This window comes from Musa acuminata, chromosome BXJ1-7, assembly GCF_036884655.1.
Source record: "Musa acuminata AAA Group cultivar baxijiao chromosome BXJ1-7, Cavendish_Baxijiao_AAA, whole genome shotgun sequence".
NCBI classification, from domain to species: domain Eukaryota; kingdom Viridiplantae; phylum Streptophyta; class Magnoliopsida; order Zingiberales; family Musaceae; genus Musa; species Musa acuminata.
In genome coordinates this window covers 40,000,448-40,068,807 of record NC_088333.1, presented here as the reverse complement: position 1 = coordinate 40,068,807, position 68,360 = coordinate 40,000,448, and the positions used below count along the sequence as shown (strand labels likewise).

The following is a 68,360-nucleotide window of genomic DNA, read 5'->3' as shown; positions in this document are numbered from 1 at the left end:
ATCACATGCACATGAATGCAACTTGTCACACTCCAATTAGTCCCACATTGGAAGTCGGCAAAGACTAAGTTTGGCTTATAAGGATCTGATGAGTATACCGTCACATCTTAACTTAAGTATTTTAGTCAATGGTTTGGACTAAACAGAGTTATTAGCCAGTTAGCCCATTAGACTTGGGTCGTGACATTTGATGAGTTGACCTAGTATTTGAGTTATGACATCCCAATTAGTCCCACATCAGAAATGGGTAAAGACTAAGTTTGACTTATAAAGATTTGATGAGTGTATTATATTAATTCTAGCTTAAACATTTTAACCAAATGGAGTTATTGATCATTTAACCCATCAGATTACATAACTTATGCATGACTTTATGACAATTTAATTTATGTTTAATCTTTCTCTAGATTAACTATGTAGATGACCAAAGCAACTTGTCAAAACTTTAACTGTATAAAGAAAGAGAAAGCAAAGTATCCAACAAACTCATTGCTAAAGCAAGTGAAACATATATGCAAGTCATTTAAAATAATATTCAAGTAATTACATCCAGGAAACAGATGTGCAATATGAACATAGTGCAGAAACCTTTAGAAAATTCCAACGGGTCCAATAACTCTCAGATGTCCTTTTCTTTTTCCACCATTTAGTAGCCCTGATCCAGCCAATAAAAGCATCATCCCAGTTACCTTTGTATTCATCCAAGTAATCTAGGAAGTCTATGCACTCATCAAATGCTCCTGGATCAACATATCTGAAATCACCTTCTACATTCATGGTTTCATGATTTCCATTTACCTAGTTAGACAACAAAAAGTGGATCATCTCAAAGATCCAAGAGGTACCATACTAAGTCATAATTGTACACAGAAAATGAGTTAACACAGATAGCGTAAACTTGCTAAGAGCATTTTCTGTTATAGACTAACACATATCTTAAATGCGCGATAAAGATAACTTTTTTTTTATTTCTAAGATGTGTCCTCGGTATGCCAAAGGTCAAGGTAATGAATCGCACATATGCAGCATACAGGTACATGTGGCTGCATATTTGGTCCAATTATAATAAAGAAATAGAAAACACTCGGTCTAAATTGTTAATAGGTAAATATATTAAGATCAAATCAACACACTGTATGGACTCATTTGAGTTATAGAAAATGAGTAAAGGCCTAGGTGAAAAAGGGACATTTTCATGAACTAGAATTAATATAATAGTAATAGTAAAAACAATAGTAGGAATGCAATCCACATATGTGGCCACAATTCAGGGCCACACCTTATGTGAGGTGGTCAACAATTGCATATGTAGCTGCACAGACCACATTTTGGAACACTGATCCATGGAACCTCAACTGTAAATAACATTCCACAGAGTTCATTAAGTAATTGGCTTACGATAATTTAACAGCTGAAATAATTATCCTTGAGTACTACAAGAAATATTGCTAACAATTCCACAAACTCATCCTGTAGACATTGTCCTCGGACTCTCCTCCAGAGTCCTAGATGATTGGTACTGTATTTAGGGATCCTCAACTGACTTAACTTTGTTCCAGAATAATAATCATTAGTTTTCTTAGTACTAGGAGGTATCATAGTCTGAGCCAGCCATTCATCATAAATTTTAGAATAAGTGTTCCATAAAACCTGAAGAAAAAATGTGGATAATGCTGTTTACAATCCAAATTATAAAAAAAAAAAAGGAGAATTTGTCTCATCAAAGAATTTTTAGTTACCAGCTATTATTGTTTCATAGAAAATGGTATTTCGGCCTTCATCATTGACATAAAAGGCAGAATATTCTGGTTGAAGGTTTTAAATTTGATGAACTGAAGCATGACAACCTAGATCATGTCCAGAACAAGAAACAACAATCCAATAATCAAGTGAGCAAACCACAAAATCTAATATCCTTTCCACTAGGACACTTTTTCACCTTAATGATAACTGTTATTAAAGATTTCTCTTTTCTATTAATTGGTTGTAGTAAGGTTTTGTTTTTGTTATACTATATGATTGGGTCGAAAAGGGTTGATCCCCAGCCAAGGCTTTTACCTACCAGACTAAAATATGCAATTTTGACAATTCCACCCCTAACATAAACTAATGTGATGATGCACATATCTGATGCCTGCACATCATACTTGGATTAGATTTGTGATAACACAAAAGATCTATGTCAACAGACACATTCACTTTTCCCTCTCAATTTTATTGAAATACATATTTTACTGTTTGATATATGCTTCAAATGTTTGTGAAAGAACGTGATAAGGATTAATTATTTAGCATCTGAGATCATATAATAATAAAAACCAATCTTCAGAATTTTGAATATTCACAAAAGAGAAACATCAATTTCACAAATTATTTTTCACCTGTCATCACAAATCCTTTGCCTTCTTGCAACATGGGGTAGTTAGATAGGCATCTGAATCCATTTCTAAAATATATATCCATGCAACACTAAGTTATTGTTGTACCCAAAGTAGGCTTTGTGAACTTTCTTTTCTTCATATGGATTAAATAATAATTTCTTTATGATCTTTGAGATAATGTTTTTAATCATGGTATCAAATACCGATACCAGATCTATACTACTCTCCAGTTGTTCCAGTACAGGCCCGGTAACATTTCAGGGCAGGGTCCAAATAGAAAGAGAGAGAGAGAGAAGATGAGAGGAGGAGGAGACAAAAGTAGAGGAGAAGACATGCGAGAAAGAGGGGGAGAAGGAGAAGGCTGATGAGGATTACTAGAAACAAAGGAAGATGCGATGGTGACAAGGCAGCGGGCGGTGACAGTGAGATAGTAGGCAGTGTGGCGAGAGAGATCAAGAGAATAGCGAGAGAGAGAGAGAGAGAAGCATGGAAGATTAAAACCAAAGGATAGTTGTCACTATAAAAGAAATATAAAATGATATGGATATAGAACAGTAAACTGTTCACTTTTAAAACCGAGTGGTAGGGAGCATTCCATGTACCAACTTTATATATATATATATATATATATATATATATATATATATATATATAAGATCTACTAGATTATTGATTAGGGTAATTAAATATTTAGAAGATGCATGCATCTTGGTGTTTATCAAAATAAAAAAAAAACTTATTATATTTATTGATTGATTTCTCTCTCCCTCTACTTCAGGGACTCCCTATCATTGAGGAGGATGAGCCATTAGACTCTATATCATCAAGAGAAGAGAAGAAAGAGAGGTGATAATGTGTATGCTATTTCTTAGTAACCCTAACCGAAAAGGATGGAAAAGAATAGTGTGGGGTGATTATGGCATAAATGACAGTTGAAGAGATTGCAATATTGGGATAGTATCGGCATGTTTTTGGGCTTGCTTTTAGTACCAAAGTTTAAGATTTCTTACAAAACTCTTAATTTGAAGAATATATACAAGAAATTAGCAATGAACATGATGTGGATGGGAACTGTTGAGGGTGGTCTAGAGCATGAGGCTCCCACTAATACTGGGACAAGTAGAGAGGTGAAAGGTTGCTCTTATTTGCTTGAGAATAAATGAATGTTTGGCTAGAGGATGTTAGACTTGGAGAGTTGTATAAGGTAAAGATGTGGGGTTAGTGTTAATGTTTTTGATAGTTGCATTATGAAAGATGGTTTTATGGGCTTGTGGTTCTTCTCATGGGGGCAATGACATGTAGCCGAGAGCTTTTAAGGTGATTGATTGACTGGTAAATATGAATTACTTATTGTTGTATCGGTCCAGGTTTGGAGTTAGATTTACTTGAATGTCATGGTATCAAATATCAATTTGGTAAAAAAAAAAATGATTAGGTTGCATAGTAGTTGAAATGTATGGGTGAGCAACCCAAAATAACCGAGTAAGATATTTCTGTTGCACGAGCTATTCGCTACGTGCAGTTGGGCTCTCAACCGTCGTCGTCTCCTTCCTACCAAACCCAACCCTCTTTCTTTCGCCATCAAGCCAATCTCGTGATTCCCCAACCAGACTCTGCGCAACCCTCGAAACGAAACCATTATAAATATCCATCCTCCCACTTGTACACTCTCGAGCCCAACTTCGATTAGGCCAGAATGGAGTCGGTGAACCATGATGGATGAGTGCACGTCGCTACAGCCACGTGAGCCAATGCAGAGTCGAGAAGCTAAGTGCCCTTGAGCTCACCCCGACGACGTATGCAGCAGCCTCACCCACACAATGGAGCTGCTCACTGAACTGGTCAAAGTACTCTTGTGTAAACAGAGTCCTTTGACCAGTTGCACACAAGAGTACTTTGACCAGTTCAGTGAGCAGCTCCTCCGTCACCTCCTCGACACCGATGTGTGATACGGCGTCCGGTGCCGCAGCCTCCCTCGCTGTCGTAGGCTCCTCAGCCACCACTTCCGCCGCCACCGGATCCCTCCTATTGGCACCACCTCTATCAAAGGGTACGCACGTCTCTCTCCCTGCGTCTGCTGCCTTCATCTACTCCAAATCGCTTCGTCCTTCTCCGTGCAGGGAGGAAGAGAAGGATGGGTTCCACATGCCATGACCCAGGGAACTCCTTGCTTCCCTCAGCCACTGCCGGCGGCGGTAATCTGCTTCCTGCTTTGCTCATCTACTTCAAAGTGTTTGCTGTGCTCACATTTCTGATGGCAGAATCAATGATGCAGAGGTTTCCGGCTCCACCACCTGTTCCGGGCATCGTCCCCCAACCCATGTATAGACCGATTCCTCCTCCCGTGACCGACCACTCCAGCTCGCAGCTTCAACTTGATGCTCATCCTGTAAGCTCCTCTTATTCTTCTGTGGCATCTTTCTCTCATCTTAACAATGTAGTCGAAAACTATAAGTAGTAGAAACCATATAGTTTTCGACTCTCAAACATCTAAACATTTGAGATAGAAAACCAAACACAATCAGAATAATTCAAAATATAAAAAATTGAATTTGGTGCATGTTCGCTGTCTTTTATCTAAGTTTATATAAAATATAAATATAAAAGGACTGTTATTGCCCTGCATAATCAATGTCCGATCATCTACTACTTTGATCTTCCGAACATTCATTCTGCATGAATCATTGACATGCTTTCCCATGACAGGTTGATCGGGAAAGTCTTGTATCTTGTGTCCAGGAAGGTGCTAACAAAGTTTGGTGTTCTTTATCCAGAGCTTTCCTTTGAATTATCTTGGCTTATTATGATTCTCACTCTGATGAATCCCTTCCTTCCATTAGGGTTCACCTCCTGTCTTCCCCATGGATTGTTTGTTTCCAGGATGGTGTGGAACTCTAATGTTGCAGTGTAGCGGTTTCTTCGGTACAGAAGCAGACCTTTAACTGTTGTGGGACAGAAGCCATGATTAATAAGCTCAAACAATTCCCTAAAGCTCAATAGATCAAACATGTCTGCCGTTTGAAGAGGGTCTTCTTATGCCTACAGGACATGTCTGGAAGCAAGATTTGGTTCAGGAGACATATGCATATGCTTCTTCCATTTCTCTTCTTTACTTGATCCTGCACCTGCCATGAGATCTACTGAGATCTTGTAGCAGTATGTCATATGGTAAGCTATACTTATATAAACTTGATTGGAGTGGTTGGAAGTTCATCATAGACAATGGATAGTGTGTGTGTGTGTGTGTGTGTGTGTGTATTCATTGCTTATAGAATAGAGATGATGTTGATGGCTAACAAGAAGGTTAGATCTAGCGAAATCTAACAGTCCTTTTCCTTACTATTATCAACTTGTCCTATATATTAAAGAACATTATTCACAGGGTTTGGCTTATTGCCCTTTTCTAGACCTTCTAATTCCCTTGACGATAAGCAGATCATTCAACATCTGCTAACCGATGACGGCAGCATTGTGTATGAGCTACGGAAATCGGATCGAGACCACTCCCATATTGTTGAGAGATTCAACGGAGTCAATCTACTTTTCTCTCTCTCTCTCTCTCTCTCTCTCTCTCTCTATTTATATATATATATATATATATATATAGTTATAGTTAATGACTTGATGAACCTAAACTTTTGAATTCTATTCATGCATAAACACATGTTTAACATTTATTGAGATGTAATTTGCTTCAGTAGTTTCATATTGCTGAAAGATTCTGTAGAGATAGCTTGTAACCTTAGTTTTTTGGTTGTACTCAATCACTATATATATATATATATATATATATATATATATATATACATACAGACATACTGCATGCTGCATATCAAATGAAAAGAACTCAGTTGATTAAGAAGAACACAAACAACAGCTCTTTATGAAAGTAATTGATCTCACAATGGAAAAGAATGATAAATTGTAACTTGAAAGAATTTTAGAGGAAGCATAGTAATCTCAAGGAAAATAAAAGGTTGAAGGACCAAGTAAGAATCCATTTAGATCATCCACAGAAGTCAGACTACAAATATGAAGTTGCTGAATTTTGGGAACTGCAATCTCTCGGTCTCATGCTGTGGCAACTAATGCTGAAAGAAAGGATGAGATTATAGCACAATCTACAATATGTTGTTGATTGTCAGAAATTCAATTCATGTGTGATTTGGATCCTAATGAATGCTTGTTAGGCAAACAAAACTGTGTTACAAAGATGATGATGTGGTGTGTTCAAATGAGAAAAATATATTTTATAGTTCATTCATGCTGTTCTTAAATTTTAGATATATGATACTCTATTTTCTTACTGATTGAAGATTTCATTCTAGTCTGTGGCTTTATTCACATCATCTATTCTAATGAAGGAGATGGATTGCAAGTGTAGGAAAATAAAATAAAATTGATTTCCAGATCCTTTTATAGTGTCTGGATATATGTAATTGTGAAACTTGTTATCTTTATAGAATGATTTATCGAGAAGCTTTAGAAATCAAGTGTTTGACATATTTTATGGATTTATGAAATGAGCAATGAGTATTTGATTTACATTGCAAATTAGAGCATATATTTGGAGGAAAGGAGGATGCACAAACACATATAGCACAATGTTTAAGAGTGATTACTGACAATGTTCTTGATATATATATATTCAGATTTTGATTCACATCTCAGAAGGCATTGCAGGTATGACTCCATGAATGACTTGGGTAAAACATTCCTAGAACATTTGATTCTTGATAGCAAAATGCTACTTAGATAGATGGAATCACTTCGCAACACTTTTGAGGTGGTATGGCCTCTCATCATCGGCACTGAAATCTATGAGAGGTGAAAGACATCAACCTTGATAGGCATTTTGGTTGGTGTGATTGGATTCGGCTAAATGGTTCCCAATGAGCAGTCCAAGAATGACATGGATTTGGTGTTGGAGATTACTACCGAAAGAAGTAATGTTTTCTAATGACGAGTTAAATTGCATGCCTACAACTGTAAGATTGCAGATAGCAGCAGATGCAATTACTTAGATGCATACCTGTTTTGTTGGAGATGGGGTGCTCAAAGAAAGAAAATATATGAGACTGTGATTGAGGAAGAGAACCAAAATCTGTGTTTTAACTTGCAATCCAATCTCAAGTATGACATGAGGTCCGTCATATCATAAGTTCACTTACAGTGCATATGGATTTAGTAGCAGATACAATATACTGTAATAACTTACAAACAAGCAAACACCTGTAAATGGATTACACAAGTAAAAAGGACTTGCAATAGCTTGCAAACAGCCAAATGCCTCTTCATCCGAAAGGGACATAAATGCAGACAGCATCATTGCCAAAGATCGCACATGTCCATGCTTGATGTTTCTGAACGTAATAACCACAAGCAAATCACTCCATGTAAAAAGGCATACGCAGACAGATCATTAGGTAGCTTAATTTCTCGCTTTATTAGCTACGTTTGATCATACAAAGGCATAAAACCAAAACCTCATTCACTGTTCTCGTGCGTCCATTATCGTCTATCTGATGTCTCTGAACAAGAAGAATGCATCTTCGTTTCATGCGAGGACGAGAGCAGGCAGATCGTCGGCAAACCTTCCCATCTATCTCCATGCCTCTTTATCTTCCAAAAGCTATCACCGACATATGTATCAGTGGTTTAGTGCAAAGACTTCCATGGGTTATATATATATATATATATATACTGTAGGTTACGGAGGAGGGCGGGGCATCACCATCACCGAGAAGGCCGTACCGCCACAGCAGAGGCTGGAGGTGGGGGCGGGGCCGGGGAACGTGAGGCTCGGCGGGGAATCCGGGGATGCGGTCATATGCGGCTGGGCCCCGACGGCCACCCGGTTGGACTCGGTGTCCACTCGGTCTCCGACAGAGAAATCTACAACCCGGATTTGGGACCTGACTTTAGATTTATGTCTTTTATATATATAGGCACAAATCCAACCCCTGTCGGCCACCTTTTTTAATTTTTTTATTTAAAAATACATATAACTATTTGGTTCACCGCATTAGTCGATTCACATGAAAATGAGAAAAATGGAAAGATGAATGAGAATATTTGAAAGTGCGATATATATATATATATATATATATATATATATATATATATATATATATATATATATATATATATATATATATAAAAGCGAGGAGGAGAAAAGATTTTGACGGTGATAAGGATCCGTGTGACGAGGTAGACGGTAGCAATCGACATTGAGTTCCGGCGTCAAGATTCGGGTTGGAAATGATCGACTTGGGCCATAAATGGCACTTCCTGAGTTGGCTTGCGGCGTCAAGATTCGGGTTGGACGTGATCTGTGTGGGCGTTAAATTGAGCGTCTTGCATTGATTTGGGCCTTTTTACTTCCAGGCTGAGATTACAAGAAGCCCAAATGATGAGTGTCCTCGCCATTCTTGTTCGGTGTTTCTCATGTGTCGCGCGATCCCCTCTTCTCCGAGAAAGCTCTCGTCGATGGCAGGCTCCCACGGACCCGACAAGGCCGCTCCTCCTTCCCGCCACGGCGGATGCATCGAGGCCAGGGCCGTGGCTCCGGTGGAAGCTTTGGGAACCCTGGTTCTTTGTTTTTTCTTCTCTTTTCCTTTTCTTTTGATCGTTCTCGTGTTATATTTTTTCTCTTCTTCTTGATCTAGGGTTAGGGTTTATGTAGATCTATGGGGTCAGGATACGATGGCACCGATGGATCCGACGAGGTCTCTGCGCCTCCTCGCGGCGGCGAATAAAGTCGAGGCCCTGGCGGTAGTTACGGTGGAAACTAGGAATCGAGGCTCTTAGTTCTTCTGCTTCCCTTTTCTTCTGAACGCCCTGGTTCCTTTTTTTTTTTTTTTTTTTTTTTTTCATTTTCTTGATCTGGGGTTATGGTTTGTGTAGATCTAGGGGTCAGATTCGTACGATTTCGACGGACCTGACGAGGCCGCTCCGCCTCCCCGCGGTGGCGAATACAGCCGAGGACGGGCTGATGGTTACGGTTGAAACTAGGGATCGAGGCTCTTAGTTCTTCTGCTTCGTTTTTCTTTTGCGCGTTCTCGTTCTTCGTTTCTCCTTTCTTGATCTAGGGTTAGGCTTTGTATGGATCCAAAGGTCAGGTTCCTACGGCTCCGATGGACCTGATAAGGACGTTTCGCCTCCGCGCGGCGGCGAATACAGCCGACGACGGGCCGCTGGTTACCATGGAAACTCCATGAATCCTGGTTCTTGGTTCTTTTCTTTTCAACGTTCTTGTCGTTCTTTTTTTCCTTTTCTTGTCAAGCATTTATGTTTGTGTATATCTAGGGTTTGGTTCTTGGGGCGGTCTTGATATAGGTGGTGGCGATGGATATGGGGGCGGTGAGATCTCAGTGGGGAAACAGGGGAGGTGGTGACCGCAGTGGAGGAGATGGTTGGGAAGGCGATTAGCACTGCCCCACCCGAGGACGGGCTGGTGGTTACCATGGAAACTCCATGAATCCTGGTTCTTGGTTCTTTTCTTTTTTTTCTTTTCAATGTTCTTGTCGTTCTATTTTTCCTTTTCTTGTCAAGCATTTATGTTTGTGTATATCTAGGGTTTGGTTCTTGGCACAGTCTTGATATAGGTGGTGGCGATGGATACGGGGGCGGTGAGATCTCAGTGGGGAAACAGGGGAGGTGGTAGGGGATACCGAGGTGGTTACCGCGGTGGAGATGGTTGGGAAGGCAATTAGCACTGCCCCATCCGAGGACGGGCCGGTGGTTACCATGGAAACTCCATGAATCCTGGTTCTTGGTTCTTTTCTTTTTGTTTTTTCAACGTTATTGTCGTTCTATTTTTCCTTTTCTTGTCAAGCATTTATGTTTGTGTATATCTAGGGTTTGGTTCTTGGCGCAGTCTTGATATAGGTGGTGGCGATGGATATGGGGGCAGTGAGATCTCAGTGGGGAAACTGGGGAGGTGGTAGGGGATACCTAGGTGGTGACCGCAGCGGAGGAGATGGTTGGGAAAGTGATTAGCACTGCCCTACCCTAGGTCTAAGCATGGCCGTGGAAATCTAGATTTTTCGCAGATTGGAGTGCAACAAGTGTGGTGCATTTTGAACCCAGTGCTGGCACTGGGAATGGTGGCGGTGGAAGTGACAGCGAGAAAGGAGTTATGCCGGAACTGTGGTGGTAGGAACGATGATTACAGGGGAAGAGATGCTTGATATGCTGGACGAGGTGAATCTTAAAATAATAATCAGGAGGATAAGGGCTGTTATGGCCATGTTTTTTCCACCAGCTCCAGCTGCATATGGTAGTCTTGTAGGAAAATTCCCCTCCCGTTTCCTAGTCCATGTTGTGAATTGTTTTTTTCTGTCCGCCTTCCAGTCGCTATGGTCGCCCCAGTTCTTACCCTTCTCCGTATGGATCTCCTCCTCCAAACAGATATGGAAGTGAATGTCTAGTAGCCCATGGTGGACTATCGTACAGCTAGAGGGGGCATGGTGACCATATGAACCGTAGCCATGATAGTGTTGCTCCACCTCATGGTGGAGGTGGTGCCCCTGTTGCTCCTGCTGTAGTTAAGCTATATGATGACAATTGCAGAGAATTTTGTGATAAATAGTACTTACATCTCAAACAGATCTTTTGTAATGGTATGCACAGGTATTAGTTATTTTCTATTTTAGTTTGCTTTGGTCTTTTTGTTCGCTGAGATAGAGTGGTTAATTAGGTCATGTAACAGGACAATGGTGCCTCTTTTTTGGAAATAAAATGTTGTTATTTTGTAGTTATACTTTTATATTTAAAGCATCACTGATTTGTCATAAACAGAGTTGAAAATAAAAAAAAACCATTCTTTCCCTTTGGAGCATAACAACATTTAATAGAATTTGGATAGCAAATCGTCCTGTCATATCTGTTGATCAATCACATCTATGCATCTGTTTCCTCGATTAACTAACATGATGGTGATAACAACTGTTCACCCTCATTGTAAACTAGCCATTAATAATCATGATATATCTGGCATGCCTGACACTGGACAATTTTTGAAGTACTGGATGTTGGGTATAAGCAAGAGGCAGGGCTCATGATGATACTGATACTGATGTATTTGCATATGATATTTTCTCATACTGCGTGTCCTAGAAAATGCATCATATAAATGTGAAATGCTACGATGACAGGGCCTTGTTATCACAACTGTCAAGTGTTTCTTGTTGTGTAAACTAGCTAGGTGATTATAGTAATTTTACAGAAGTGAAAACTCTTGATTTTATCATTGGTTTATACCAAACATGGAAATTTTGCTATTGTGGTGTTCTCAGTGATTGCAAAAGGCGCTCGGGCGCTCGCCTAGGAGCTCGGGCGAGGCGAGGCGAGGCCCGAGCGCCTCGCTAATGTCCCAGGCGGTGCGCTTCAATCAGGCGCCGCCTGGGCGCTCGCCCGAGCCCAGGCGCTGGGCGCTTCGGGCGAGCGCCTGGGTAAACCGAACCAGAATTTTAGGTCTCTTTCGGTCCTGGTTCGGTTGTTAGTTGGTTCAATCGAACCAACTAAACCGATATAACCCCAACCCTAACCTGCTGCCGCTGCCGATCCCGATCGCGATCTCGTCGCTGCTCCCGCTGTCGCTGTTCGCGCCTCCCTCGAGGCCTCCCGCTGCTCGCGCCTTTCGCTCCCTTTCCCTTTCCCGCTGCCGCTGCTGCCGCCGCTCGCCGCTGCTGCTGCTGCCGCTGCCGCCGCCATTGCTGCTGCCGCTCGCCGCCGCCACTGCTGCTGCCGCTCGCCGCCACTGATGCCGCCGCTCGCCGCTGCTTCCTCGTTTCTCCGTCAGCAGATTTATACTGTTAATGTGATTATATTTATTAATTATATTATATATTTTTATATTTTTATTTAAAATTTTAAATAATTATATTTATTAATTATATTTTATATTTTTATATTTTAGCGCCTCGCTTCGCTCGGGCGAGCGCCTGGGCGAGCGCCTAGCACCTCGGGCGTTTTTGGACCTTGGCGCCTTTTGGCGCCTAGCGCTTTTTAAATCACTGGGTGTTCTATGTTTGAATTGTGTTGTTCACCTTGATATTTGACAAGAATGTGGGATTTGGAGAAGCCTTAGCTTTCTGCTGCTTCCTGTTCATTGTTAACTTGCCGAATCTCCATATTTGAACTTACTTATGTAAAGTCATGGTGATGCTTTTGACTTTTGAATTTATTTACTTTAGAAGTTACCACACCACCACCTTTACTGAGATATGCTTTCTTCTCACTGATAACTCTAACATATATGTGTTACTCTATTCAATGAGAATTAATTCCTAGATTTTGTGGTATTTCGTCCAGAAATTTATGTTTCTATGGTTGACATGGGGTTTCTCAAGTCTTTTGTTTTCTATATATGCATGCCTAATTTTTTTTCATCTTCGAAATCAAAAGTTTGCATAATAACAACCTGGGAAATTATGTGGATCGCTTAGGATCTTTGTTATTAAGATTCGATCTTGAGATGTTTGGAGTGGAATACAAAGTAACATAAATGCTTTGTATATGTTGGGATGAGAAACTTTACATTTCAGACATATTAGTGAGTACAACTTTTGACTCCTTTTCTGCCCCTAGTGTTTGAGGAAGCCTGAATTAATTTTCTTTTCTTAGGTCATCAGGATCAGGCAAAAACATGGTCACAAGGACCAGTGGCCATGGAACATGAAGATATATATATTGATGCATCGGCACGTAAGGGAGATACTGTTGTGTCATATGTATCCCTTGCTGCAGATTTTTCTGGGGGGCTTCTGTATAACTGATAGTTTGCGTAATCATTATCTTGATAATTCATCCCAACAAATTTCATTTCACAAATGGCAAGGTTTTTTAGAAGTTTTGACATGAGGAGATGCAAGATTTATCTCCACTTGCATACGGTCATGGGTACAAACCTCTTTCTTTGATCTATGAGTAATACTTCTATGAGTACAAACCTCTTGCATATGGTCATGGGTACAAACCTCTTGCATATGGTCATCAGTTATAGTGGCTACGTATATTAGTGTTTATTTTAATTTTGAATAATCTATGAGTACAAACCTTTTTTTTTATGGCCGTTGTGTCATGATTGCTGGAATTTTAGGCATCTTGATATTGTAAATATTACGTTTAATACAAGTTCATAATTTGTCATATTCATCTGAAATATTTGTGATGCAAGTAAATAAATGTGTTGCTTGAATTCAAAGTTAGACATTTATCCTATTGTTTTTATGATGTTTAATGCCAGATATGACTATGAGATGTGATCTCTTAAGTTTCTCTTAGCATTTGTTTTTATGAGTTGGTGATCTTTCACGGGGAACACACAATGGGTAGGTTAATTCTTTCGACCTTGTAAGTCCGCTAGAATTATCAACTTCTATGAAGGAATAGTTTATTAATTTCATGGAATTGTTCCAAAAAGAGCCCTGGAAAGAGAGGATATTTTTTTGATCAAGGTATAATCAATTCTCTTTACTTTGACAGAGTTTTGGACTTATAGTGCAATTTAATTAATGTCTTTTGTTATTATTCTTAAAGTGCAAACTGGTAATTGATTATTAGAGCAGAAGTACTAAATGATTTATTGTTTGGTATTATGTTTTCATGATAAGACATTTTCATGTAATATATCTCCAGCTGCAATATAAAAGTTAAAGTGCCACTTAAGTTGTACCTGAAATTTGGACCCTTTTGGTGAGTTTCAAGAGGCATCTGTTAGACTGTTTTAAATATTGAGTTGGTTGTCCTGAGAACAGAATTTGTATCAGTTGGTGTGATAACTTCCTAGTATGCTATAAACGTGTGTTCTGCAGTGGTCCAATTTCTTGTTTTATAATTTAAGAAACGCTTCCTATGTATCAATATCGCCAAAGGCACCAGTGGTCTAGTGGTAGAATAGTACCCTGCCACGGTACAGACCCGGGTTCGATTCCCGGCTGGTGCACGAGAATTTTTTTTAAATTCTTCGTACCTTCTGAAGTTTAACAATTTGCTGTTTTTCGTTCGTGCATATGTATACAATTTGACCATAAACAACTATATATATATAATTGGCAGGGTATACAAAATATACAACGTTTTTAATAGGTTGAGGATATAAACTGGACAAAACCTATTTGAAGATGATATCGGTTGATTTTTTTGTTCCTTTCACGGCCATGCATTCATCAACCGTTGTGTTCGTAAAGGTGTGTAGAGTCCTCTGTCATGTATGCCCTGCACCAAGTAAAAAAAAAATATTTCAGATAGTCCAAAGGTAACAGACATTTTTGGAGAAGCCAATATCTCTCAAAGCATCTCATCCAAAGAGCTAAAAGAGTACGGTTGCAATCCTTTTAATTATTGTTGTCATCCCTAGTTAAAGTCTAAATGAAATGGGGACATAAAAATAAAGGCTCTTTTTACCTTTGTGTGTTCTTTCATAGCAAAAAAATGAGGAATTCCGCAGAGGTAGTGCAAAAATGAATAAAAGTCAGCATGCTAAAAAATTGACATACAAGATTGAATAGAAAATTTTAATAATCATACCTTTTTGGTCATACTGGAAATTTTAGAGATAGTTCATGACTTCAAACAAGTCATTTTGGTTGCTTATAACCCTTGCTTTATCATCCACAATTTCCAAAACCTGGTTTGATCAAATAATAATATCAACATCTCAAATTTCTGACATTGGGCAAATCATAATAACAGTTTACTTGAAAAATCAGAATAAATGCATCTTGACAAAGATTTGGGACTCTTTCATTTTCTTAATGCTAAAGAATCTTCTCAATGTACTATCTCTCATGTCTAATCCAGTTTCCATTAACATCATTTTTTATGACATACTTAAATAGAAAGGATGATATGTCATACCTGTTAACACGTTTAATTATGCGCACCCTTTCTATTTAATTATGCGCATAATTAAATAGAAAAAAAAGGTTCATGATAGACATGACAAACCAAAGAACATTATCTGGTGTTGAATCATATTTACCTCTGGTCTTGAATTAAGAACTCCACTAGACATGCCCACATCAATACACCATATTCTTTCATTATATTTGCTGCATATATAAAAGTGAATTTAATTTTCCAATAGTTGAAATGTCTACTTTATTGAAAGGATGCTATGTCATACCTGTTAACACCATTAAATTGTGGAGTATGGCCAACCACCATTCCCTTTGCTCCTACAGCTTGCAATGTTTCTTCCAGAATAGAGGATATCTATGTAGAAAACAGATCAGTTCAAGAAGTAGATGATAGAATGAAAAAGATCCAATAACATATCAACTGTGAATAAGATTTTTCTTAGGTCATTTTGTTTGGTAGGACGAGACTACATGCCTGCAAAATTTGGTACTTAGCATCTGCTGAATCTCTTGAATACAGACGATTCCAAACAATACTATCATAACCTCTGGTAGCTATGAAAGGAACTGCCGGACTATCACTACTTTCACTAAAGTCTCTCATCCAAAATGATACTTCTTTGTTCATCCTCTCCAAACCATATGCAACTGCACAAATTTCAGTATGTTGTCACAGATGATAAGAACAATGGTTAATCCTTGCTCTCTAGATTGTCAGAATTACAGAAGAATGCACTTTATTACAACCAGATATCTTCATTTGCAAGTATATTATGACATGAAATGAAGTTCAGTGACAAAGTTCAGTGACTATTCAGAAGCTCTATGAGTCCATGTTACATGCTTGTAATATGTTCGAGGCAATAATTAATGGGCTTGAAATCAAAGACTAAAATGTTTAAAGTTGATCTCACAGTTCTCACCATCCAATGCGTCACTAATACAAAATGCTGAGGTATCACAAACCAATCAAATTGTTGATTTCCTATACAGGTTCACCCATGAGTCATCAAGTATACAAATACAGACACATACACATACAAGTTAACTTGTGAATGATACGTACATGTGCATTCTATAGATAGCAAATAAAAGTTAATCCATGAATAATGAAACTTTTACTTAATAAGCATCAATAATTATAAAACTTACCATGATGAGGAAGAAGGCCACCATGGCAAAAGATCCAGTCATCAACTTTAAGAACCACAGAATGGCGTCCCAGTTCACAAGCCAGTGGACCACCTGGCCTCAAAAGTGAAGATCTTGCAATAACAGCCTGCTGCCTCTGTCCTAATATTTTAGGAAATCTGTCAGCATAATGAAAAATTTTAGATACAAAAGAGATTTTAGCGTATGTTTGTACTGCATGCTGAAAGATCCACAAAAGTAGAGATAACTTATATTAACCACATTGTCGACAAATTAAACCATATTAAAACTTTTCTATCTGAAACCTTTTAGCATGGACACAGATGTTGATTTAATACTATACACATCCAGATATCTGTATATCAACATATATCTCAAATTGTTAATTTAACCTATATCAAAGTAAGGATTGATATATTAAATTCAACTCTAGAAAAAAACTCACTTGCAGGTGCTATATCCAAGTCATTTAATCTTTACCATTTTCAGAATTTCAGCGTTACTTAAAGGAGAAAAATCATATGTTGGTTAATGAAAACACAAAAGTTACATTTGAATTATGTGCATGATGCTAGACTAAATATTTTAACACATGTTTGGAAACATGAACTAATCTTAAAGCTATTGATTCTTGGATGAAAACTTAAAACAACACTATCCATAATGAATTACATGTAAAGTAACAATGTTAATACCCTTCGGTTCAGATGAAATATGAATCAAGCATTAATAAAGATGACCTAAAATGATTGATGGAGTTGGCTATTCCTTATGCTGGAGATGAGAGTATGGGCACAGAACTGCATTTGCACATAACGAGTAATATATTGGATAACTGCATATTAGTGGTATATTACATAACTACCAAATATAGCATATCATGTGTTGAATTACTCACTTACTTTCAGGTGTCACAATCAGAGAAAGATGCTAATTAACAAGACTTTAGAGTACAAATAATAATTAGTGTACAATCTTATTTTAAGTGGTAATTGAAGTAGAAAAGGTAGATCTAACAAATTATATATATATATATATATATATATATCACATGCACATGAATGTAACTTGTCATACCCCAATTAGTCCCACGTTGGAAGTCGGCAAAGACTAAGTTTGGCTTATAAGGATCTGATGAGTATACCATGACAACTTTAGCTTAAGTATTTTAGTCAATGGTTTGGACTAAACAGAGTTATTGGCCAGTTAGCCCATTAGACTTGGGTCGTGACATTTGATGAGTTGACCTAGTATTTGGGTTATGACACCCCAATTAGTCCCACATCAGAAATGGACAAAGACTAAGTTTGACATATAAAGATTTGATGAGTGTATTATATTAATTCTAGCTTAAACATTTTAACCAAATGGAGTTATTGATCAGTTAACCCATCAGATTCAGGTCGTAACATAACTTATGCATGACTTTATGACAATTTAATTTATTTTTAATCTTTCTCTAGATTAACTATGTAGATGACCAAAGCAATTTGTCAAAACTTTAACTGTATAAAGAAAGAGAAAGCAAAGTATCCAACAAACTCATATTACTAAAGCAAGTGAAACATATATGCAAGTCATTTAAAATAATATTCAAGTAATTACATCCAGGAAACAGATGTGCAATATGAACATAGTGCAGAAACCTTTAGAAAATTCCAACGGGTCCAATAACTCTCAGATGTCCTTTTCTTTTTCCACCATTTAGTAGCCCTGATCCAGCCAATAAAAGCATCATCCCAGCGACCTTTGTATTCATCCAAGTAATCTAGGAAGTCTATGCACTCATCAAATGCTCCTGGATCAACATATCTGAAATCACCTTCTACATTCATGGTTTCATGATTTCCATTTACCTAGTTAGACAACAAAAAGTGGATCATCTCAAAGATCCAAGAGGTACCATACTAAGTCATAATTGTACACAGAAAATGAGTTAACACAGATAGCGTAAACTTGCTAAGAGCATTTTCTGTTATAGACTAACACATATCTTAAATGCGCGATAAAGATAACTTTTTTTTTATTTCTAAGATGTGTCCTCGGTATGCCAAAGGTCAAGGTAATGAATCGCACATATGCAGCATACAGGTACATGTGGCTGCATATTTGGTCCAATTATAATAAAGAAATAGAAAACACTCGGTCTAAATTGTTAATAGGTAAATATATTAAGATCAAATCAACACACTGTATGGACTCATTTGAGTTATAGAAAATGAGTAAAGGCCTAGGTGAAAAAGGGACATTTTCATGAACTAGAATTAATATAATAGTAATAGTAAAAACAATAGTAGGAATGCAATCCACATATGTGGCCACAATTCAGGGCCACACCTTATGTGAGGTGGTCAACAATTGCATATGTAGCTGCACAGACCACATTTTGGAACACTGATCCATGGAACCTCAACTGTAAATAACATTCCACAGAGTTCATTAAGTAATTGGCTTACGATAATTTAACAGCTGAAATAATTATCCTTGAGTACTACAAGAAATATTGCTAACAATTCCACAAACTCATCCTGTAGACATTGTCCTCGGACTCTCCTCCAGAGTCCTAGATGATTGGTACTGTATTTAGGGATCCTCAACTGACTTAACTTTGTTCCAGAATAATAATCATTAGTTTTCTTAGTACTAGGAGGTATCATAGTCTGAGCCAGCCATTCATCATAAATTTTAGAATAAGTGTTCCATAAAACCTGAAGAAAAAATGTGGATAATGCTGTTTACAATCCAAATTATAAAAAAAACAAAGGAGAATTTGTCTCATCAAAGAATTTTCAGTTACCAGCTATTATTGTTTCATAGAAAATGGTATTTCGGCCTTCATCATTGACATAAAAGGCAGAATATTCTGGTTGAAGGTTTTAAATTTGATGAACTGAAGCATGACAACCTAGATCATGTCCAGAACAAGAAACAACAATCGAATAATCAAGTGAGCAAACCACAAAATCTAATATCCTTTCCACTAGGACACTTTTTCACCTTAATGATAACTGTTATTAAAGATTTCTCTTTTCTATTAATTGGTTGTAGTAAGGTTTTGTTTTTGTTATACTATATGATTGGGTCGAAAAAGGTTGATCCCCAGCCAAGGCTTTTACCTATCAGACTAAAATATGCAATTTTGACAATTCCACCCCTAACATAAACTAATGTGATGATGCACATATCTGATGCCTGCACATCATACTTGGATTAGATTTGTGATAACACAAAAGATCTATGTCAACAGACACATTCACTTTTCCCTCCCAATTTTATTGAAATACATATTTTACTGTTTGATATATGCTTCAAATGTTTGTGAAAGAACGTGATAAGGATTAATTATTTAGCATCTGAGATCATATAATAATAAAAACCAATCTTCAGAATTTTGAATATTCACAAAAGAGAAACATCAATTTCACAAATTATTTTTCACCTGTCATCACAAATCCTTTGCCTTCTTGCAACATGGGGTAGTTAGATAGGCATCTGAATCCATTTCTAAAATATATATCCATGCAACACTAAGTTATTGTTGTACCCAAAGTAGGCTTTGTGAACTTTCTTTTCTTCATATGGATTAAATAATAATTTCTTTATGATCTTTGAGATGATGTTTTTAATCATGGTATCAAATACCAATACCAGATCCATACTACTCCCCAATTGGACCAGTATAGGCCCGGTAACATTTCAGGGCAGGGTCCAAACAGAAAGAGAGAGAGAGAGAGAGAAGATGGGAGGAGGAGGAGACGAAGGTAGAGGAGAAGGAGAAGGCTGATGAGGATTACTAGAAACAAAGGAAGATGCGATGGTGACAAGGCAGTGGGCGGTGACAGTGAGATAGTAGGCAGTGTGGCAAAAGAGATCAAGAGAATAGCAAGAGAGAGAGAGAAGCATGGAAGATTAAAACCAAAGGATAGTTGTCACTATAAAAGAAATATAAAATGATATGGATACGGAACAGTAAGCGTTTCACTTTTAAAACCGAGTGCTAGGGAGCGTTCCATGTACCAATTTTGGGCTGAATTGGTAAATGCCAGAGGGATCTGTCCATCCGGTCGAGAGGCCAAATCTCACAAAGATGTCTTGCCAATAACAAAAACAAACAGTTTTACTATCCTGTGTCTAGTTGTAAAAGTTCATCTTCTATTAGCATTTACCAAATAACAATGTATTTATACATACTAATCTGTTTTCTTTATATGTTTTAATTAGCATATAATATGGCAAGAGTGTCTGCATACCAGAAGATACATGTATACATCATGTTTCTTTCCAAACCTAAAACTAGTTAGTGCGATTATGTATGCCATGTGCTTCTATGCTTCTGGAACCAGTAATCCTGATCAAAGAAAATGCAGGTGCAGCAACAATATAAACATTATTTAAGCAAGTCGATAAGAGCAGGTGTGAATAGAAAGAGATCCTCATATAAGTAACTATGCAATTTTCTATTGCTATGAGTTTAGGATCCTACATAACAAGATGGAAAGAATACGCTCATAATACATAATCATCAATACCTGAAAGACAGCACCGCCAGTGGACTTAGCTTGAATATCAAGTGATCTCAATAATGATAAGATAGCAATTTCATCTTCACCTCGATCAAGGATGTCTCCAACTTGAACTAATACCTACACATAAAAAAAAAAAAAAGAAACAATGCAATGTTTTATCTTGAACTTGTACAAACCAAAAACAAAATCTCTAACGTGGAACAAACTCTAAAACCAATAATTCACCTTTAGATATAAAAAAAATTGATGAATTATATGGGATTTTGGCTCCCAACCCCTAAAATAAGGTTTCAATCATCTGCCTGTATATAGTTTATTTGTCCACTGACCCTTTTTAAGATATGACTTGACTATCATCCCAACTTTAAGCACAAAGGAAGACAATCCAGATTATGTGGTTTACGCTCAAAATTTAGCATAAAGGATAAAGTTGTAAGCAAAAATAATAATCATCTGCAATGGAATAAGAATATTGTCATATCTAAAGGAAGTGAATGTCAGTGTGAAAATTTCAGGGGTTAAAAAATAATGCGATTCGAAGGGGATAGCACACAAAGCCAAAACAAAATATCACCATTGATTTAGATATGACAATTTATGTGACAGTTATTAGAAAATGGATATAAGTATGCAGATGGGGTTCAAATTTTTTCTTTAAATAGAGTAGCATATATGTGATATTCTTCCCATCCTCAATGCGCAAAACAACACTATGACGGGGAACAATGATAAACTAGTGGCATACCGTCTCTCCACCTATCCATAGATCTTGGCCATCTGAGCTCAAGACTCCAGCCATTTCAAGAGCACGTCTTGTTTTAGAAAGATCCCCATGCAAATCACCCACTGAAATGCATACATCAGTATTTGAGATACGGTGTACGGGAAATATGCAAGATATATAAACATGAGAAACTAATTAACGCAATACAAGATCAAGAACCTGTAGACAGATAAACGGGGAAAAAACCTCCAATTATCACATGCAAATGAAAAGACACTATTATTAACTTGAAAAGCTTTAAAACATATATACCACAGAATACAATTGACAGAAGAAGAAACGTTTAGGACCATACACGCATAAACATATAGAATTACTAATATGCATCCATGGCTTATAGAATTGGCTAGAATGCCCAAGAAAGAGTCATTGAGCAACAAATAAGTATTATATACAGAGCCAATGGACTTCAATATGTACGTTGTCAACTTTCATTTGAAAGCATAACGTGCAATCTTTTTGTTCAATATTTGATAAAATTTAGAAGCAATTCCGCAACAAAGGAAACATGCTACATCATAACTGCACAAATTCTTTGCGCTAGGGGGAAAATTATTCAACTGATTTTAACAAAGAAAACTCTCAAAATGAGCCTACAGATGACACGAAATCTGAATAATCCGTAAAAAGGCACAAGAGGCATCCTTAAATAAATAAATAGAACCCTACAAGATCGAATCCAAATCATTGGAAACAGAACCCCCTTCTATCTGAGTACACCACCACCATTAAGTGAACACAAACTAACTTGACTAGTTGAAAAAAACAGTTTTGAAGCATGATGCAGAAGACGAGATAAATAGATGCTAGTTACCAGCAACTATCCGACGACCTGATGCAGAGACAAAAGTCGGAGGATTTCCACTGACTGTGATCGGTCTAAGGCTACCATTAACATATGAACAACACACTGCTACCTTCCGGTACTTGAGAGGAGGAAGAGACAAGGAACCCAAAGAAACGGCAGCCATTACCTCCCTGTTTCCGTCCTCTCTCGGAAGCTCGACCTCTTAAGAATCGTGTCCATCGAATTTGCACGGCCACGGCATAGAGCTCATGAGAACACATTTCCACCAAGCGTTTCAGATGAGTCCTGGTCCCGTCACCATACTGTACCCTCACCGCGAGGCCTTTAAGTACTGGCCAAACCGACCTAATACTGAGTCCGACTTGAACCCAACTAAGCGAACCGGAGGCCCAGTGAGAAAAGCAAATCATGATCCTTCCGCTTCCGAAAATAATTAGATCAATCGGGATGAAGGCTCCGCACGAGAAAGATCGGAAGGTTCTTGGATTGACCATTGAAATCGCAAGAAAGAAATGATCGAAGAAAAACCACAAGCACGAAACGATTAAAAGATCACAAAGAGAAGAGGGTTTTAATCTAACCGAGGATTCGTACTTCCCCTCGATGAATCACGGAAAACCTCAACGAAGTTTTGCGCCATGAGATCACGCAGAAACACATTCTTGGAATGATCGAAGAGAAACCCCAAGCGAGAAGAGGGTTTTAATCTAACAGAGGATTCGCGCTTCCCCTCGATGAATCACAGAAACCTAAACGAATTTACGCGCCATGAGATCACACGGAAACAGATTCGTGAAACGATCGAAGAAGAACCACAAGCACGACACGATCAAAAGATCTCAAACGAAAGCTACAAGAAAAGGGTTTTAATCGAGTAGAGGATTCGTACCTTCTCTCGCTGAATCACGGAAAACCTGAACAAAATTTTCGCGCCAAGAGATCACACAGGAACAGATTCTTGAAATGATCGAAGGAAACCCACAAGCGCAACGCGAGTAAAAGAACACAGAGAAGACACCAAGAAGAGGGTTCTAATCCAATGGAAGATTCGTACCTTCTATCAATGATTCAAGCGAAGCCCAAACAAAATTTTCCCGCCATGAGGTACTCGGTAACAGACACTTGAAATGATCGAAGGAAATCACAAGCACGACACGATCAAAAGATCTCTAACGAGAGCTACCAAGAACAGGGTTTTAATCGAGCAGAGGATTCGTACCTTCTCTCGCTGAATCACGGAAAACCGGAACAAAATTTTCGCGCCAAGAGATCACACAGGAACAGATTATTGAAATGATCGAGGGAAAGCCACAAGCGCAACCCGAGTAAAAGAACACAAAGAGAAGATACCAAGAAGAGGGTTCTAATCCAATGGAAGATTCGTACCTTCTATCAATGATTCAAGCGAAGCCCAAACAAAATTTTCCCGCCATGAGGTACTCGGTAACAGACTCTTGAAATGTTCCAAGGAAACCACAAGCACGACACGATCAAAAGATCTCTAACGAGAGCTACCAAGAACAGGGTTTTAATCGAGCAGAGGATTCGTACCTTCTCTCGCTGAATCACGGAAAACCGGAACAAAATTTTCGCGCCAAGAGATCACACAGGAACAGATTATTGAAATGATCGAGGGAAAGCCACAAGCGCAACCCGAGTAAAAGAACACAAAGAGAAGATACCAAGAAGAGGGTTCTAATCCAATGGAAGATTCGTACCTTCTATCAATGATTCAAGCGAAGCCCAAACAAAATTTTCCCGCCATGAGGTACTCGGTAACAGACTCTTGAAATGATCCAAGGAAACCACAAGCACGACACGATCAAAAGATCTCTAACGAGAGCTACCAAGAACAGGGGTTTAATCGAGCAGAGGATTCGTACCTTCTCTCGCTGAATCACGAAAAACCGGAACAAAATTTTCGCGCCATGAGATCACACAGGAACAGATTCTTGAAATGATCGAGGGAAAGCCACAAGCGCAACCCGAGTAAAAGAACACAAAGAGGAGATACCAACAAGAGGGTTCTAATCCAATGGAAGATTCGTACATTCTATCAATGATTCAAGCGAAGCCCAAACAGAATTTTCGCGCCATGAGGTCACTCGGAAACAGACTTTTGAAATGATCCAAGGAAACCACAAGCACGACACGATCAAAAGATCTCTAACGAGAGCTACCAAGAACAGGGTTTCAAACGAATCCAATCAATCAAGGAAACACAGCCCGATAAAGAGATAAAAAAGGAAAGTAGAGGGTTCATACGTCCTCTGAATGAAACGCTCCGACCGCCGTCGCTCTGATCGAAAAGGGAAGGCGGCTCCGTGGCGCAGCGAGAGGGATCGGCCAGAGCGCGAGGCGACAGGGTTCTTCGATGCTTCGCCGGCCAGAGCAGCAGTTCTCGGATCGCCGGTCTGAGTCGTGTCGTGATCGAGCGCACATCTTATAGCACGACACCAACAATCCTACGGTTCAGCCTTTTATCTTCTGAGAGAATTCTATGTGGGTGGGAATTCTATGTGGAGGTGCGGATCTCAATTCTTACATCCAATAACTTCGTATCCGCATTTGGATCCAACCACAACTCTAGATCCGATAACTCCCCACAAATGTTCATCATATGATTATTGTCATGCTAAAGGGATTTCCGTTGTGGATCTAATGCACTTATCGGATTCAGATCCGAATCTCAATATATATACATTTCAAAGCCTCTGCAGTCCATCTTTTTTGGAGCTGAAGATGAGTCAAGAGAGTCAACTCCTGCACACGTATCCAAACAATTAACCTATCTTAATCGATTGGTATATATTGGAACTCTGGAACGGAATGGATGACAGAACGAGACGCGGGTGAAATCGAAAGAAGAACCATTGGGACTCTTCAAGTCACTCTGTGTTTGCCATCTCTTACTGTGTTGGTCAAAACCCAGTAGGGATAGCAATTCTTTTGGTAGAAACTAGGAGCTGGTTTGGCCTCGTTTCTGCCACTGGTAGTACAGATTGGATTCCAAGTTTCATCGGCGTCAAAGCAAAGGGACATGGATCTGAGAGTAAACCTCGTTCTTCCCTTAAAGACCCATCATCCCGTATCCATGTGAGAGGAGGAGCTAATAAACTGGTTAATGATGTTGTGATATGAGGAAGGTGGACTCATCTTATCTCCATTACAAAGGAAAGGACACGTTGCAGGGCCATGCATGGATCTTGGTGGCACCAAGCAGGTCTCCTGCACATCAAAGCACAAAAGATCAAATGTTGGCAGGACCTTGCATGGATCTTACTGGTACCAATCAAGTCCTGTGCACAGAAAAGCGCAGAAGACCTGAATGATTCCGATCATGCACCGGAACTCTACAGGAGATGATCTAGGTTAACCTTTTCGCACAGGGGTAGTACTCACACAGTAAGAGAGAGAGAGAGAGAGAGAGAGAGGGGCGGAGAGCTGAGTCACAGCCCGGAAACCTCCGAGGAGGTGCAGCCAAAGGCGCATAAATTATTTGGCGTGTCAGCTGAGAGGTCAGTCAGAGCCGAGGGAGAGAGTAGGGGGGTGGGGGAGAGGGGCCATCACTGTCCTTTAGCCATTCGAGTGACGCCCTCGGTGTTGGTGAGGAGATGAGGGAGGGAGGGGGGTAATACGTACGAACAGTCAGTGGCCGGCGAGCCACGAGAACCGGGGGAGGGGAGAGAGACCAGAGAGAGGGTTGCCCAAGTTCCAAGGGTCAGTGGAAATGGAGCTCGCCCTCGAGGGAACAGCAACGAGCGCTGGATATGTTGCAATCTCTAACACAGAGCCACTCGAAGAAAGGCAATGGAGGAAGATGATGACCACTTTAGGGCTCCGTGAGACCATATCGAGAGCTAAAAGGTCGAAATAAAGGCAGCAATTAAAGTTTGCGAAGCTAAACATTGGCATGTAAGGAATTCCACTGTATGAACCATTAATGGGCAATCACCAGAGCTGGTAAAGCCAGCAACTGCAACAAAACCTAACAATGCTCAGGCCTCAGGTAGAAGAAATGGGCTGGAACTTCCAAGGACTAAAAGTCAAGGAGAAAAGTTCCACCATCTTCTATGAGGCATCCATCCATCAGTCAGAGATATCTGGAAATGATTGGTGCAGCTTAAATTTACTACCTACTCATCCACACACATCAGGAAGAGGACTGCCCAAGGAGAGGTGTGTGACTTTGTCCTGTGCCTTCTCACACATCCTCTCACCCCACCACCACTCACCCACCCATGCAACCATTCAGCTATAAATAGACCCTCTTGGCCACTGCCTTCCTCACTCCTTGGCCTCTCTCTGCAAGCAACCCTCTCCTCTTCCTCCCTTTGATATCATTGTCATCATCACCATCTTCTTCTTCTTCTACCTTCTGAGTCAGAAGGTTAATGATGCCATGTTGTGGGTTCTAAAAGTATGGAACAATCTGTAAAGCTCAGGAGGGATAGCGCCATAGATGATGAGGAAGGAACTCTATGTTCTCATCCAAATGCGCTATCTATCCTGAGCTTCATGGATTCTCCCTACTACCAAAAGCATATCTGATGGCACGGTAATATACGTATGTATGTGTATATATACATCTTCTTAATGCGGTATTTATTCTACATGAATCTTAGTAACTCCCTTCTGATGTACTGCGCTGTCCTCACTTCTTTGCGTCGACATCAGTATCATCCAAAGAAGCTTCAACATGCATAATTTTCTACTAGTTTCTTTGAGGTTAGCACTAAAGCACGTAAGGATCTCTTCTCCATGTTTGTGTCTTATGTGATGCTCCTTAAATGTCTTCATTAAAGCATGTTTGTTTTTGCAAGGAAAAAAGTTGCACAGGTAATTTCATAAACAAATGAATATAAGTTGTTTTGGCTGTCTGAAAAGAAAAAATGATATTATTGTATATTTCCTTCTCTAGATTTTTGGTTTGAGAACTTTGTTCCATCAACCAAAGGCAATGCTGAGTGAAAGAAAAAAAAGAAGTCCTTTTGCTGTCGTAATGTGAAGAACTGAAATTACATATATTCTGAGAAGAGAAATCATATGCAAGTTAATTTTTTGACTTCTGGTATGCATGACAAATCTTGTTGACATATCACACATGAATCATGAGAATTGCTGAAACCAGTTGTGGATGATCAAATCAAACTGTTTGATGGCACAGAGATATGTGGGCATCAGAGTCTCTTCTTTCTTGTATTTGTTTGGTGAGAAAGACAGAGACTCTGGTCTCTGTGAAACGCACACATCAACATTCATTTTTCTGCACATGCTAAAGAACAATGGAAAAAGAAGAAGAGACTGAGCATTCTATCTCAGGTTTAAGATCCATGAATCAAGTAGAATCGGATATGCTTGAGGTATCAGAAATCATTCAGAGTGGAAGAGAGGGTTTCAATTTACAGCATCACAGAATGTGGCAGGCAGCTGACAAAAGTGCACAAAATCTCCACAGATATAGCTCCATACTAGTGCATGACTGCTCTGACAGATTGGTCAGGGTTCTTGTCTGTGCGTCAAGTATCTGCTTTAACTTTCACTACCACCACATGGATCCCAATGTTCACAGGATCACAGACCTTCAAGCTGATACCTTGCTGTTGAGCAATCACAACAACACAAACTCAAAAGCTGGCCTGTGGTACAGAGGACTGATATGTGCGGCACCATCAGAAATATAACATTTCCATGCAAGTGAAGAACCACAGGCCATGTTCCATCTACTTCATATGTCCACATACTCTGCCTCTGTGTATTTGGTGTGCTTGTTAGGTTGGTAGACAATGGGCGACAGGGAGCTCTGTGCACGAGTTTTAAAGCATTCGTCTGATATTGTAGTGCCATAAGAAGATGCTGATTAGAGTCGAACACATTGCGTTAAGTGTATCGATCGAACAAAGGATATTTATTTCCCTGAGATGTGGCTTATGTGCTGATTCTTGTACTTCGCAAGTTCTTCGACCATTTCATTTTGCACCGAGTGAGCGTCGGAAGATGTAGATCAGAGGTAACCTGGAGATCCCATATCGACCACATGAATGCTGCATTTGGTAAGGAATCAATAGCCTGACAAGGAAGAGGCGAAAACCACACACATTATGAACAGAGATGTATCATCACTGTCAAATAGAGTAGTTCTTGTCACCTCATACTTCGGCTGGATTTCTTGTCACCTCATTATCTGACAAATCACACATCAAGAAACAACAATGAGGCTATTAATGTTACCATACAGTGAGTAGATCGAAAAATGGAGATTCAAGTTTAGCTCACTGAAACCAGAGGCAGTTTGATCTGAGAAGATTGTTGACAGTGTCAAGCTTGTTTCAGGACAGATCTGTTTTAAGGCCTCTGCAAGCTTCAGCCATGGCAGCTGAAGCACATATTAGCAGGAAATATGAAAAGAAGAACCAATTTAGATTGTAGAAGATTGCATTGTGGTCTATTGGGGCACCGAACCCCCTGCATACATATACATCCAAGAGCTGCTGAAGCAGATGTTAGCAGGAAATATGAAAAGAACAACCAATTTAAATCGTAGAAGATTGCATTGTGGTCTATTGGGGCAGCAAACCCCCAGCATACATATACATCCAAGAGCTACTGAGTCTAACAACAACAAGGAACGCCTTCGTACGGGCAACACAAGTAGGTTTCATTACTTGGGAACAACTTAGCCTTCATCACTGAAAGCGGCCACTCTCTCTTGCTGCTGCTGATAACAGCTACCACCTGCGTGCCCCCTCGAACAGCTCGTTGATTCTGGTCTCCACATCCTCGACGCTGTACTTCAGATGGCGGTCAATCTGCCTGCCGACCTCCCCGGCCTGGCGCAGCCGCGCGACAAAGTTGCGGTAGACCGGCAGCACTAGCGCCCCGATGGCCAGGCGCAGCTCTGTACGCAGCTGCTCGTCCACAACCAACCACCCGACCTGCACCTTCCAGATGTCCTCCACGTAGGTGTTGAACATCCGCAGGCGCTCCCGCATCGCCTTCCCGGCCGCGGCCGACGACGACGCCGCGGCCCCGCCGATGCCGTCCATCCGCAGCACCGCCACTACTTTGGTCCACGTCGTTCGCTGGTAGTCGTTGCCCCACCGCCGCACCATCGCCATCTGCCGCCGGATCCAGTCCTCCCCCAGCAGGGCGCCCAGCTCGCTGTCCCTGGCCTTCTGGGTCATGTACCGGCCGTTGTTCATCAGGAAAATGAAGCTGAGAGGCGGCTCCGGGTAAACCTTGGATTTGGCCTCGAGGTTCGACTGCAGGACATCCATGATCCATGCGACCTGGAGGGACAAGGAGGACGAGGACGGGTGGTGGGGGTCGGGCGGTATGGTGACCCCGGTGGCATCCTCCTCCATGACTTCTTCCAGGGTCCGCCGAAAGGCGCACGCCGCTCGGAGGTAGTTCATCACATAGCGGGTGATCGGGTGAAGACCGCCAACGGGGACAGCGGCCTTCGCCGGATCCCGACGGATCAGGTTCTCGAGCTCGATAAATATCCCCCGGATCGCCGCCCCCAGGGCCCTGTGCGAGGCCGCGACCTCGGCGCGGAGGGTGGCAGAGTACTGCTCCGAGAGGAGATGATCGAGCTCGGGGAGGAGGTCATGGAGAGCCTCGTACATGTCAACGAGGCGGAAGAGGCGCTCGGGCTCGCGGGGACCGGCCGCGATAGCATCAGCGAAGCAAAGAAGACCAGCGGCCGCGGGGCGGCAGGCGGCGGCGAAGGCGAGGTCGGCGAAGGGGGGCAGGGAGGCGAAGACGCGATCACAGAGACGTCGTTCGCTGGGGACGAGGATGAGAAAGGCCATCTTGGCTGCCTTGACCCAGCGGGCGATCTCGTCCTCGAGGTCGGCCCAGGGAGTGGCCTGGACCTCGTCTGCGGCGCGGGGGCGGAGACCGAGCCGGGCGATGGACTCGTCGACAAAGCCGCGGCGGGACACGCCGTAGGCCTCGGCGCACTCGCGGCCGAACCCGGCGTCGACCATGCGGCGGGCGATCGCGTGGAGGTCGGCGATGGAGCCTGGGGGCAGAGCGTCGATCACGAGGTTATAGTCGTTGACGGGGGCGGCGACGGGAACATGGTCCTCGCCCTCATCAGCGCCGTCGGAGTCGGAGTCCTCGGAGGGAGGGGTGGAGATGCCACCGGCGGCGGCAAAGCCGTCGGGCCGGTCGAGGATGGCGCGGAACTCCTCCTCGAGGCGGAGCATGCAGCGCTGGAGGAGGTCGTCGGTGCGGTCGAAGAGGGATTTGTCACCGGTGCCGGAAGGGGACTCGAGGTCGCGCATGGTGGCGAGGAGGTCGTCAACGGCCTCGAGGAACGCGGCGGCGTCGGCTGCATCGGACCAGATGAGGCGATCGGAGGCGACGAAGCGGGAGATCTGACGGTCGAGGGTGCGGATGGTGCGCTCCAGGGGCGGCCGGGGGTCGTCCGCCTCCCGTCCTCCAGCCGTTGCTCCGCCGCCGCCCGCGACAGCGGTACCAGCAGCAGGGGAGTCAGCGGGGCTGCGTCGGCGGGGGTGTGGGCGATCGGACGATAGCTTGTCGAGGGAGAAGCGGCCATCGAAGGCGGAGAAGACCTGGAGGATGTCCTCGGCCATGGTCTCGGTCCGTCCCAGCGTCTTGGCGATGTGGCGGACGGCCGCGATCAGCTTCTCCTCCCCGTTCTCTTCCATATGGTCGATATGTATATATCTACCGCCTCTTTCTTCTTCCCCTCCTCGTTCTTCTCCCCGTGAGATTCTACTGTCACTGGTTCGGAGTCGTGGTCATGGGCGTCGAGTGCTGTGACCTATAGGGGCGGACGGAAGTACAAGTCGATGTGAGGAGAGGATTAGGGTTTGGGGGTAAACTGAAGGGTGGAAATTTGTTCGGTTTATTTGGAATTGCGAGCGAGACGCGGATTCTGAGTCATGAATCGCAGATCGATATAGGTGTATGGCAGTAGGAAGAAGAAATAACGCGGAGAGAGAGAGAGAGAGAGAGAGAGAGACATGGAGGTGGCATTCTCGCGATTAATTACTCGTCGTGCTCGGGAGATGGGAAAGCGGTACGCTACTTCCCGTGATTGGTCGCTTAAAGTGTACCTGGGATTTCGGGTAATAAACCAAGGGAAACCAACTCGTTATTGGCGAAGCTCATGTGGATCCCACCGGGACCACGATCGGACCCAACCACAGAGCAAGTATCTCGGACACGAAGTCACTGTAGAGGACGAAGAGCGGTCGTCAAAGAGAAAGAAAGAAAAGACAAAAGCCCGCTACCCTTATAGGTATGTGTCGATCAGAGCGTAGGGCGGGACCCGCAAGGGCCCGCAAGGTCGGTCCATCATAACAGATCAAGAAGAAGCAATCACAACCCTTCATTTCTCTGATCTGTTTTGCACTTTAGAAAACGTTCCCCTTTTATTTTCGGTTCTCTTTTTAACGGAATGGGCTGCACGATGTCGGACGGCGAAAGGAACGACGGAATGAAGAGGGATGACCCAACGGCGTGATTGACGGACTCGGTCCCGCGGTTTGACCAGTCAACCCCTCGCAAACTCTTTGGACCGTTTCCTTTCACCCCTCGGTCTCATCCCATCTCTAGAAACTTCCCCCTCCGCCTGGGCCCCATCTTAAACACAAAGGTTGTTGTACGGCTGAGTTGGACGTTACGACTCTAACGATCAAAGACGACAGCGTTGGGGTCCAGCAGGAAGGATGGCCGTTGGTTCAGCTTGGCAAGGCCAATGACACCGAGGCAACAACGTGGGCGGTCCAGATGTGAATTGCAGGTTCGATGGGTTGATGGGACGAATAATTGATGGATCTCATCAAATCATCGATCAATTTGCTACAAACCAGCAGTTATTGACCGTTCGTTTAGACGAATAGTCCGGCTGCAATTGAGTTACTTGATTGGATGAGAAACGTAAAGGGAACGCCGACCCTTTCAGATGATATCTATCAGATAGGAGATTTGAATTCGCACGACCCAAACCGACGGATGCTTCCGGATTCAATCTGATCAGAAGCAATTTGAGCATAATATGAAATATAATTTTTTTGTATTTTTCTAAAGATTTTTTTTATTATAAGAATGAGAAAGAAGAAAATTCTAGGTCGTTCATCCCACCGTAGAATCGTTGATGCACGAATCTCGAGGATTTCCGGTTTAGGGAAAGGGCGAGAGTGGGGGAGAGGTTTGTTGGAAGTGAGGGGTAGCGGAAGATGCCGTGCCTCAACATCTCGACGAACGTGAGCTTGGAGAGCGTCGACACCTCCGCCGTCCTCTCCGAGACCACCAAGGCCGTCGCCAAGATCATCGGCAAACCGGAATCTGTCTGTGGACACCTTCCCTCGCCTATTTTATCCGATTCTTATTTCCTTTTCCTGTATGTCTTCCCTCTTGTCTTTTACCGTCGCTAGGAGAGCCCTTTTTTGTTTCTATATTTCCAAATTTTGAATTGTCTCGATGGACATGGGGTGAGGGGTTTCTAATATTTGGGATTGGACTTTTAGAACCGCATTTTTATAAGAAAAGATACGTTTTTTTGTAATCTGAAATTAACGGGTGCTAGTAAGCTTTCTGTGATTTCACAGTCTCTGAACTGTTGGTACGTGTATTGCCCGGACAACTGTTGGCAGGTTTCTGTGATTTCGCATACGAGACCAAGAATTGGCCAGTTGTTTGGCTACGGCAAAACCGAGAGGAAGATTGAAAGATGGATAAGAAGGGATGCCATAATTTGATAAATTCTCTCCTATCTGTTAAGAATTATGTGACAAAATTTAGTGATCGAAGTTGATTGAGTTGCAATGACTTCAGAAAAGAATTCCTTTTACTTTGTTGTATTATTGTTGATTGACTGCATATTCTTATAGGAACATTTGTTAAAAGTGTAGCAATTTTTTACTTGGTGGAATTCATGATCTTATAATCACCCTGGTGCTCATTTTTACCTAAATATACAGGTTCTTCAGGGAACAACTTGCATATTGTATTATTACTTTTAGCTCATTCGCTGTTAGCTTATGTTGATGTTCGATACACCAGTGAAGTAACATTGGCACTCATTGATCCACAGATAGTTTAAAGGTTTAATTTCTTGATTTCGCATGTGTGCATTTTTGTTAAGAGATAATCCATGGCGACATAATCTTACGAGGGCTAGTATTCTTTTGGTGAGGATGAATAGCATATTACATGTTTAAATGTCTGGTTTTTATGGACAAAATTTTGATACCTGTTTGATTAAATGGATTGCAAAAACAGTGATTTCTTTTAAATGTGTGTTCATGCTATAACACATGGGACATATAAAAATAGAGACGGAGAGAAATAAGCTGCTATCCTTTGACAGGAATGCCACTTTAGTTCCTTCAGTCCATATTTAATTGTTGCATTATTAAAATAAAATATCCAGTACCTCTTGATTGGAAAGGAGAGACTGTTTCTTGTAAAAACTGTTAAATCATTTTGTTTGCATTCATATCTTGACTGTCCTTTAATCCAGGTAGTGGAATGTTTCATTGTAGTCCACTGGAACTGGAGATTTAGTATTGACTAAAAACCGCTATACCTTGTCTTTTCACTAGATGATCGTGGCTATATTAGAGAAATTATATGTAAAACAAATTCTGAGAGAAATCACTGACTTAGGTGTAAAAGAAGTGGAGAAGCCATGGGAATGATCAGAGATGGCATCGCTTTGCACCTCTGGTTCCTTCTCAATGTGCCTTCTCATATTGGCTCATTCTTGCGTTCTATTGCTTTCTTTTAATTTCCATGGACAAGAAATTAAGACTGGTTTCTTTGTTCTTGTGCTTATAGGACTCCATATCTTAAATTTATCATCAGTTGACTTTGGTTAGTCGTGTAATCTTTTGTTCTTGTTTAGGACATAAGAAGCTGTTTATATTCTCTCATGTAATCTCGAGTTTCCATTTGACATTATCCACTTGACATGATTAGGTTTTCATTCGATTTTGTTGCAACAAGTTGATCGTTTCTTGTACTTGTAGGTTTGGAGTATGAGATGATTAGCTAGTAGATATCGGTACTTCTACCTTTGTCATGTAATATGGTTTACCTTTTTTATATAATTTTACAGCTACAATTTCTGGATGTGTTTCCTGTGCCTTCATATATTTCGTTTGACCTTAATCTTATTTGCCATTTACTTTACCTGATCCAAATGCTCATATGATTGTTAACAGTATGTGATGGTCGTGCTGAAGGGATCAATACCCATTTCATTTGGCGGAACCCAGCAAGCTGCCGCTTACGGTGAATTAGTGTCCATCGGAGGACTGAATCCTGACGTGAATAAGAAATTGAGTGCTGAAATATCTACTATTTTAGAGAGTAAGCTGTCCGTCCCAAAGTCACGCTTCTTCCTGAAGTTCTATGACTCAAAGGCAAGCCACTGTTGCTTCTTTAGTGCAGCACCGTACGAGTCATTAGTAGTTCTTGGTTTTTCTCTCATCGCAGTTTTCTTGTTTGTTAGGCCAATCAAGCACAAGAACATGCTCAGTGTTTGCATGCTTTGCATCAGCAATAGGCATGTAAATGACTATTTATTGGTTCAAGTCTTTTTGTATTCTTAGCTATGAGTATATGCATTACTTGATGTGTTATTTCCTAATCTGTTCCATTTATGCTCAGTATAACCTCAACATTTCGATTATTGCAGGGTTCAGACTTCGGGTGGAATGGTTCAACTTTCTAAAGCTTGAATGATATTGCCTGGAACATCAGCTTCAGTGTGTGTAGCTTATGGTTGATGTATAAACGAATGACTATATTCACTTCTCATTCCAGACAATAATCACTTTCTTTTATGCTGTTTGACATTTCTTTCTAACATAGAACAAGTGATTTATTTGGTGATCTTCATCTTCATTTGCTCTGTAGCATTGTTTTATACCCATTGTCGTAAATATCAATATAATTCAAAATATGTTGGTAGCAGGGTGTCTTTGGGACCCTTTGATTGACATGATTTGGATTCAATCTGTTATAGCTGATTGGAATCCGATGATGGGATCCGAGGAACGGATTGGTCCGATGCGGTCACCTCACCGCCGAAGTAGCGTGTAATTTTCCCCTGTAATATTATATATATATATATATGGACGATTTCCTTAAAAATTATCCATATTTTGAGTTTTTTAATTAGTAATTTTTTTTTCTCAAATAGTATTTTTTAATTTAAAAATATCTAAATTATCTCTCGAAAATTTTTGTCACCGTGTTTTGGTTTGCTAGTGTTTTGACTATCATAATAAAAATATTATAAAATTTATTGAAAATAAATAAGTCAAAAGGAATTAAAAATATATTAGAAATCATTTGCTATATTAAATAAGTATTTGTAATGCTTTAAGAATAACAATTATAGTGTATAGATCATTATAATATAAATAATATAATATTTATTTATTTATATTAAAATTCGATGAGAAAATTTTGAGAAATACTTTCTTTTTTAATTAATTAATTTTATAAAAAAATAAATGACGAAATTAAAATTCGAATCTAAGATCTTATGATACATATTAAAAATATTATTTAAAAAATAAAAAAAGTACTATTTAAAAATACCTAAAATATATGTATCTTATAACAAAATCATGATATACTGTCAAAATTTTTACCCAACACATTTTGAATTAAAAATATTATTTAAAAAATATAAAAGGAATATCGATTGGAAACACCTAAAAAATATTTTAGGTATTTTGTAAGAAATTCGTCTTTTTTATTTACATTTTTTACTTTAATTCGAAAACGTTGACCAGATGAAACGCGTGCCGAGACCACCTCTTTCTCCCCACCTTCCGTTTCTTTTAGTGGAAGCAAACCATCTCGGTCAAATCCCCTATAAATTTCGCTTCCCGAACCGAAAATGATGGGAAACGAATTATTCAGCCTCTTCTTCTCTCCTTCTCGCTTCGTTGGTACTTCCCCCCGATGATGTCTTCCGCCCCCTCCCCGCCTCCCCTCCCCATCTCCGACCCTCCCTCCGGCGCCGCCGCCGCCGGTTCCACGGCCCCGGTCTCCACTCCGGCCTTCCGGCTCTTCCTCTCCCGCCTCTCCGACTCCGTCAGCCGCTTCCTCTCCGAGCGCCGTCCCTGGTCCGAACTCGCCGACCGCTCGGCCTTCTCCCGCCCGGACACCCTCGCCGACGCCACCTCCCGCCTCCGCAAGAACCTCGCCTACTTCCGCGTCAACTACGCCGCCGTGGTGGCCGCCATCCTCGCCCTCTCCCTCGTCACCAACCCCTTCTCCCTCCTCGTCCTCCTCGCCCTCCTCGCCGCCTGGTGCCTCCTCTACCTCTTCCGCCCTGCCGATCCGCCCCTCGTCCTCTTCGGCCGCACCTTCTCCGACCGCGAGACCCTCGGCGGCCTCGTCCTCTTCTCCGTCCTCGTCGTCTTCCTCACCTCCGTCGGATCCATCATCATCTCCGCCCTCGTGGCCGGCGCCGCCATGGTCGCCGCCCACGGGGCCTTCCGCGTCCCCGAGGATCTCTTCCTCGACGAGAAGGAGACAGGCGCCGCCACCGGGCTGTTGTCCTTCCTCGGTGGGGTTGCATCGTCCGCCGCTTCCGCAGCCAGCCCCACCGTCGTCGCTGCCCGCGTCTGATGCGCGGTATCTGAAGCTTTTCGGCTAGGATTTGCTTCATCGCCGCGTCGTCTCATACGGTGAAAGCGATCAGATCATGATGCCATTTTTGGGCTATATTTGGATGCTTATAGGATCTTATATGTCGGATTCTAAATCGATTTGTATACTTCCTCAATCTAAATGTTTCGCTGCTTTGGATTCTTTTCTGCTTTCGGTGCAACAATGTTACGATAAGGTATTGGTCGATCGATGCCATTCCATTTTGCTATGGAGATGATGACTAAGATGGATGCTGAGAATAGACATTAAAGCATCAATTAGGATTCCAACTAATGCATCAAATTTAAAGCGCAAGCGTAACACATATTATGAACACACACACACACACACAATGAATGTTGCATGATTCTCTTCAAGCTCACATGAATCCATGTCGATCGATCGATGTTGAACAGAAGCGGCAGCGCTTGTAGCTCTTACACCTCCTTCACCATCTCAACTCTGCATCGTTAAGCTTAGTTTCCGCAGCTATGTATCCTCCTCTATCTTGACGGATCTCTTGCGCCAACTCAACGCCTTGGCGAACCGAGGAAGCTTCAGCAGCGAGTTCACCCTGCTCACCCCATCAAGCGCCGTCCACTCCTGTTGCGATCCGCCTGCGCCCACCTCCATCTCCGGTTCCGAGACCTCGCTTCTCGCCGTCCTAAAGCTATCCGTGCAGGAGAGGTCCGCCGAAACCGTGCTGTCTCTCCGAATTCCGCGGGTTGGCTTGTTGGACGCAGGAAGAGGCTGCTGGAGGAAGAAGCAGACGACGGTGCAGTCGTCGACCTTGGACGTGGGGTGCTTCGTCCGCCACGCTCGAACCGCGCGGTCCACCACTTGCTTGGCCGCGGCCGACCGCTTGTTGGCCGACGACACTATCTTGATCACCTCCTCGTTCGACAGCACGTCCCATACCTGCAGCAAAGCATCAGCTTCAGCCGCAGGCCAAGCAAGAGTCGTACGAAGGACGTACGCACGCCGTCAGTCGCGAGGACCACGAACTCGTCCTTGTCCGACAGCTTCCTGTGGGAGATCTGAGGGGTGGCGATGAGCCCGAAATCCTTGAGGCACAAGTCGCCGAAAGCTCTGGCCATGGCGAGCCCCGGACTGTCCTCGTCAGGCAGCCATAGCCTGTGCACTTCAGGTTCTTCCTCGAGAGAGAACACTCTTCCCCTGCAACTCCTAATCCTCTCTGCTTCACCTGACGAATCACACATCCCATTTAAGACCAATAGAAACGCAGACGGTAATGCATTTGCTGCAGCTCACTCGGAAGATTGGGTTTCTGATCCACCGTGAGTTGGACCGGAACAAGTTGGTCGTCGTCGTCTCGAGTGCAGAGGACCGCTCTGGAATCTCCCAAGTTGGCGATTATCAAGTGATCCCTCTGAGAAGACGAAGGAAGAGAGACGTAAATGTCGGTATTGGTTACTGAATCCAGCAGCTTTACGGTGGACATCATCGATCTACCTCTTTAAGGATGGTCACAGCTGTGGCGCCGCTGCAGATGCAATCGATCCACGGGTGGTTGCTCAGCTCTTTATCCAATTCCTCGAAGGCACTCACGATGGTAGCATTCCACGAGGCGAACCAGCCGTCGCCGTCGCCGCCGGTATCACCAGCCCCACCTTCGAAAGCCTTCATCCCGGATTGCAGTCTCGATGGCAGGGCGTCGCGGACATGGCATGCGACCCTGTGGCCGTACGGCCCGTGTCCGTCGAAGACGCCGCAGAAGATGGTGCCTTGGTCTCCGGCGAAGCCCTGCGGAGGTCAAAGCTACGGAAATGGTGAACGGACGAGGATGATTGCAGCATGAGATCAAGAACAGATAATTGAGGTTACTATGAAGAAACAAATCATTGAATCGGATTACTGAGATCTGCATGCATCCAAGAACAGCTGCCAGAATCACACCTCCCACAAATTCCTCTTCGACAAGCATAATTTAAGAGATGCAATGCTCCAACAATGATTGGGTGAGTTGACGATTGGCGGTTACCTCCCACAGGGTCATCGCGTCTTGGTTGACGCCTTTCCAACCCTGCTGCGTGAACATGGACGCCACCATGCACGAGCCTTTCAACCTCACGCGCCCGCCGCCGTCGCCGACACGCACGCTGTCCTCCTCGGCCGCGTAGAACGCATCGACCTGCTCCATTGCTCCGGAGGTCGGCATCCGCCCGACCTCGTCCCTGCTGCAACACCCTCCCATCTTCCCCACCTCTGCTTCCTCCGCAAGGCCAAGATGATATGATCCGCCGTTAAGGGCGAGGGGAGGGAAGGGAAGAGAGAGAATTAATGAGGCTCCGGGTGGTAGTTATGGTTCCTTAACTGCGAGGAGGAGGAGGAAGCATTAATACATGCTGTGTCTTCCAACCAGTGCATCAACCGCTCTTTCCTTCATTATCCTCGTGGTTTCTCCAGTTATATTTGATGCAATTATTTTTGTCTGCATTAATGATCGACCGGAGATGTAGGTGACGACAACTCTTTGATGTTCTCTCTCGCATCCAAATTAAATTGAGTCGACAGATTGGCACGTCCTGCGAGCAGCAAAGCCAGTTGGCGGATAGCGTCTGGTGAGGGGCTTCTGCAACTATGGGAACGAGGCGTTTTAATGCGGATTTTGTGGCTTAGCTCATTAGATATATGGCAATCCAGAAGCCACGTGTGCACATATATTCTATATATCGACGGATGTTTCGGAGGAGATAAAGGCATTGCAAATATATGGGGTCCAATAATGAGTATGTGTTTCCAATTGGAATCTATGTTCTTTTGGAAAAACATGATTTATGTATGTATATATATATATATATATATGTAAATATTAACAGTAACTATGAAAAAGCAAATCAACATATGGTGGAAAGATTATGTAACTATGGATTGTCATAGGGTATGAAAATTATTTTAAAAAATCAAGTACAAACAGATTATTACCACATGACAACAAAAAGAATCCCTTCAACAAGAATTTATGGGAATCTTTGGAATTTATAGGCAAACAACATTCCCTTTGTAGAATGGTAGATTAGTAAATCGTATTGTAGGATTTACTAAACATTACTGTTCGTGTAAACAACTTTAAGCCGTTGCGTCGGGCCAACGCGGCTTGGTTCGAGTCCTGATGACGGGGATCCTGTCGAAGGTCTCTCGGGGTTGCCGACGGGGGTGGCAAAGCAGATCGGGCAGCGTTGGGGCTCACCGGAATGTCCTGCGAGGTAGGGTCCCTCTCCCTAGCACCGGCTAAGAGGTGACTCGGTCTTCATACCTACACACAGGTCGGGTCGGAACTCGGCCCGACCCCTCCGATGATCAAGTCAAGTGATGTCAAGAGGTCTGTTTTGTGTGTCTTTTCTCTTTCCCCCCTTCTCTGTTTAGCATGCAAGGGTATTTCTAGGGAAGCTTATTGTGCCCACTTGTAGGGGGCAGGCTCGTACTCCTGATAGCGTCTGACACTGACGTTAGCATGGTGTGGAGGGCCGAGCCTGAGCAGGTGGTTAATGTGCCTCAACCGACGTCCCGGTTCGTTTGACCAGGTGCTATCGGGTCAATCGAGGCGTGAAGCATCATCCGGGGCAGCTGACATCGGCTCGTGTCTTGTCGCCATTATTATCCTCATCATATTTCCCTGCCCCCCCCCCCCCCGCCGAAGGAAGCTATGCTTCGGTTGCTGTGAGGGGGGGTCCGAGGCATGGCTTCGGCTTTGAGAAACTGTCCTAGTGGGGCGTTTGCCGGTCCGTTGCCAGGGGTGTGGGAATCGTGAGGTTTAGCAACCAAGAAGGGTTGGATGCGCAACGGTGACATCGGGTAGTGTGCGGCTGAGGAGCACAACTTAGTCGAGCAGGGCGGGCGGATGTTGCGATTTCGGGTGACCCGCGGTCGAGGAGCACAACGCAGGCGGGCGGGCCGCGCGGGTGTCTCGGGGAACGTGCAGCCGAGGGGCACGACGCAGGCGGGCAGGACGCGCAGGTGTGGTCTCGGGGAGCATGGAGCAGAGGAACACGACGCAGGCGAGCTGACCGCGCAAATGTGGTCTCGGGGAGCATGGAGCCGAGGAGCACGACGCAGGCGGGCTGGCCGTGCAGGTGTAATCTCGGGCAACATGCGTCCGAAGAGCACGACGCAGGGGGGCAGGACGCGCAGGTGTGGCCTCGGGGAGCATGGAGCCGAGGAGCACGATGCAGGCGGGCAGGACGCGCAGGTGTGGTCTCGGGCAACATGCGTCCGAGGAGCACGATGCAGGCGGGCTGTCCGCGCAGGTGTGGTCTCGGGGAGCATGAAGCCGAGGAGCACGACGCAGGCGGGCATGACACATAGGTGTAGTCTCAGGGAGCATGGAGCCGAGGAGTACGACGCAGGTGGGCAGGACGCGCAGATGTGGCCTCGGGGAGCATGGAGCCGAGGAGCACGACGCAGGTGGGCTGGCCGCGCAGGTGTGGTCTCGGGAAGCATGGAGCCGAGGAGCACGACGCAGGCAGGCAGGACGCACAGGTGTGGTCTCGGGCAACATGCGTCCGAGGAGCACGACGTAGGCGGGCTGTCCGCGCAGGTGTGGTCTCGGGGAGCATGGAGCCGAGGAGCACGACGCAGGCGGGCTGGCAGCGTAGGTATGGTCTCGGGCAACATGCGTCCGAGGAGCACGACGCAGGCGGGCTGACGACACAGGTGTGGTCTCGGGCAACATGCGTCAGAGGAGCACGACGCAGGCGGGCTGGTAGTGCAGGTGTGGTCTCGGGCAACATGCATCCGAGGAGCACGACGCAGGCGAGCAGGACGCATAGGCGGGTTGGCAGCGCAGGTGTGGTCTCGGGCAACATGCGTCCGAGGAGCATGACGCAGGCGGGCAAGACGCGCAGGTTTGGCCTTGTGGAGCATGGAGCCGAGGAGCACGACGCAGGCGGGCTGGCAGCGCAGGTATGGTCTCGGGCAACATGCGTTCGAGGAGCACGACGCAGGCGGGCTGACGACACGGGTGTGGTCTCGGGCAACATGCGTCTGAGGAGCACGACGCAGGCGGGCTGGTAGCGCAGGTGTGGTCTCGGGCAACATGCGTCCGAGGAGCACGACGCAGGCGAGCAGGACGCACAGGCGGGTTGGCAGCGCAGGTGTGGTCTCGGGCAACATGTGTCCGAGGAGCATGACGCAGGCGGGCAGGACGCGCGGGTGTGGCCTCGTGGAGCATGGAGCCGAGGAGCACGATGCAGGCGGGCTGGCCGCGCAAGTGTGTTCTCGGGCAGTCGGCGACCGAGTAGTTACTTGCATTGTTGTCCCTCCATGCCAATTTAACAGTGGTGGGGGCTCAGGACTTCTGTGCCTTGTTGGGTCTTTAAGGGTGGGCTCTATGCGTCAACAGCACGCTTTTAGGCATCGAGATCAAGGCGCCAAGGCTCTGCTGTTTGCTTGGCTTGCCCCTGAGTCACCACGCCATGCCTTAATTATGGCGGGATGTCCTTTGGCCTCCCTGACGTGACGTGACGGATAAGCGCATACGTGAGTGGGCTGTCACCCACTCTCGGGAGGTGAAGGGGTGCTGGCTTTGGCGGGATTTCTTCTTTAAGTGGCGTGCGCCCGGCTCTGTTCCCATCTCTCGCTGCTGAGTTTTCTTCTCCGGACCTTGCCGCCCCCTTTCCAGTCATTCTCCTCACCTCCAGTGTCGCTTCTCTTCCCCAAGTAGCCCCTTCCTGTTTCTCGTTAAGGTCAGTGAGAATGACCTCCTCTTCTTCTTCCTCCAATAGAGCTAGGGAGAGATCCCTTCCGTTGTCTCCCATCCAGTCCTCCGATGGGGAAGTGACGCGGGCCCTTGAGGCCTTAATGTGGCCGCACGACTTCGACTCCACCGTGAGCGGGTCATCGCTGAGGAGACTCCGGGAATGCTATAGTATCCCAGAGGATTATATCCTCAACGCCCCCGAACCGGGGCAACGGGCCTATGACCCGATTCTGAAGGGTTTTGCGCTAACCCTAAACACCCTAGAGGCAGGACTGCGCCTTCCCCTTCACCCCCTCATTGTCTCTTGTATCTCTCTATGGCGAATCTCGCCATCCTAGGTGGCGCCAAACTCTTGGCGCTACCTAGTGGCATTCGTGGGGGAATGCCACTACGCCAATATCGCACCCACCCTCAACCTTTTCCTTTCCTGCTATCGTCTTTCCAAAGGGTCGGGGGGCTATTTCCTGTCAGTCCGAGCAGGTTTTCGAGTCGGGGGGGGGCCTTCTAGTAAAAAAGGATGGAAGGGGAGGTTTTTTTATGTCAGTTGTGCGAGGGATTGGGGTTTCGAGGTCCGGTGGTCCGCGAGAGCGATCGATAACACCACCCCGAGACTGAGCGACGAAAAGCGCCATGATTTGGGGAGGCTTAGGGAGGTTCTCCCCAGCTCCCAGACCATCCGGAACATGACCGAGCGGTGGTTGGTCGAGGTAGGTCTCAGTCCGACGCCTCGGGGTATGTTAATAGTGCCCGGTTTGGGTATTATGTGGCTCGTCCTCAGTACTAACTTTTGTCCTATTTCTTGCAGAAATGGTGAACCTCCGATCCCTTCTAGGCGGTCGGGCGTCGCCGGCTTCTTCTCCAAGTCCCTCGATCGACCCGAAGCCTAGCTCGAAGGATTCCCTATTGGAGATTGAGGTCGGGCATCCTCAGAAGAAGGCAAAGATCACTGCCTCCAAGAGAGCTAAGGCGGGCCCGGGACGGGCGGACCGAGCAGAGGCTGGACCTCTTCGAGGCACGGTAGGCCCCAGTCGGGAAGCGACGGGGAAGGACCTGTGCCCTCCCTCCATGCGCGACTTGTGCCGACTACCCGCGGGCGATAACGAGCCGTTTCTGTCGCGGGTGGTGGGCAAGATCCCGGCGGGGGAGGCAAACGACCCCCTGGTGGCTCGCTGGGGGGGCCTGTCCTGGGGGACAGAGCGTGTGCCGGAGGGGACTCCTCCGCCGCATTCCTACAGGGCGCGCTTCATCCCGACATGGCTCGGGACATATATACCTTGCCCTCGGAGGCTCTGCTTGGCAAGTCAGCCAAGTCCCTAACATTGGTAAGTATTAAGCATGCTATTTCTAGTTATACATCTGACAGTGTTTCTCCTGACCTCTCCTCTTTCTTACAGGGCCTTCACTACGCGACGACCCTGATGGATCGGGTGCGTGACACTGGCCGGATTATCGGGGGCCTCAGCGGCCGCAACGCCGAGCTGCGCTGCCAAGTGATGGAGGTCCGAGCCGGGGCGGGCCCAGAAGCCCTGGCGGCCATTGAGAAGCGCACGGCAAATTTGGAGGTGGAGGTGGCTTGCCTCAAGTCGGAGCTCCAGAAAACTATGCGGATAGAGCAGACCGAGCTCCGATTGTTAAAGACGGAGGCGAGCACCCTTAGCAAAAAGTTGGAGGAGGTGAGGGCAGAGGCAAGAGCAGCCTCCGAGGCACTTGCTGAGGAGGCTCGCCTCTGACCCGACAAGGACAAAGAGTTGATCGAAACATACAAAAAGTCCGAGGGGTTTGAACTCGGGCTAACGCGGACGAGGCAGGTCTCCTTCGAATATGGATACCGGATCGCTCTGGCTTGCTTTCGTACGTGCCACCCCGGCCTCGAGGTAGAGGAGGATCCCTTCACCTCCCATCCCGAAGATCTGGGGGTGGACATGCCCGAGGATGTCCCTTTCAACGACCGCCTGGAGGTCTCGAAGGAATAAAAGGGTCTTGTAATTTTTGTAGTTTTTTCCAAGGTGTTGGTTGGTCTGTAAGTCAGGGTCGAGTCCTATACCCCCTAGCTTTTCTTAAACAAAAGAAAATTTTCTTCTCTTGCATATTGCCAATCTTTTGCTTTCTCATACGAAAAACTTCTTAATGTTTTGGGCGTTCCATGTCCTTGGCAAAGAGCAGCCAGCCAACGTCGTGAGTCGGTACGTGTCCGGTCGGACGATCTCGACGACCCGATAAGGTCCTTCCCATTTGGAAGTGAGTTTACCATGCACTCAGGTCGGGTTACTTACCTCAGCCCTGCGCAGCACTAGATCGCCCAGTCTGATAGGTCGGGGGCACACCCTTCTGTTGTAAATCCTGGCGATGGCTCTTTTGTATGGGAGGGCCTTCAAGTGTGCGTCGGCTCGCCTCTCCTCGAGCAAATCTAATCCGGCTCGGAGTCCGTCGGACGATATCCATTCGTCATAAGATTCTATTCGTGGGGTGGTAATCTCCACCTCGGCGGGCAGGATAGCCTCGGTGTCGAACACTAGGCTGTAGGGGGATTCCCCGGTTGCGGTTTTAGGTGTGGTTCGCAAAGACCATAGGACGCTCGAGTATTCGTCGACCCAAGCAGATCGGGCTGTGAGTGTCCTTCTCTAGAGTCCGCCCAGGATGGCTCGGTTGGTCACCTCGGCCAGCCCGTTCGTTTGGCAATGTGCGACCGAGCTAAACCTCAGCTGTATGCCGTAGGTCGCACAAAACTTTTTAAACCGAGCACTGGCGAACTGCGTCCCATTGTCAGTGATGATGACTCTGGGCAGACCAAACTGGATAACAATGCTCCTCCACATGAATCTCTCCACCTGACGCTCCGTGATCGCTGCCAGCGGTTCGGCCTCGACCCATTTGGTTAAGTAGTCTATCCCGACAATAATATATTTTCGTTGCCCCGAAGCTAGGGGGAAAGGGCCGAGAAGGTCCATCCCACACTATGCGAAAGGCCATGCGCAGTCCGCGGGCGTCATCGGTACCATCGGCTGTCGAGGCATCGGTGCGTGTCTCTGGCATGCATCGCACCTTTGCACATACGATCTTGCGTCTCGGCACATAGTGGGCTAGTAGTACCCTTGACGGAGCGCCTTGAACGCCAGGGTGCGCCCACCTATGTGCTCACCACAAATCTCGTCGTGGACCTCGGCAAGAACTGACTGAGCCTCTTTGGGCTCCAGGCAGCGCAAGAGGGGGAGTGAATACGACCTCCTGTACAACCGTCTGCCGATTTCATGGTACCAGGCTTGGGTTCGGTGCAGGCGCCGAGCCGCGACTTCGTCGTCGGGAAGCGTCCCGTGACGTTTGAACTATAACATCTCCTGCACCCATGTCGTTGGTGGTCCAGCGGTGGCCACCGCTGCGACCGTGATGGCACGATGGGGAGTTCCTCCACGTCGGGCTTGCCCTCGGGACCCAACCTCGAGGCTTGTTTTTCTAGCATATCTGCCCGCTCATTCTGGAGTCTCGACACCCTAGATAATGTAAAGCAGGAAAAGTGGGCGGCGAGAGCTTTTACCTCCGCTAGATACTTCGACATGGTTGGGTCTCGGGCCTCATAGCCGCCGGCGAGCTATTCGGCTACCAGTTGTGAGTCGGTGAGGACGCGTATGTCGCCCACTTGCATTTCGACGGCTAGTCTGAGCCCCGCCAACAACGCTTCGTACTCTGCCTCATTGTTGGTGGCCTTGAATCCGAAGCGAAGGGAGCGCTCGAACGAGTGCCCGTTAGGGGCTTCTAGGACCAACCCGACCCCCGCACCTTTTTGGCCGGATGATCCGTCCACGCAGAGGAGCCATTCTGCCTTCACGCTTTCCGGATCCTTGTCCTCGGGCTGAGTTAGTTCTGAGACGAAGTCGGCCACCGCTAGCGCTTTGATGGTGGTCCTCGGGACGTATCAGATGTCGAATTCGCCAAGCTCTACTGACCACTTGAGGAGGCGACCTGCAAGGTCAAACTTAGACAAAATTTGTCGAAGCGGCTGATCGGTAATTACCTCGATCGGATAAGCTTGGAAGAACGGGCGTAGCTTCCGGGCGGTCAATACGAGCGCTAGCGCCAGTTTCTCGATCGGAGGGTATCGCTCCTCGGGTCCGTTAAGAACATAGCTAGCGTAGTAAACCGGCAGCTGCTCTCCAGAAACCTCTTTGATCAATACAGAACTTATTGCATGTCGAGAGGTGCCCAAGTAGACACCCAGCCTTTCTCGAGGGGACACCGAAGCGAGGCGGGGGAGTGACGCCAGTTGCTCCTTCACATGGGCGAAAGCCTCCTCGCACACCGCCATCCATGTGAAGTTCTTGTGGTCCTTCAAAACCCGGAAGAAGGGGAGGCATCGGTTGCCCGATCGGGAGAGGAACCTTGACATGGCGGCGAGCCTCCCGTTCAGGCGCTGAACTTCTTTGATTGTCCGAGGGGCCTGCATGTCGATAATCGCCCATACCTTTTCAGGGTTCGCATCGATTCCTCTTTCATGTATGATGAAACCGAGGAATTTGCCCGAGTTGACACCGAAAGCGCACTTGGCGGGGTTGAGTCGCATGTTGTACCTTCGTAGTGTGTCGAAGGTCTCGGCCAAGTCGTACAAGTGAGTCGTTGTCGTGCGACTTTTCACAATCATATCGTCGACGTAGACCTCCATGTTTCTCCCTATCTAGTGAGCAAACATCTTGTTCACGGTCCTTTGATATGTAGCCTAGGTGTTCTTCAGCTCGAATGGCATAACCTTGTAGAAGTACACCCCTTGGTCGGTGAGGAAGGTGGTGTGCTGTTGATCCTCGGGTGTTATCCTGATCTGGTTGTAGCCGGAGAAGACGTCCATGAACGAAAGGCGAGCGTGACCAGCCGTTGCGTCGACCAACTAGTCGATCCGTGGGAGGGGGTAGCAGTCCTTTGGACAAGCACGATTAAGATCGGTGTAGTCAACGCACATTCTCCAGCTTCTATTAAGTTTCTTCACGAGGACTATATTGTATAACTAGTGTGGGTACTTGGCCTCTTCAATGAAGCTTGCCGCCAGAAGTCGTTCTACCTCTCCTCAGATGGTCTGATGGCGTTCGGGGGCAAGACGTCGGGGCTTCTGCTTTACTGGTCGCATGTCTAAGGAGATACACAAGTGGTGCTGAGATATCTCAGGGTCGACGCCTGCCATGTCAGTGGGAGACCAGGCAAAGACATCAACATTCTCTTGGAGGAGTTTGATAAGCTGGGCTCGCTCCCACTCAGGAAGCTCCGACCCGACCCTGACTGTTCGATATGGGCGCCCCTCCTGTAGTGGCACCTCCACCGTAGGTTCCGTCGGCTCGGGGTGTTGGGACGACCTTTTTGCTTCTCGGGGGTCTTCGATGGACAGTTCAGCCCTCCTCCTCTTGTGCATTGAGATCACGATCAAGTAGCACCGCCTTGACTCGCGGGGGCTTCCCCTGGCTTCTCCGACCCCCGCATGGGTCGGGAACTTCACGGTCCGGTGGTAGGTGGAGATAACCGCTCTGAGCTTATTGAGGGTGGGGCGCCCCAGAATCGCATTGTAAGCGGTAGAAAGGTCGACTACTAAGAAGGTTGCCATCACCGTCTTCGTCCTCAGTACTTCCCCGAGGGTTAGGGGCAGGGTGACCGCGCCCAACGGCGAAATTGATTCACCGGTGAACCCGGTGAGCGCTGAGCTCATAGGCTTCAGGGCGTCGCGGGAGAGCCCGAGCTTCTGGAAAGCGTCCAAATAAAAAATGTCGGTCGAGCTCCTAGTGTCGACCATGATCCTTTTCACTTGGGCGTTGGCGATTCTAGCGGCCACCACCAACGCGTCATCATGTTCGGGCGGTTCGGCTCTCTCAGCTAGAAACGTGACCTCGGGCGCGGGCCCGTGCCCAGGGTCCTCGGTTGCGGGGGCGCGGGCGTATGCTTTCCGCCTAGACATACTATTTCCCCCAAACGCCGGGCCGCCTGTGATTACGTCGATCTGCTTTTCGATGGGGCCCTCGGGCCGCGGGGAAAGCTCTTTATCCTGCCGTAGATATGTCGCTTCAGCTCGCGGCACTCTTCCATGTCATGCCCGTTTTGCCGATGGAAGTGGCAATATCGCGTCTTGTCTGCGAGCTCCCGTGGGCTCCTCATCGGACTGGGGGTTTGGAGCAGCCCCCTCTCCTTTATCTGGAGGAATATCTATGTTCGGGACGTTCCCAAAGCGGGGAGTGGCGACCTCGGCGCGGATGGGTCAGACTGGTCCGATCTGCGCCTCGATGGGTCGGGCAGCTGCCCTCGTGGTGGCTCCGTCCGGGGCCTTTTATGCTCCTCGCGCCTCTCCGACATCCAGGCTTCCGCCGCAACATAGTGGTTGGCTCGCTGTAGCATTTCCGAAATTGCGGTGGGGGGTCGTTCCACGAGGGATCAGAAAAACCTAGAGGGACGGAGACCCGCCATGAATGCCTGCATCAATAAGGACGGGTGAGCATCTGACAAGCCCCTGATTTCAGTGGCGAATCGATTCACAAAATGAGAGAGGGGTTCGTCCTCCTTTTGGTTTAGTACAAGGAGCAGGGCGACGGATGGCTTCGATCGGGACAAAGCTAAGAAGTTGAGCTCGGACTCCTTGGCGAGCTGGTCGAAGGAGGCAATTCCTCCGGTCTTCAAGCCGTTGTACCATGTGCGGGCTGGCCCCCTCAGGGTTGTGGGAAACGTCCTGCACATCAGAGCGTCAAAGGTTCCGTATAGCGCCATCTGAGCCCGAAAGGCGGCCATATGGTCCGCGGGGTCTGTGGTGCCGTCGTAGACGTCCAGGGAGGGGAGTCGAAAACTTGCGGGCACCGGCTGGTAGCGTATTTCCGCTGCGAACGGCGACCCCCGATGCGCATCGTCCCCTGGCTCTCCCTTTGAGGTGCGGACCTCCTTCTGCACTTCTTCGAGTCGTTGACTGAGAAGGCGCAGCTGAGCCCGGAAGGAGTTCGTTGAGTCTGAAGATACCGCCTCATGCTCGGGTCGGCCGGCAAGGTTTCCCCCTGCCTGATCTCTAATGGGAAACGCTCGGGTCTGAGGTGAACCAGGGAGCACCGAGGTGGTCGCGTGAACCGGTGCAGATGGCTCTAATTGGCGCGTAAGGTGAGCCGCTGACGGGTCTGTTGATTGAGAAATGAGCGGGATAACGGTCTACACCATTCCCGCCAAGGTTCGGACCTGAAGGGCAAGGTCTTGAAAGGCTTCGGATGACATGGGCAGAGGGACGCTCGGAGCGCTCTCGGGAGGAAGCAGACCCGGGTCGTTGAACAAACACCAGTAGCGTTCTGAGGTTGTGACGAGGTCGTCGGCCCGTGGCCCGCCACGCGAGGGCCGTTCGGCCGGCGCACCTGTTAAGAACGATCCCTCGGCGGGGAGTTCGTCGGGGTCAATCTGAATATCCCTCGACAGTCAGGCCCTCCTAGCGCCAATCTGTTCGTGTAAACAACTTTAAGTCGTGGCCTCGGGGTCGACGCAGCTTGATTCGGGTCCTGATGACGGGGATCCTGTCGAAGGTCTCTCGGGGTTGCCAACGGGGGTGGCAGAGCGGATCGAGCAACGTCGAGGCTCACCGAAACGTCCTGCGAGGAAGGGTCCCTCTCCCTGGCGCTGGCGAAGAGGTGGCTCGGTCTTCGTACCTGCACACAGGTCGGGTCCGAACTCGACCCAACCCCTCCGACGATCAAGTCAAGTGATATCAAGAGGTCTGTTTTGTATGTCTTTTCTCTTTCCTCCCTTTTCCGTTTAGCATGCAAGGGTATTTATAGGGAAGCTTACTGTGCTCGCTTGCAGGGGACAGGCTCGTACTCCTAATAATGCACCTCGACCGACGTCCTGATTCGTTTGACCAGGTGCTGTCGAGTCAATCGAGACATGAAGCGTCATCCGAGGTAACTGACGTCGGCACATGTCTTGTCGCCATTATTATCCTCATTAATTACCAAAATATATTCAGGTAAGAGAGAGAGAGAGAGAGAGAGAGAGAGAGATATGGATGGAGAACCCGACACAAGTGAATCAGAAAAACAAACATGAGAAGCGTAGAAAAACAAACATGAGAAGCGTCAAACGCATCATAAGTGCGACGACAAGTGACCATTCGAATGCCAGGCGGTCATGCTGCGGCCAACGGGATCCCGTCAAATCACTTTGATGAGCGATGGTCGATCACTTTTAGAAGAATTGCTACATGACGAGAGCCAAATGTGTCGTACCACAGGATTCTGGCGAAATCCAATCACCAGATCGCCGAAATTGGCCAATTCAACGTTCTTCCCATAAATCTCAATGTGATGCCTTCATTTCTCTGTTTGGTCCTTTTCATAACCACCACGTTTGATAGTGAGAATATACGCCTCAAAAGTTTCAGGAATAAAATGTCTCTTTGCCAATAAACGTCCAACGACCTCCCTGTTTCAGTCCATGTTCTGCATTCCCAAGACCACGGGCGGCGTTGATGGAAAAGTATTGTTCTCCGCTGTTAAGACGAGTTCACAGGTCAGAGGCAGTGACCAAATTTCGTTTTACTCTACATGCATTTCTTGTGAATGCTGCTTCCAAACTTCACTGGGTTCAAGTTCAACCTGGCAAGAGATGTCAATCATCATTAATCAATCCATACGTTGGTTCATGTGAAACAAAAGGGTGCTGAAAAGGTAAAATCTTGTCCATCATATATCTCAGTTAAATATATCATGACTGTAATTAGAAGCATCTTGTTTGACCAGAATGTTTTGCGACAGTTTTATATAATTTACACCAAGATGGAACTGAAAATATTATTCATTCTTGAGAAACAGAAACATGCATCCCTTAATATGATTCATCATGTGAACTGCAAATGGAGAGCGAGTCACCTTTTTGGGCATGTTTCTATGTTCAAGAAATGTGGATATTCTTTTTCTAACGAGTGCTTATATCCTTGGGTAAAACTATACAACCTACTGCATGCAAATTCAGGAAACTGATCCTGATGAGAAACTGGTCACATAGCATATCGTTCCGTTCGTGTAAATATAAACAAACGAGATCTATAATCTGAACAATGATGATAATGGATTTCTAATATTTTTTACCAACAAAACTATAACTGATTATATACCAAGAGATGATTTAAGCAGTCTCGTAGGTGACATTCGTAGCTAGAACCCATGATGTGGTTATAAATACAGATGAAAAAGCCATCAGCATTATAAAATTTTTAGAACAAACAAAACATTGCAAACCACGGTATCTTTGAACCACACAAGAGAGAATACCTGAAAAGGTTTGTCCCTCCACTGAAACACACACCCCCTGGCTTCTATGTGTTTGAGAAGAGGCTTTGGAACTAATGGTTTAAATGATGAATGCAGTTTCACCTTTGTTAGTCCTCCACATGCCAACAAAGCAGCTGCCAAGCCACTTGGTGTGAGTCTCCCTAAATGTAATATTGTCATATTCTGAAGACAGCTAACACTTGCAAGTGCCAAAAGCCCCACATCTGTTACCGAACAGTATGACAAATTTATCTGGAAAGCGACATGAGAATATCACATATGATCGGGCCACAATCTTACTCTCAATATCCAAAGATAGAGAACAAATGAAGCAAGTACCTGACGCAAATTCTGGGAGAAGCAAGCAAGAAAAAGTATTCCAGCATCATTCACATGATAGCATTTCTTGATGTCGAGGTTTGTAAGCTTTTGGCACCCCACAGCAATAGTTGCAAGACCCAAAGATGAGACCTGTGGGCAACCTCGAATCTCCAGAGTATACAAATTTGAGCACTTCGATAATGATCTTAATGAATCATCAGTTATTCCCGTACAGTATGCTAGATTGATTGTCTGCAACAGAGGGAAACCACGAGCTATTGCCATAACACCAGTGTCCGTGATTCCTATAGACCTGAAGCGATATCTCATATTAGTTGAGTGTAACCGAGACAGGTTGTAGAATCTAAAAACATAAGCCCAATCTCCAAATTGAAGTTTGCATTCTATGAAATACTGCCACTGAATTTTCATGACCTAGAAATTTGCTCACATCAAAAAGTAATTATCTATTTCCGTTTTCTGAATAAACTTCGTCTGCTACGACTATACCACAAAGAAATAGATCACCTCTTTTGGTGACTATTAATACAGTTATCAAGATGGAACCACAGAAAAAAGAAATTGACTAACCTATACAGATCGATCTCTTGGAGCTTTGAACAACTTTTTGCAACATGAATAAGACCTTCATCCCTAATCTTCAAGCATATGCCAATTTTCAAGATACATAGCTTTTGACATCCTGAGATGGCTCTCAGTCCTGCATGTAAGAACATGATGAGCAACCGAAATAACAAGCATTAATAAATTGAAATAGTTGAGACAATTATGAAAACCTTCATCATCTAAGTCATTATCGGTGAGGTCTAGTTCCTCCAAGAGATGACAATGTTGACCGATCAAACGAAGACCTTCCTTAGAGACCAGGGTGCAAGATTCCATCCTAAGACTGGTGAGGGAATTGCACGAACTAGTAATGCTTGCCAGGGAGAAATCAGTTATATTGCGACAGCATGTGACATCTAATTTGACCAGCCCCTTGTGTTTCATCACGATAGAAGAAAGACCTTCATCTGTCACTCCTGAACACTTGCTCAGGCTCAGTTCCCTCAGTGATTTGCAGGAGTTTGCAATGGTTCCCAGTCCAGCGGTTGTGACCTCACTGCCATCTAATCTGATACACCGCAACTTGGATAGCTTTTGCAAGCTGCTAGCTAGTGAATGGGTTACCTGCATCAGTACATATATCAAAAGTATTAATCAGGAGTGCTCAAACTTTTATTCAACTGAAAAAAAATTAGTGCATGAGCAACAGTCTTACCAAGCAGTTGTATGCTAAACTCATTTGGCGTAAACCAGGGGCTTTATTCAATACGGAAGAAAATGCAGCATGACTGACATGTTGACAGTTTGACATATCAAGCGCCTACATCAAAACAAAATTGGATCAATATGCAATCAGGAGCAGGATTTGATGTAGCACATGTGCAATGTTAAAACATGTTTCAGGTTGCAGATGATGATTGCTACGCAGGAACTTTAGAATATGATCCTCTTAAGGAGAAAGGCATCATAAAAATGCTCATGTAGGCATCCTATAACTTGGGAGCAGTTGGCGAACAATAATAAAAAAACAGGGATGATGTTTAATGCAAATATCTTAGGAACATACATAAGCCTCCATATAACATGCATTTTCCCCTGATAACATATATCACAACAAATATTTGGTGACAAGTTTGACATTTTTTTTCAATTCCATAAATATGATACCAATATCAGATAGCTTGTATCACCCAGTGTCATTTATAAACGTCAAAGAAGTAAGTTGCCTGACCAACAACATAATCATAAAATGGTTGTACAATTCCTGAGAATATCACCACTAAATGCATGGGACTATAAATTACAAGGGGACGATTATTTATTTCTGAGGATGTAGAACACAATTTTTGCATCCAGAATCACCCAAGATCACAAACACATACCTGTAGCGACTTGCACTCTTGCTTGAGAGATAAAAGGCCTTCATCATCTATGCTCAGACATCCTACTAAAGCCAAATCTTCAAGGTCTGGTAATTGTAGGACAGCTGGAAGGCATTTTTTAGTTATCTGTCATGCAGAAAAAAGAAAACATGAAGGTTCATCAGAATTAGGTTTGGCAAAAGGTCACTCAAGATATGAATATGAACATGACAAAGCATGAAGATAACTTTGCTAAGAGCAGAGCAAATCTGAAGACGGAGAAATTCTGAAGCAAATGACAAGAACAGAGATGCTGTAGCTCATATACGGACAAACAACTAGCCCTTGTGCACCCCAACCACACAAAATCTAAGAGTGGTCAAATATCAGAGCCCGTCCATATTTAGGAAAGCTTGCCTCCTTTTTCCCTTTCTTTTTCTTACTTCTTGAGTTATACATGTAGATTCGTTAAGATAGAAAGATTTTGGGAACACGAGGCAGCTGAAATTTTTTCACCTTCTTAGTAAAATCAATTGGCTCATTTCACATACGAAGCAGAGACCTCAAATTAGCTCATCTCTTAAACTTACCAGTCAGAAAAGAAGAAAATGACGGTAAATAAGGAGAAAAGATGGAGTACCGGCATGAACGAGAGATCCAAACTCCGCAGCCGCTTACATTTTACTGCCACCAAACCGACCCCCAGATCTGAAATCCCCAAGCACCATTTTAAGCAGAGCAGCCTCAGTTTCTGGCATCCGACGGCGATGCACCCGATACCCATATCCGTCACCATCTTACACCTGGCCAGCCAGAGTCTCTCGAGATTCCTCGACCGTCCGATAGCAGCAGCGGCCGCATCGCTCAGATCCGTGGCGTTGGAGAGGTTGATCTCCACCAGAGCAGCGCAGTTCACCGCGAGGTTTCCGATCCCCGCTTGTGAAAACCCCCTCGACCTGGAGAGGTCGATCGAGCGCAACGACGAACGGAGGGCGCCTCTGACGGAGGCGAGGGCGGCGTCAGTGATCCTAGGGCAGAGGGAGAGGTCCAGACGCGAGGCCAGTGGGTAGCGAGCAAGCGCGGCCGGGAGAAGATCCGACCGGAGCGGCGTGAGGGCCCGCCGGTGGCGGGACTCGGCAGCGTAGAACGACCTGCAGACGAGCGAGAACGACTTCTTGTCTAGCGGGTCCGATTCCAAGCGATCCAAGATCAAGAAGAGGATCTCCTCAGAAAGGGAATCAACCAGGTCGTGCCGGTCTTCCTCCGCCACCACCGCGGCAGGAATGGCGTCTCCGATCCGGAGCCGCTTTGCGGATCCGGAGTAGGAGCAAGGGCTAGGGTTGGCGGTCGTGGAGAAGAGATCGAGAGCCACGGTCGTGAAGCCATCGCGACCGCGGATCCTCCGGAAAAGATCGCCGCTCTCCGCCATGGGAATCGGAGACAAAGGCCGCTCCACCAATCCAGATAACTACTAGGGACCGAGCTCGGCGGCCAGCAATGGGGAGAAGAGGCGGAGAAGGCGAGAGGAGAACGAGGAAGAGGCAACCGCCCAATGGAAAACGGTGGGCTTTAAAGAGGATGAAGAAGGGAGGATCGAAATTACCCAAAAGCCGCTGCGAGTGCTCGACTCGAAGAACAGTGGAGTAACGTAAATATTATCCATATCTGACAAAAAAACCCCTGGGCAGAGCTGTTGTTACACGAAAAGACAAGCACAGGTCGAGGATACAATCGTCATAACAAGCACTCGTACCGTACAAGGAGGACGAGGTGAGAAGGGTAGAACGGGAAAAGGGGACCGATAATAGAGGCAGGGCGATACGGGGAAGGACCGAGTACGAACGCGTGTAATTAAATAATACAAATGAGAGGGCGACTTTGAAACCTTCCACCGGTACGGTTACCTTTTTCTTTTTTCCTTCTTTCGAGTCATCCTAAGGAAATGAATATTCTTCCGATTAAAAAATAAAAAAACAACGCAATTATATTTATGATAGTAGAATGAAAGTTCGGACGCTCATGCTAATAACACTAATTTTATGTGAATGATGCAGCTGGAAGCAATCATCAAGTGGTAAACAAGGGGGCAGATGAGCTGCTTAATTGACATCAGAAAGAATATAATGTATGCGAGGGGGCGGTGAGCATATGCAAGTGGAGGTGGAGGTGGAGGTGGTGGTGGTGGTGGTGGTGGGTGGGGGGGGCATAAGACGGGGTGTTTGCCGTACCGGAAAGGACGTCTTCCGGAGTACTCAGCTGACGCTGATCGGCACTGGTAAAGCGTCCAAGTCTATGTGCCGGTAGTCATCTTCCACTCCACCGTGTCAGGCGACATCTCGGGAAGGTGCTTCCGTTCCAGCCGTCTCTCCCTATGGTGTGGGTCCCATGTAGCGAGCATTACATGGTGCCGACGTGGCGGTGATGCCCACGTATATGTATATATGTATACATATATACATATATACATATATACATATATACATATACGTGGGCATCACCGCCATATATATATACATATATTCTACTTCCTTTAATATCATAAGGATGGGTTGGCAATGTTTATAAAAGCTTCTTTTAGTCATCGAGAATAAAGTTTTTGATTGAAAGCTCATACATTTTGATTGGCTGGGAGATGCTTCAAACATTGGGGCCATAATTCACTCTTATCTTTCCTATACGATCTTGTGTTACTACTATTTTCTAACCTTCTCACCTGTATTAAGGGAGGCTTCTCTTGGCATTACGCAAGGGAATTCTCTGTCGGCTCTAATGCCGGCCGGGGCCCAGTGCTTCTTCTTCTCCTTCCGCTGGGAGAAAGAAGCACTGCGGTGGACTGCTCACCTGACGATGCAATCCAGGCAAGCGCAATTATTGACGTCCGCGTCGGCTGGGTCCCACCGCTTGACTCGAAGTCTTACCAGCAGGCTTTTAATATTCTCTTCGCTCTCAGCTTTGCTCTTTTCCGCACTCCGATCCTCTGCAGAAGAACATCGAGAGCTGAGCGACCGAGGACAAGGGAGAGATGGGAAACGCCCTGCTTCGGTGTCTCAGAGGGGACTGCGGCGAGTCCACGCCCCCGCATCGGCCCCAAGCCCACCAGGGGGTGCCGCATGGCGTTGCTGCCCTCGCTCATGATCTGCTCGACTACGAGATAACAGCTAAGGTGATCACATCTGGTGCTGTCGGCAGATCTCTTCTCCTCATCATTATTTGGTTCTTTGTGGTGCCAGGTTCCGGAAGGACTAAGCCGCCATGTGGTTTCCTCCAGGAGGGCGCAGGCTATTTGGTACCCATAACTCTTACTTTGCTTAGTTACAGAATGTTAATTTCTGAAACACCATGTCGACCGGCAACCAAATGCACTGCGAAATGACTCTCATCAAAGATTTGTTGTGTTAGGTTGCTGAAGAGATTAAATGGTGTGTGTGTGTGTGTGGTGCCTCTGATTTGATTCAGGTACAAGAAGCTGTTAGAGGCATGGAAGGAAGCCAAGCCAAGACCGAAGACCCCAGCGACGGCCGCCATTCTCGTGGTCCAAACGCTCAGAGGGAATCAGAAGGCAGACTTAGAGGTGAACCTCGAGATCTCATATGAGTTACACTTTTCATTGTAGTTTAGGTCGGATCGACATAATACGGTGCCAATTTCTTCAGGGTCTGTTGGCTTACTATAACCTTCCTGTTCCTTCGACTCCCGAACTCGTAGACGCACCACCATCGTCGTCGTCAACATGGAATGACGGAGTACAGTTTGAGCTACGCACGCTTCCTGTGAGAACAGTATTCATGTTAAGGCTTGACGGTCCCAAATTCTGATGCAATTGGCTGTCGATGATCAGGTCGATCCGAGGGATGTTGTGGATGGGGACGGTATCACGGCGTACGTGGACACTGCGACCCCGGAGGAGTCCGCTGATGTGCCGATGGAAGTGCAGCAAGCTGCCATCCAGAGGACCGCGGTCCGAGCCGCAAGGAACTATAGGGAAGCAGACGCGCTGAAGAAGAGCATAAGCGCAGCAGGATATGGGTCGAACGAACTTAGTCCATCAACCCAAATATTTGTTTGTATCTGCCAAATTCATCTCATTTTTGGGTTCTTGACAGATTCAAGGTTGGTCCAAACGGGGATGAGATCCTCGCACGGAAGTATCGAATCAGGCTAAGGTACAGTGCTTAGAATCTCCTAGGAAACCTCAGTTCTGCATGATCAGTGATCATTCAAGCCAACAGGGGAATCGATGCACCCGAGAGCGAAATGCCTTACGGAAAAGAGGCTAAGGCTGAGCTACTCAAACTTGTGGAGGGAAAGCCATTAAAGATCCATGTGTATGGAGTCGATCGGTATGGTCGAAGCGTCGGAGACGTACACTGCGGTCGAATCTTTGTGCAGGTGCGGAGCGGAAGAGAGAACCATGCTAACTTTGCTAGTGGTTACAGGGATTCATTGATCGCTCCAATTTTGTTGTGCAGGAGCGGATGCTGAAGGGAGGCTTTGCTTGGCATTACGCGACCTACGATAAGCGCCCGGAATTTGCGAGGGTGAGCTACGTTACCGATTCACACGTCGCGCTACGTTGAGATCTCTGATTGTTGTGATGCAGTGGCAGAAGGAAGCACGCGCAGCTCGGAGAGGCCTGTGGGCTTCGTCACACCCTGAGAAGCCATGGGAATGGAGGAAGAAAATGCGCAACGCCGGGTGGAGAGAAGGGAAAGTCCCAATCGAAGTTTTCTGATACATGGGATTTCCGTGGTAGCCTCCCAGAGTCCGTCCCACCCGCGGTGGGACTCTTCTTAGCTTCCTTGAAGGGCAATCTCTTAGCTGTATGCTTGCGTCTGCTAAAAATTATTATACCGGAACAAATTTTTTTCGTTTGTATAGTTTTTTATCACAATATTAACTTATTACTAAAAAGTAAATATTAATTAAATCAGTATAAATAGTTGAACAATGAGTTAATTACAAATAAGATATCAAATTTTTATATAAACCGGTCTAATCCGGTTTGACTCAACAATTCTCCCCCTCCAACTCATATGGTGGGTTGTACTAAGTTTACTTTTTGCCTACATGTTTCAAGTTTTTTCTTAGGCAAAAATTTTATCAATATGTTTGATCTATTTTTATTGGTATGCATATTTTCCAAATGCAATTCTTTCATCTCAAGCATATCATAAATCTAGTGATATCTTACATCAATATACTTAAATCTAAAATAATATATTGAATTCTTGGAGAGGTGAATGACATTCTGATTGTCAAAGTAAATAGTATATCATTCATGTTTCAAACTCAATTCCTATAGAAACTTTTTCATCTACAAATCTTCTTTATAGGTTTTAGTAATTGCTATGTATTTTGCTTCTGTGGTTGATAGAGCAACACAATTCTGTAACTTAGACTACTAAGAGATTGCTCCCCTTGCAAACGTCATGAAGAACCCCGAAATAGATTTCCTAGAATCAGTATCACCTATCATGTCTGCATTTGTATACCCCATTAGCATAGATTCACCGCTGCCAAAACATAAACATAACCTAAAAGTACCTCTTAGATATCTTAATATTTATTTCACTATTGCCCAATGTTTCTTATTAGGGTTAGAGAGAAATCGGTTAATAACTCCTATTATATCTAGCCTAGTACAAATCATAACATACATCAAACTACCTATCGCAGATGAGTAAGACACTCTGAATATTTCTTTTTTTTTTTTTACTTGTAGGAAATTGTTTCAAACTAAGCTTGAAATGACTTATAAGTGGAGAACAAACTACTTTGACTTTACTTATGTTGAATCTTTCAAGAACCTTTTCAATATTTGTGTCTTGAGATAACTAAATCTTATCATTCTTCTTATCATGAAGAATCTAGCATTATGGCCAACAATCAGTATATCATTAACATATACCAAGAGAATAATAAAATTATTATATGAAAACATCTTTGTAAATATATTATTGTACCCTTGGTTTATCATAAAAGATATTTTATGATATTTTCACTACAAGAGAATATATTTCTTCAAAGTCAATATCTCTTCTGACTAAATCCTTTCACAAATAGTCGTGTCTTATATCTTTGTTATGAGCTATTATTTTTAATCTTTAATTTATAAACTCATTTATTCTTGAGAACTTTCTTCCCTTTATGTAACTTTACTAAGTCATAAGTATGGTTCTCAAGCAAGGATCTCATCTCTTCTTGCGTGGTTTTAACTCACTCATTCTTGTACTTATGTAGAATAGTTTCATAATAAGTTTTTGGCTCTTATCCATCAATAAGCATAACATACTCATATAGAGGATATCTTGTAGATGGTTGTCGTTCTCTTGTGAATATTCTCAATGAAATCTCAATTGGTAGTGGAGGTGCTTGCTTAAATTATTTAGTTGATTCAACATCGTCAACTGTAGGAGCATCATCACTGACATTCTTATCATATTCTTCTTGTTCATATTTCCTATGATCATCATAAACTACAGGTGGAGGGATTCGATCCAAACTCCAAGGAATATAAACAGAGGTTTTGGCTTCTCACCATCATCAAATAATTTATCTTTAAGAAATACAACATCTCTTTTTCTAATAATCTTTTTGTTCACTGGATCTCATAATTTGTACCTAAACTCTTCATGATTATACCCCAAGAAAATACGTGCTTTTACCTTATTATCAAGCTTATAATTCTCATCTTTGGGAATATGAATAAATACTTTGCACCCAAAGACTCTCAAGTGATCATAAGATATATATTTTTCTTTCCATACTCTCTCTAGAACATCACTTTTCAGAGGAATTTATAGAGAAAGATTTATCATATCAACTGTAGTTCTCGTAGCCTCTCCCAAAATGACTTATATAACTTAGCATGGGAAAACATACACATTATTCTTTCTTCAATGGTTTTGTTCATCCTTTCTGTCACACCATTTTACTGAGGTGTTTTAAAAACTATTTTCTCAAGCCTGATACTATGAAACCTGTAATAATTCTCAAAAGAACCCCTGTACTCATCACCATTATATGCTCAAACACACTTGTGCTTTCTATAAGTTTCTCTTTCAATAGTGATATAAAACTCTTTGAAAATATCGAGTGCATAGTTTTTAGATTTCAAAACAAAAGCCCAAACTTTTCTAGAATGGTCATCAATGAAAGTAACAAAATAAAGAGTACTTTCAAGAGTTTTAGTTTGCATTGTACAAATATCAGTGTGAATCAAATCAATAATATTTGATCTTCTAGATGATAGATAAGTATGAAAGGCAACTATATATATTTTTCCAACTAAGCAATAATCACAAGATTTAAGAGATGTACCTTGCAACTCTGGTAAGAACTGATTTATAACAAGTGTTTGAACTCTTTTCTCGTTGATATGACAAAGTTTTTTATGTCAAAGATTTATGCTTTCACCCTTTTGAACTACATTAATCTCTCTTTTGTATAACTTAGCTTTCATGATATAGAATGCGTTTAGCTTCTTTCCTCTCGTCATAATTAAAGAACATTTAATGAGCTTCCATTTGCTTTCACCAAAATAATATGTAAATCTCTAATCATTAAGTCTACTTGTAGATATCAAGTTAAGATGAATATCTGGAACATGTTTAACATCTTTGAGTATTAATTTGCTCATAGTATTGGTCTCTAAGCAAATATCTTTAATACTCATAATCATAGATGTACCATTGATTTCCATTTCGATATCGTCAAACTCATCATGTAAGAACTGAAGAAAACATCATGAGAAGTAATATGAAATGAAGCACCAAAAAGTCAATTACCCAATTAAGCTGCAAGATTGACATATATATCATAACAAACAATAATGATATCACCTTCAGCAACAACTGTATTAGTCTATTTCTCATTTTTCTTTATTTCATTATGTTCTCGATTTCAAAACCTATGCTCTTTCTTTATATGACCTGACTTGTTACAGTGCAAATACTTAATATCTCTTTTAGACTTGGATCTTCCTTTATAACCATGTGAATTTATATTATAAATTTTTTCACGTCTTTCTTATTTTTCAATAATAAGTGCACTAGAAGAATATTTTCCTTGTTCTTTCCTTCTAACATCTTCATTTAGTAAACTATATTTAACCATGTCTATAGTTAGAGTCTCCTTTCGTGCGGAGTTACAAATTATTACCATATATATTTTCCAACTTTCCGATTAAGAGATAGGAAATAACAATCCTTGTATATTATTATATATATTTATTTTTATAGTAACTAGCTTGTTTGCGAGACCCTAAACCGGGCTTAAGTGCTCAATAATGTTACTACTATCTTTATACTTTAAATTGACAAACCTTATATGGAGAGAAATTCTATTTCTTGTTATCTTTTTTTTTTAATTTTTAATATTTGTCAAACAACATCAACTATGGTTTAATCAAAAATATGCTTATACAAATTTATATCCATCTATCTTTTAATATAGGCAATAGCTTTTTCATGTTAAGCCTCTCATTCTAGATTATTTTTCTTTAATTTTGATGAGCTTATACAAATCTTTGCAATAAAGTAAATCTTCTATCATACCATCTGACTTTTCCATTTCAATCATGCTAGAAAAACTAACATCGAACAACATGAGACTCTGTTATCACTTGTTGGGAAAAACTATTATAGCGGAATAATTCTTTTCTCTCTTTGTGTATCAAAATGAGTTTCTCATCAAAATACCAACTTATTACATAAATCAAATATTAACCAGGACAACATAAATAGTAGAACAATGAATCAATCACAAAATGAGATACTAAATTTTTACATGAAAAATCCAATACGAGAAAAACCATTAGATCATAGTTCACTTCAAACTTTCACTATCATCAATAGTGATAATATGGTTACGATAAGTGAATAACTAAAGGATCATAATAACATCAAAAATATAAATCTTAGTTCAATAATAACATTCATTATTATCATAAATGGATTTCATGAAAAAAAAAATTTAAGTCTCGGACCCAACACTATCTTGTGAACTCTTCTTTAACTTAGGACCCTTGCTGTTCTCTGTTATCGGAATATCACACTCACCTGCAATAAATTCTAAAACACAAATCATATCGAATCAATTCTCAAGTTGACGATGAAGATTGACACTAACATAGGAGAAGATAATTATAGAGATGAGATCGATCATCCTTTCCACACCCCATATTAGACTGCTTTTGTTTTCATTGATTTACCCTGTGGAAAATTAAAAAGAATGGTATTTACATCGATTACATAAAATACGTCTTCCAACGCCCACTGTGACCGTATTCATCACACCACAAACGAAGAACAAAAACACCACCGGAAGATGTTTGCAAACGGTGTAACTTCTAAGCTTTGGTTGCACGTACGACTTCCCTGTCTAAGTAGAAGACGGCGCGTCGTCTTCTTCTCCGGCCGAGAACGAAGCAGGTGGGAGTTGAGTCGAACCGTTCGCACCACCTACGACGTCTTCGGATCCCATCAATGGCTGAACCGGTGGCGTCGTTGCATCTCCCCGAAGCACTTCTGAACCATCCCGCGTCTCGGTTGCGATCGTTTGCCTCTCTTCCTCGCCGTCCATTAGCTTCCTAAAGAGGCTGTCGTCTTCCACATCGTAGAAGTTGCCGGTGCGCACCTCCTGCGCCAGAGCACACGCCCAGCAGAACATCCACTTCACGTGGTCCGTAAGCGAAGCAGAGCCGAAGCAGAAGGCATCCCTCGGGAGTCTAAACCTTCTCCTCATCTGAATCCTCCAAAACCCCCCGTACAGCAATCCGAACGCGCAGAGAACTACTCCCGCGATCCCGATGACATCTCCGATGACGTAGTTGTGGATGTTGAGAGCCGCGATGTTGAAGATCCAGAAGGGAGCAACGCAGAGCAGGAGGAACGTGGCGACGTGCACGTACATGTTACCCGACCCGAGCCTCTCCATGTTCCAGCCGAAGACGCAGCAGGTGCAGAAGAAAGAGAGGTAGCAGGCGGTGGCGTCGTCCCTGCAGTCGAACAGTCCTCCAACCCACTCCGGCTTGCTCACCACGACTCTCCGGTCGTACAACTTTAGGCCCTGCTTCTTGCATCGCTTCGTGTCAGCTGCGGTGTTCTTCCCTTGCGATTCTTCATCGGAACCGCAGTCGTATTCCCGGCCGAGAGGGCTGTAGACCGCATACAGAGCAGCGAAGACCGGTGTGGCAATCCCCAGCGCGAAGAAGAAGTTCTCCAGGAACTCCGGTCGCTCCTCCCTGGAGTATCCCCAGTAGAGACCACAAAGGGCGTACTGCGCGAAACAAGTGATGTTGAGGAGGGCCAAGACCACCATCATATGAGCCCATTCCTGAGGCCGGTAACCTGCGTTCTTGCAGTACATCTTTCTGAGCTCCGTGATGACTTCGGAGCTCCATCGGCACAGCATGACGAAGTGGTAGAAGAGATTGGGGTGCTGGTAGAGGCTCATGAGCGTGAACAGCGCATTGAGGACCTGGTTATTGATCTCGATCCAGTGGTATCGCAGGGACTTGGTGGGGAACGCGTCGTTCAGAAGTCCGAGGAGGAGGAGGCCCAGCATGGTGCCGGAGACGGCGACGCTGAGGAGCCAGATAAGAAGAGCAATGTTCATGGGGTTTTTGAGCCATCCTTTGCAGGTACGGAAGAGAGAACGCCAGTCGATTCTTATGAGGAACTGGACATGGAAACGCCGCTGGCCGCCGACGGGGGAAGGCACCGAAAGCGATATCTCCTCTCTTCGGTCTAGAGTTTGATGAGGATAATAATGGCGACAAGAGTCGGACTGACGTCGGCTGCCCCAGATGACGCCACATGTCTTGGTCGACCCGATAGTACCTGGTCAAACGGACCGGAGCACCGGCCGAGGGGCATTAAACGTTCTGCTCAAGGCTAATCCTTCACGCCACGCCAACACCACTGTCAGACGCGACCGGGAGTACGATCCTACCCCCTGCAAAACGGGCACATCAGACACAGTAAGTCATCCTATAAAAACCCCGCTCCTGAGTGAAGGAGTGGGGGGGGGATCGAACACATACAAAAGAGACCTCTTCTCTCCATCTGACTTGATCGTCGGAGGGGTCAGGCCGAGCTCCGACCCGACCTATGTGCAAGTACGAAGACAAAGCTACTTTTCCCGAACGCCGAGGAAGGGGATCCTTCTCTACGGGACGTCCCGATGAGCCCCGACGGTCGCCCACATCAACGACCCCGAGAGACCTTAGGCAAGATCCCCGCCATTCGGACCTGAAACAAGCCACGTCGGCCCCGAGGCCATGGCATAAAGTTGTTTACACTAACAGATTGGCGCTAGAATGAGGGCCCGAATATCGAGGGATCCTTAGACTAACCCCGACGTACCCCCAGTCGAGGGATCGTTGTTAACAGGGGCGCCGGCCGAGCGCCCCTCGCGTGATGGGCAACTGGCAGATGACCTCGTCGTGGCCTCGGAACGCTATTGGCGTCTATTCAACGACCTGGGTCTGCTTCCACCAGAAGGCGTTCCCCGCGTCCCTTCACCCGTGTCGACTGAGGCCTTTCAGGACCTTGCCCATTAGGTCTGAACTCTGGCGGGAATGGTGCAGATTGTCATCCCGCTCATTTCCCAATCAGCAAACCCATCGGCGGCCCCGCCTACGCGTCAACTGGAGCCATATGCAACGGCTCACGGAACCACTTTGGCGCTTCCCGGCTCACCCCGGACCTGGGCGTTTCCCCTTGGAAACCATGTAGTGGGAAACCCTGCCGGCCAACTCGAGCATGAGACGATATCTTCGGACTCGACGGACTCCTTCCGGGCCCAACTGCACCTTTTCAATCAACGACTCGAAGAGGTGCAGAAGGAGGTCCGTAGCTCGAAGGGAGAGCTAGGGGACGATGCGCACCGGGGGTCGCCGTTTGTGGCTGAAATACGGGACCAGCTGGTCCCTGCAAACTTTCGACTCCCCTCTCTGGACCCATATGACGGCGCCACTGACCCAACGAACCACGTAGCCGCTTTCCGTGCCCCGATGGCGTTGTATGGAACCTCTAATGCTTTGATGTGTAGGGCGTTCCCCACAACTCTGAGAGGGCCAGCTCGCACATGGTACAGCCACCTGAGGATCGGGACGATCACCTCCTTTGATCAGCTCATCAGAGACTTCGAGCTCAACTTCTTGGCCTACGCCTGGCAAAGTTGTACGTTGCACTACTCCTCAGACTCAACCAGAGGGAGGATGAGCCCCTCTCCCATTTTGTGAATCGCTTTACAACACAAATCCAGGGGTTGGCGGATGCTCATCCCTCTCTGTTAATCCAGGCGTTCATGATGGGCCTGCGACCATCCAGATTCTTCTAGTCCCTCGTGGAGTTGTTGGGAAATCATGGGGGCGACATCACATGCGCAGCGGAAGAACAAGAAAACAAAAATCCCCGATTCCCAAAAAGATGTTCGTCGTCGTGCGAAGATTGGTGCGTAAAAATCCGCAAAACACAAAACTGCGTATAGAGATTGTGTTACCTAGGGAGATCGTATATCCCTGTTTCCTTGCAGATCCTTAGGAGAGGGTGAAGGAGGTCAAGCGTCCTCCTCTCTAGCGGTGTTCCACACAGCAGGGTTGCGATGATGCTCCTCAAAACTCCAGGCCTACTCTGTGGTGAAGAGGGAGAGGAGAATAGGAAAGGCAAGCAAAGACTCTAGCCTATGAGGCTGTGAATCCCTCCTATTTATAGAGATCCCGTGTCAAACCCTAATGGGTCCTTCCCTAGTGGGTATTGGATCTGCATCCAATAAGACAAGGGCTCCTTCGGATATCTCATATCCGAACCTCTACTCATCGCAATGCCTACCATATGTGTGTGACCCTCTAGGCCCAATATCGAGCTGGCCGTGAGTCATACCTGTCAGAACTCCTTCTAACTCAGTGAATTATTATCTCTGTAATAATTCACTCGACTCATCGACTACGGACGTACTAGGCCACTACGCCGTAGTCCCCAGACGATACAGGGGAATCCAATCCATTGGACCTGTCTGTCCTCAGTTACCATGTACCTATAATCCCTCATCCATCTAATATCCCAAAGACCGTATATCGAGCATGGTGCTGTCAGACCCATACGGTTTCTACTCGAGTCTCGCTCTAATCGGATTCTCCCGGAGAACTCTTTCTCTCTTAACCCGAATGACCCTAGCCAGGGATTTGTCTGAGCAAGAACACATAGGATATTCCTCTCATGACGCCGAGAGTGGATGATCCTCTATTGACACTCAATAGCCCTTGTAAGGTCGACTACCACTCCCAATGACCAGCTGTACTAGATCTGGGACAGCCAAACCTATAAGTCTGGTATCAAAGAGTGGAGCACTCATACAGGACATCCTTGGTGTCTCAAGTCTAAGGACCAGATACACCACTAGGACTACGGAATCACTGTCTGACAATAAGGCATCATCAACCATCCAGCATTCCGTAAGCGGATCAATAAGTGAACTCATTCTCCAATGAGCACCTGTACTGTATCCCTAGTGTCCCTACACGAGCAGCTATAAGACCAGCTGCATCCATCATATGGACGGGTATACAGCACACCAGTCTATCCGGTTATCACGATGTCCCTCTCGAGTAACCTATGACCGGGATTATTTAGAATATGTGTTTAAAGGTGAATCGATCTCATTATCGTGATCTCATCACGATCCGATTCCCATTGCACAAATCCAAGGACATCACAATATATGTATGCATTTATGCAATAGTTATAAAGTGATATATGCCAAAATATAATAAGCAAAAAGATTCTGTATCAAGTCACGCGTGCCATCACTCACGTGATTGGCTTGTTGGGCACCTATGACTAGCAATCTCCCACTTGACCTAAAGCCAATCACCTATGTGTCTGATCCCCATCAGACCCCTATGGCGCTCAAAGACAAAATGAGACAACGGCTTTGTCAGTGGATCTGCAATGTTATCTTC

At 44.8% G+C, this 68,360-nt stretch overlaps 9 protein-coding genes, 1 long non-coding RNA gene and 1 other non-coding gene across 19 annotated transcripts in view; 6 read left to right on the top strand and 5 right to left on the bottom strand.

The window, feature by feature from the left end:
• The window catches only part of LOC135679371 (protein G1-like7), a 15,495-nt gene extending 9,891 nt beyond the window's left edge, over positions 1–5,604 (top strand). Inside the window, exons 1-3 of one of the 3 annotated variants that reach the window (XR_010515225.1) lie at positions 4,272–4,576; positions 4,657–4,770; positions 5,088–5,206. Coding sequence is in view for 1 of the 3 variants with exons in the window: in XM_065193049.1 (XP_065049121.1) it covers positions 5,222–5,292 (71 nt within the window). In the remaining 2 variants the exon portion in view is untranslated. The other 2 variants (XR_010515226.1, XM_065193049.1) reach the window with 2 other exon arrangements.
• A 3,080-nt stretch (positions 5,605–8,684) lies between these two features.
• LOC135679368 (uncharacterized) lies at positions 8,685–11,143 on the top strand. The gene is made up of 2 exons (XR_010515224.1): positions 8,685–8,972; positions 9,050–11,143. It is a non-coding gene; the product is annotated as an uncharacterized LOC135679368 (long non-coding RNA).
• A 3,117-nt stretch (positions 11,144–14,260) lies between these two features.
• On the top strand, positions 14,261–14,331 carry TRNAG-GCC (transfer RNA glycine (anticodon GCC)). The gene has a single exon. It is a non-coding gene; the product is annotated as a tRNA-Gly (tRNA).
• Positions 14,332–14,408: 77 nt separating this feature from the next.
• On the bottom strand, positions 14,409–22,829 carry LOC135679367 (shewanella-like protein phosphatase 1). Of its 4 annotated transcripts, none has more exons than XM_065193044.1 (10): positions 22,684–22,829; positions 21,671–21,771; positions 20,929–21,042; positions 18,005–18,255; positions 16,400–16,557; positions 15,723–15,895; positions 15,514–15,602; positions 15,370–15,439; positions 14,916–15,015; positions 14,409–14,603 (listed from the first exon to the last, which is right to left on the bottom strand). In XM_065193044.1, the coding sequence occupies exons 1-9, from the start codon at positions 22,775–22,777 to the stop codon at positions 14,938–14,940; spliced, it is 1,128 nt and encodes a 375-aa protein (XP_065049116.1). In that variant the 5' UTR covers positions 22,778–22,829; the 3' UTR covers positions 14,409–14,603; positions 14,916–14,937. The 4 variants fall into 4 exon arrangements, with proteins under 4 accessions (XP_065049116.1, XP_065049117.1, XP_065049118.1 ...); XM_065193045.1 differs by having other exon boundaries at positions 16,400–16,535; positions 18,046–18,255; positions 22,684–22,826; XM_065193046.1 differs by having other exon boundaries at positions 22,524–22,804.
• Positions 22,830–29,033: 6,204 nt separating this feature from the next.
• On the bottom strand, positions 29,034–31,499 carry LOC103992540 (exocyst complex component EXO70B1). Its single transcript, XM_009412279.3, has one exon. The coding sequence runs from the start codon at positions 31,193–31,195 to the stop codon at positions 29,246–29,248; it is 1,950 nt and encodes a 649-aa protein (XP_009410554.2). The 5' UTR covers positions 31,196–31,499; the 3' UTR covers positions 29,034–29,245.
• Positions 31,500–32,636: 1,137 nt separating this feature from the next.
• LOC135679366 (uncharacterized) lies at positions 32,637–35,399 on the top strand. 3 transcript variants are annotated; one of them, XM_065193042.1, is made up of 4 exons: positions 32,637–32,842; positions 34,721–34,921; positions 35,011–35,068; positions 35,197–35,399. In XM_065193042.1, exons 1-3 carry the CDS (start codon positions 32,732–32,734, stop codon positions 35,062–35,064), a joined length of 366 nt encoding a protein of 121 aa, XP_065049114.1. In that variant the 5' UTR covers positions 32,637–32,731; the 3' UTR covers positions 35,065–35,068; positions 35,197–35,399. The 3 variants fall into 3 exon arrangements, with proteins under 3 accessions (XP_065049114.1, XP_065049113.1, XP_065049115.1); XM_065193041.1 differs by having other exon boundaries at positions 32,638–32,842; positions 35,011–35,064; XM_065193043.1 differs by lacking the exon at positions 35,011–35,068 and having other exon boundaries at positions 32,638–32,842.
• Positions 35,400–36,443: 1,044 nt separating this feature from the next.
• LOC135679365 (PRA1 family protein B4-like) lies at positions 36,444–37,336 on the top strand. The gene has a single exon (XM_065193039.1). The coding sequence runs from the start codon at positions 36,477–36,479 to the stop codon at positions 37,146–37,148; it is 672 nt and encodes a 223-aa protein (XP_065049111.1). The 5' UTR covers positions 36,444–36,476; the 3' UTR covers positions 37,149–37,336.
• A 93-nt stretch (positions 37,337–37,429) lies between these two features.
• Positions 37,430–39,461, bottom strand: LOC135679364 (probable protein phosphatase 2C 73). The gene is made up of 5 exons (XM_065193038.1): positions 39,172–39,461; positions 38,643–38,933; positions 38,442–38,559; positions 38,150–38,373; positions 37,430–38,087 (listed from the first exon to the last, which is right to left on the bottom strand). The coding sequence occupies exons 1-5, from the start codon at positions 39,382–39,384 to the stop codon at positions 37,659–37,661; spliced, it is 1,275 nt and encodes a 424-aa protein (XP_065049110.1). The 5' UTR covers positions 39,385–39,461; the 3' UTR covers positions 37,430–37,658.
• Positions 39,462–50,900: 11,439 nt separating this feature from the next.
• On the bottom strand, positions 50,901–55,940 carry LOC103992535 (F-box/LRR-repeat protein 3). Its single transcript, XM_009412271.3, has 8 exons — positions 55,035–55,940; positions 54,416–54,541; positions 53,749–53,853; positions 53,264–53,657; positions 53,058–53,187; positions 52,485–52,779; positions 52,146–52,397; positions 50,901–51,470 (listed from the first exon to the last, which is right to left on the bottom strand). Exons 1-8 carry the CDS (start codon positions 55,821–55,823, stop codon positions 51,411–51,413), a joined length of 2,151 nt encoding a protein of 716 aa, XP_009410546.2. The 5' UTR covers positions 55,824–55,940; the 3' UTR covers positions 50,901–51,410.
• Positions 55,941–57,345: 1,405 nt separating this feature from the next.
• LOC103992532 (probable staphylococcal-like nuclease CAN1) lies at positions 57,346–59,342 on the top strand. 2 transcript variants are annotated; one of them, XM_065193037.1, is made up of 9 exons: positions 57,346–57,557; positions 57,625–57,680; positions 57,851–57,965; positions 58,048–58,164; positions 58,233–58,420; positions 58,498–58,557; positions 58,624–58,783; positions 58,864–58,932; positions 59,001–59,342. In XM_065193037.1, exons 1-9 carry the CDS (start codon positions 57,417–57,419, stop codon positions 59,124–59,126), a joined length of 1,032 nt encoding a protein of 343 aa, XP_065049109.1. In that variant the 5' UTR covers positions 57,346–57,416; the 3' UTR covers positions 59,127–59,342. The 2 variants fall into 2 exon arrangements, with proteins under 2 accessions (XP_065049109.1, XP_009410542.2); XM_009412267.3 differs by having other exon boundaries at positions 57,347–57,557; positions 58,995–59,342.
• A 4,399-nt stretch (positions 59,343–63,741) lies between these two features.
• On the bottom strand, positions 63,742–65,271 carry LOC103992990 (uncharacterized). The gene is made up of 2 exons (XM_065193736.1): positions 65,250–65,271; positions 63,742–65,142 (listed from the first exon to the last, which is right to left on the bottom strand). The coding sequence occupies exons 1-2, from the start codon at positions 65,269–65,271 to the stop codon at positions 63,776–63,778; spliced, it is 1,389 nt and encodes a 462-aa protein (XP_065049808.1). The 3' UTR covers positions 63,742–63,775.
• Positions 65,272–68,360: the final 3,089 nt, after the last annotated feature.

Bases quoted from the DNA above. Each gene is read 5' to 3' on its own strand.
- LOC135679367 (XM_065193046.1), bottom strand. From the start codon at position 22,680: ATGGCTGCCGTTTCTTTGGGTTCCTTGTCTCTTCCTCCTCTCAAGTAC. The intron at 15,603-15,722 runs GCATGTAGTCTC...TTTTCTACATAG, and splicing joins CTAAGTACCAAATTTTGCAG to ATATCCTCTATTCTGGAAGA. The intron at 15,016-15,369 runs GTAAATATGATT...TGATCAAACCAG, and splicing joins TTCTTAATTCAAGACCAGAG to GTTTTGGAAATTGTGGATGA.
- LOC103992540 (XM_009412279.3), bottom strand. From the start codon at position 31,195: ATGGAAGAGAACGGGGAGGAGAAGCTGATCGCGGCCGTCCGCCACATC.
- LOC135679366 (XM_065193042.1), top strand. From the start codon at position 32,732: ATGCCGTGCCTCAACATCTCGACGAACGTGAGCTTGGAGAGCGTCGAC. The intron at 32,843-34,720 runs GTCTGTGGACAC...GATTGTTAACAG, and splicing joins TCATCGGCAAACCGGAATCT to TATGTGATGGTCGTGCTGAA. The intron at 34,922-35,010 runs GCAAGCCACTGT...CTTGTTTGTTAG, and splicing joins TGAAGTTCTATGACTCAAAG to GCCAATCAAGCACAAGAACA.
- LOC135679365 (XM_065193039.1), top strand. From the start codon at position 36,477: ATGATGTCTTCCGCCCCCTCCCCGCCTCCCCTCCCCATCTCCGACCCT.
- LOC135679364 (XM_065193038.1), bottom strand. From the start codon at position 39,384: ATGGGAGGGTGTTGCAGCAGGGACGAGGTCGGGCGGATGCCGACCTCC. The intron at 38,934-39,171 runs GTAACCGCCAAT...TGACCTCCGCAG, and splicing joins ACGCGATGACCCTGTGGGAG to GGCTTCGCCGGAGACCAAGG. The intron at 38,560-38,642 runs GTAGATCGATGA...TCGTCTTCTCAG, and splicing joins CTGTGACCATCCTTAAAGAG to AGGGATCACTTGATAATCGC.
- LOC103992535 (XM_009412271.3), bottom strand. From the start codon at position 55,823: ATGGCGGAGAGCGGCGATCTTTTCCGGAGGATCCGCGGTCGCGATGGC. The intron at 53,854-54,415 runs GTATGTGTTTGT...GTTTTGATGTAG, and splicing joins AAGAGTGCAAGTCGCTACAG to GCGCTTGATATGTCAAACTG. The intron at 51,471-52,145 runs GTATTCTCTCTT...ATCTCTTGCCAG, and splicing joins GGAGGGACAAACCTTTTCAG to GTTGAACTTGAACCCAGTGA.
- LOC103992532 (XM_009412267.3), top strand. From the start codon at position 57,417: ATGGGAAACGCCCTGCTTCGGTGTCTCAGAGGGGACTGCGGCGAGTCC. The intron at 58,558-58,623 runs GTACAGTGCTTA...TCAAGCCAACAG, and splicing joins AAGTATCGAATCAGGCTAAG to GGGAATCGATGCACCCGAGA. The intron at 58,784-58,863 runs GTGCGGAGCGGA...TTTGTTGTGCAG, and splicing joins GCGGTCGAATCTTTGTGCAG to GAGCGGATGCTGAAGGGAGG.
- LOC103992990 (XM_065193736.1), bottom strand. From the start codon at position 65,271: ATGCCCCTCGGCCGGTGCTCCG. The intron at 65,143-65,249 runs GTCCGTTTGACC...ATCAAACTCTAG, and splicing joins GCCCCTCGGCCGGTGCTCCG to ACCGAAGAGAGGAGATATCG.